Raw genomic sequence first — 72,089 nt, forward strand, 5'->3', positions numbered from 1 at the left:
TTAGGGTTTTTAGGGCCCTTTCTCATGAGATGGGACTGGACCGAGACTCTGCTCAAAGTCCTGGGAGTGCTGCCTGCGGAGTCTGTGTTTTAAGGCTGGATTAGCTTAGTTTGCAGTTTATGATATGTACCAATAAGCAATTTAGTTATGGTTAAGCACTAATTCAGAGCTGAGTAAACTTTGTTCAAATATGATACGTGTTCAGTCGTGTACTTAAAAGTCAGCTAAGTTACAGAAATACTGATCTATAGGAAGGGAGTATCAAAATGTTTCTGAGGGCAATTTCTCTGTACTTTTCCAGTTTTCTGTGACATAACATTTCCTCAGACCAGCAGAAAGGAGAACATAACAAATGAGGTAAGCCTGTGAAATGTTGAGGCTGGCTCTAACTTCTTCCTGTTTCATTTATCTCTTCATGACTGCCTGGTCCCCATACAGGAGAAAGAGGGGTCGAGAACTTGGACTATCTTATTCTTGGGTTTAACACTGATTCCTTCTTTCTTCCAAAACATGAGAGAACCAATGACTACCTTGGCCTCAAAAAGCCCTCTGTAATCTTTCAAGCCACCAGAAAGAGTTAACTTCAGCCCAACAATCTGGATGACTTTCTGGTTCTTCATTCAAGGAGAAATACTGTGTTTTTTTTTTTTTTTTTTCTTTCTCTCTCTTTTAAATTTAATTGCAGCCAAGGTCAAGAAGTCATCTGGGATTCCCAGCTGCATTATACTTTCTTCATTTTGTGGGTCCAAGTTAGGCAATGAATGTGACTTCAATTTGCGTGTGTGGTGCAAATGGATTCTTGTCTGACTTCGTCACACTTTCATCAGACATGAACAAGGCCTCGGCGTCTTCTGACCTGTTGCATTCTTGATTACCTTTCCTTTGATGCTTGCCGCTGTGTTAGCCAGCCAAGAGCTCCCCTTCCCGGGAACCTCAGCACTGGGAGCCTTGTGCCAAAATCACAAGGTGCTCCTTCCGTCACACAAGGCTTTTGTTTCGACATTTCTTGAGCGAACCCGCCCATCAAGTCTGATTCTGTGGGAGAACATATTTGTAAGACAAAGCAATGCTGCGGCCTACCAGGAGGCCTGTGACTCGCACAGTGAATTATTCACTCTGGGCCTTGCAGGACACGCCAGGTCACCCATGTTTCACAGCGGGAGCAAGGCATTATTCATTACCAGGCTTAGGTTTGCTGTCTTCAGAGATTCCCCCTCCCTCCCTTCATTGCCCCTTCAGGTTTTAACAAGACATCACATTCTTTTAAACTTCCCCTGGGCAGCAGAGGTCTCCCCCAACCCCCCCCTTCCTTTTTCCACACGCAGAAGGTACAATAATAGACAGAAAGCTGGAGCAGTTGTAAATTGCAGCAGTTAATGTCAAATTGATGGAACAGTGATCAAATGAAGTTCATAACCAACCACACAATGCAACCTGAGGGTGGAATGCTGTTTCAAACATTTCTAATGACAGGGTTATAAAATCATAAAAATGGAGACCTTTTTTCCCCCTCCGGCAATAAAAAGAATTATGTGGGTGATGAAAACTGTTAATGAGGATGAGACTGGACACTGGTTTTGGAGAGAGCTCTCATGATTTGGGACGGCTATGCCACAGTCAGAACTTCAGCACTGGGACATCCTCCAAGTCTCTCTGCTTCTCCAACTCTCTACTTCCGGGTCCTCTAACCTTGACTGTAGGGATGACAGGGAAAGTTTGCTTGTCTACCAAAGCGAGGGTGGAGATCGCTGAGCTGTCTGCTTCGGTCCAGCAGACCGCGTGGTCCATTCACAAAGCAGAATGAGGGGCAGTGTCGCACAATTAACAGCGAAACATTTAAAAACTTACTGCACTAGACGCGACGCAGCTGACTTCCAGCTGTCTATTCAGCTGCAGACAGCAGAAGGAAAAGTGATTAGACGCAGGGAAACATTACAGTAAAAAGAGCCAGAGAATAATATTTAACACGTCCCATTGTTACTTTCACACAGAAGGGAAGAACAGAGCCATTCACGTTTAGCTCAGTATATTTCTCCCCTCCAATGGATGTAAATGGTATCAGTGTCCCAGAGAATAACCTTTTCAGAAAGATTTGGTTGCAGGGAAAGGAAGAAATTGCAACGTGGTGGCAAGAGAAATGGAATGAAGGGCAGAGGCCACTTAAATAACAATTAGGGTCTCCTGCTGCTGCTGGAGGAGTCTCTTTCTACAGGGCTGACACGGGATGCACATGCTGCTGGTCGTGTGTGTCATTAGCATTTCAGGCACAAGAGTGAACCGACAACTTGTTTTCAAGTAGGTCCACTCCTGTCGTTAGTGGTGTTTCTTACAACTGCTGAAACTGAGGTTTGTGAAATAGCCATTTCAATTAGGACTGGAAATATCCAAGGAAGGTACTGAACCCATAAGATATGAAAATTCACATAAACCTGTAGAGATAACAGGTTTATCTTTGTATGAAAAGTCTACAAAACACTCCAATGAGTGACTTAGGTTTATAGGACTTGTCTACAGAGCACAGAAAATCCATGCAACTGGATAATTCTGACAAACAGCTTTGGTTTGCCCTTAACCACCTTCACAATTGAGGGCCTAGTTGAGCCATTTTTGATGGAACATGGGGTGGCTCCCTTTGATTGTGTGGACCCGGGCATGTAATGTGTTCTATTTCAATTCCTGTAATTGAAAGGCATATGTGTCGGCTAAATATTACAAAGCAGGATGTGGCTCCTGGAGGGTGCACTAATTGACCTGCTAAGAACCAGCATCAACACGCTCTCCAGTTGTGGTCTGGAGGCTGAATTAAAATAAATACGCACTCTCGTGTCCTATTTAGACTTGTGTGATTAAAAAAACTCATATACAAAGCTGATGAGACCCGCGTTAGTTGCAAGTTAATGCTTGCTGGCTTCTTGCAGTCAACTCACCGGCACCACTCAGTAAACAAGAATTCAAGCACAGTGGGTGCTCTACCTCTGCTGCCAGAAAGGGAGGCATTGAGAGAGGCTCAGCCGCAGGGCTGTGGCAGGAGTGCCAGTCTTGGGGCCAGACACTTGGCTTGGTTCCATTCTCCTCTTCCTTCAACCCCTGGTCGCTTATGGAGGTCACACCAGAGTTTTCTCAGACATCAAATGGGGGAGACAATGTGGACCTCATAGACAGTTGTGAGGTCCTCACCATCAAGTCACTGGCACTGAGAAGATTGATGTTTGCCAGCCATCTACTGAACAGATCATGGCGGGGATTGGTGTTGGGCAAGGACAGGGGGAGAATACAACCAAGGACATCCCTCCCCCTTGGGATGCTGTCTAGTTCCAAATAACAGGTCTTCGGGCAACAGGAAAGCAGTTGTATCTGACTCAAGGGCTGCTGGGCCCTTTGGAAACAGAATATCTTTAATGAGGTTTTTAATGACAGTTCCCTTCCAATTTAGGGGAAGTCTGCATTGAGAGAAATTTGATGCCTCAGGCCTTGGGAAGCAGAATTAGCATATATCTTTTAATCTTAAGGAAAATAAGTAGTTTTAGTTTATAACCTCCTGGTGTATCTTGTCTAGGGTTGCTGATGCACTCTGTTTAGGTAATCACATGAAATGGGGAAATCAAATCAGTTCTGGCTGATTCAAAATGTCCTGGCTGAGAAGCAGAGGAGATGTCAGTAGAGATTTCGGGCTCATGGAAAAGCGCTTAGGTGGGGCTTCATCTGTTTCCTTCATTCTAAGCAGAGAGGTCCTTTGTGGGTCATAAGACAAGAAGCAAGAGGTTTAGAGAGCCCCTCAAGAACGAGGGGGCCAAAAACTGGATACGAAGAGCAAAACACTTCAACAAGCTCAGCCTGAGGAGCGAAGGTTAAATGACCCCAGGGATGAACCAGCCAGTTCTGAAGCAACTTCCTTGGTTTGGAGCCAGAGGGCCAGATGCCCAGTGCCTGTGAACACACAGGATTTAAGGCAGACTGCTGCCCTTGAGAACCTTCTGTGCTTTTTAGCTCAGTATTGGAGGAGTTTTATTTCATAAATCGTGTATTTTGAGAGGCAAACCTGTGACCTGCTGGATCCTGGACATAGAACCCATGCTATGGAAAAACGGACTTGACCCAGTAATAAAATGCTTTGAGATTAGTCCCATCAAAAAGATAAAAATCTGAAATTGTAAGCATTGTAAGGGTTTTAATTTTATTTAATCATAGACACGTTTCCTGTTATAACTTTTTAAAGATGTTCTACATTTGAAAAGAATTAGGACAATCCTGTATCTTTGATCAACTCAACATCTCTTTAGGGGAAAAGATTTAACACTCTAGTTTTTAAACAGAAATATAAATATGCATCAGCTAACAGTATTCCAAATTAGGCAGCATAAACTTTATAATTTCATGACATCCAAATGAATAGGAGGCCTGTTTTATGCTTAGAAGTGATTGTCTTTGAACTAAACACACTTGAGCGAGGGATTTTTGTGTGTCATTATTTTTGACACAACTTGTCATTAGTTTTAACTTTGACCGGGTTGTAATGAAAAATTTGGTTGTGCAAGTTTACCCATTGTTTATCTACACTCAGACTTAATTATTGCTTCCCAGGTCAATCATCACCATTTTAAGTGGAAAGAAATGGCCTTAACCCATGGGATGATTCCCACAGAGTTTATTATATGTAGTTAGACCATGAGGTCAGATGCATAGAAAGAGTGGGCAGAATACTCTGGGAGTAGGGATGGGGGTGGACATGATGCAGCTACTTGGGGAGAAGGTGGAAGGAAGTACAAGACTCTCTCACAGAAATCCTTCAGGGAGATATATAGGGGCAGATCCGTGGTCATCCTACAGAGTCTCAGAAAAAGTCTTTTCTCCATGTCTCCATTGTAAGGAATTTTGAAATTTCTGCTGTTCAAAAATTCCTTACAGTGGGAGGCACTATTGACATTATGGGAAGGTATTTTTTGTTGTGTGGACTTTCCTGGGTATAGCAAAATGTTTAATATCTCTGACTCTCTCCTTTCAGTTGCGCTGGCTACAACAATGTCTCCAAAATGTTCAAGAATTACTAAACATGGGGCGCCTGGGTGGCGCAGTCGGTTAAGCGTCCGACTTCAGCCAGGTCACGATCTCGCGGTCCGTGAGTTCGAGCCCCGCGTCAGGCTCTGGGCTGATGGCTCGGAGCCTGGAGCCTGTTTCTGATTCTGTGTCTCCCTCTCTCTCTGCCCCTCCCCCGTTCATGCTGTGTCTCTCTCTGTCCCAAAAATAAATAAACGTTGAAAAAAAAAATTAAAAAAAAAAAAAAAGAATTACTAAACATACTAACCAGGTTAGTAGAGAGCCTTGCATAACCCAGACAGAAAGTCCATAGAGATTTTCTCGGGGAAAGAGAAGAGAGGGAAACTTCAGAACATGTGGTAGATCATGTCAGGAGGAATGGGTACTAACAAGAGCACCAGCTGGGCACCTGGGTGTCTCAGTCAGTAGAGCGTCCAACTCTGAGTTTCGGCTCAGCTCATGATCTCACAGTTTGTGGGTTTGTGTCCTTTGTCCGGCTCCATGCTGACAGCATGAATGCCTGCTTGGGATTCTCTCTCTCCCTCTCTTTCTGCCCCTCCCCTGCGTGCGTGTGCTCTCTCTCTCTCAAAATACATAAATAAACTTAAAGAAAATGAAAATAAAAAGAGCACCAGCAACTAATTTTGCCTGCTAGAACATGTCCAAGTTGCCTCGCTAGGTAGGGAGGGGAGGAGAACATAACATTTACCAAGTTATGTGCCAGTATTTTGTAATAATTATTTAAATTAATTATCATTACTCTGTGAACGAGGTGTAATTATACAATTTTTGCATAAAGAACTTGAATCAGAAAGAGCTGATGGTGACAAAGCTGAGGTGGAAATCTCAGACCACTCAAACCCCATCTGTTTTTAAAGAGTTGGGACTCCCCTGCATTCCAAGTTCAGTGTTTTTCTTGTCATCCTGGCTGTCCAACATTGTGTGAGCAGACAAGAAAGGCAGTGGTTCTGTTACTGTAACTTGGACCAGGGACCTCTACCATGAATCTGGTAGAACATTGGCCACACAGGTATATTGCATACCTCTCTCTCCAATGCCAACCAGAGGTATATTTGCTTAGCGTTTGCAGTGACAATTATTGCATAGTTCCTGACAACATTAGGTTATACTCTATACCAAGGTGACCATAATTTCCTTCTCTGGGGCTAATGACACTGAACTCTCAAGTGATTGTTGATATTAATGATACTACTGATTGTCTGGAGCTTGTGTCTAGGGGAATGTGGCAGAGACTGGCTAGGTGTTTGCCAAACCTGTTTTCTTTTCCACCAGGACACACAGCTAGACAACATTTTCCTGCCTCCCTTGCAGTTAGGTGTGACCATAAACTGAACTTTGGCCAATGGAATGTGACTAGAAGCATTTGTATTACTTCTAGGCCTGACCCATAAAATCTTCCCTTGGGATCCTCTACTCTCCTTTTTCTCTGTCTTCTGGTTGGATGCTGGTATTAAGATGACCTTGAAAACCATGTGTTGAACACAGTAGATCCTTCATCACCCTGGGTCCCTGTGAAGTAAACTCCCTTTTATAGCCTCTTCCACTATTGACTGGATTTTATACATTGGGTTAAGTCCATTAGTGTGTCTTCTCTGGCTTGTCCTGGTTGGCAAGAGCTGATGCTAAGTCTTAGGGAATTTTCTAAGCTAACTGACATCAAGTTGATAGCTTGAAGTTATTATAATTGGAGCTTTTACAATACAGAAATGGCAAGTGCTACAAACCAGGGCTCTTTTTAGACAGTCATTTTACTAGCACACCACTGGTTAAGCTGCTAAGCTTTATTTGTATATTTGTATTATCATAATATACATACTGCTCAAAGTGATGTTCTGCCTTAACAAAGCCTAAAAGATGTGAGACTGGCTTAGCAGTTGGATGGAAGTTGGCAAGAGTTGGACAGCAAGGAAATGGATATCAGAGACTGGAAAAGCAGTGACTCATCATGTGGTGGCAAAACATTTGGTAAAACCATTATCTGTGATAACCTGGAAAGCAGACCAAGTGCCCCAACACAGCTTTACCTCCTGGGGAATTGGCTGAAAAAAAAAACAAAAAAAAAAAAACAACAACAAATGGTAGATAGCGCCTACTGTTTATTACTGGCTGTGATTAAAAAGTATTAGAAAATAAGAGATGAACTCAGGATGTGTTTATAAATATAAATAAAAATTGAGTTGAAAAATATGGAGACTTGTAAAATTGGAAAAGTTTACCATTTTAGGACCCCAAATATAAGGAAATAAGACAGGAAAAGCTTTTGTATGCCAAAGGCTCTATTCAAAAGTGAATTTGGATTCAAGTTGGTGTATTTATTTAAGATCTTAAAATTTTTATTGTCACAAACATTTTTAAGTTGTGAAGTGTCTGAATGCAGAAGTTTCCTTTTGAATCAACTGGGAAGCAAAATTACCCATCTTGGCTAGCTCCCCCCAGAGCACTATTGGTCAAGTTACATTTGCTGCATAATAAACTACCCTGAAACCTAGTGGCTTGAAACAACAGTAGTCATTTATTCTGCTCATGAATCTGTTATTTGGGCAGAGCTGGTCTCTGCTCCATGCAGTGCCAGCGTGACTGAAGGCAGAAAGATCTGTTTCCAAGATGACTCACATGCCTGGCAAGTAGGCACGTGTTGGCTGGGAGCTTAGCTGGGACTTAGGGTGGGGGGCTTTGCTCTCCTACACATGCCCTTCCCCATGTGGTTTGGGCTTCCTCACAGAATGGTGTCTGTATTCTAAGAGCAAGTGTCAAAGAAGAGAGCCAGCTGGAGGTTATATTGCCTTTTATAAACTAACTTGGAAACACACAGCATTACTTCACCTGTGCTTTGTTCAAAGTAGTCACAAAAGCCTGCCGAGCTTCAAGGGGGGAGAACACAGATTTTACTTTTTGATAGAGGATGGCAAGGTTCTAGAAGAACATGTGGGGCAAGAAATATTGTTGTGGCTATTTGCTACACTTATTCTGCTGGGGAGTGAGAGAATTTCAGCCAAAGTCATTTAAGAACCCATCTTTATTACATGATCAAGACGAATCTGATATGTCATAGTGCTAAATTTCCTTCTAGTTTAAGACAGCCTAAAATTTATTATCCAGTAACAACCAGAACACAACCTATAGGAAAGGAAGTTCAGAAGGGGTGCTGAGTGATATTCAGAGAGGAAAAAAGGAGTTCCTTTTGGATACAACAGAGATGAGAATTCATGGGCATCCATTTACACACCAAACATTTGTCAAATATTGTCTTCTGTGTAAACACTGTTCACATCACTGAGAAGATAAAAATGAATGATTTATTTCTGCTTCTAAGGAGACTAAAGGCGGTGGATGAGGGTAAGATTGGAGGTGGATAAAAGGACATCTATATGTTTACAAGCTACTACTATAGACCCAATGGTAGAGATGGGAACAGTGCTTTTGAGAAGTACTGAGAATGACAGAATGTCTCATGCTACTTGGGAGAGTTGTGAAAGGTGGAGACATTTGCCCTGAATCTCCACTTATGAAAGATCAAGAGTCAAGTTCCTAGCAGAGGCAGAGCCACAGACTCAACCTTCCTGACTCAGACTCAGTGCCCTTTCTATGACACCACACAACTTTTTATGTGGAATTATGTTGTGGATTGAGTGTGCTGAGCATTCAGCAGTTAGAATTTCTTGTGCTGTTGTGTTCTTCTCTAAACCCCAAAGAGATGTGGGTCAAGGTCTTGATTAGAAATGTTAACAATGGGGGTGCCTGGGTGGCGCAGTCGGTTAAGCGTCCGACTTCAGCCAGGTCACGATCTCGCGGTCCGTGAGTTCGAGCCCCGTGTCGGGCTCTGGGCTGATGGCTCAGAGCCTGGAGCCTGTTTCCGATTCTGTGTCTCCCTCTCTCTCTGCCCCTCCCCCGTTCATGCTCTGTCTCTCTCTGTCCCAAAAATAAAATAAAAACGTTGAAAAAAAAATTAAAAAAAAAAGAAATGTTAACAATGGACAGGGAGAACATGAAAACAGACCATCCTCAGATGAAGCAGAAATCTCACTGGATTGTAGAGTTTCAGTGTCTAGCTGACTAAATTGACACAGAGAAGCCAACAAGATAACCATAGAGATTTGTTTCCATCTTTTTGCTCTCCTTTCCCTTAACAATATGCTGAGAGAAACGGTAATAGCCATCATAATGCTAATAGGTGGACAAGAAAAAGTAAAGGACATAGATGAGCTGCCAGTTCAGAAGTTAGGAATTACCTAAAACAATGACATGTATTTTTCATAACTTAAATATTAGTGATTGAAAACAATTGACCCTGAATATTTAACGCAGATTCCTGCCCCCCCCCCCACCCCGCCCACATCTCTTATAAGTTTTGTATATTTGGTCCAGGATCCTTAGTCTGACTAAGGTAGAGAGCAGTGGTTACTTAACTACACTTTGGCAAAAAACCTAGGGTATTTCTGCTTACCTTACAGATATTTAAAACCATTTTTAATTGGACACTTGGGTGGCTAGGTTGGTTGAGTGTCCGACTTCAGCTCAGGTCATGATCTTGTGGTTCGTGGGTTCCAGCCCCATGCTGGGCTCTGTGCTAACAGCCCACAGCCTAGAGCCTGTTTCAGATTCTGGGTTTTCCTCTCTCTGCCCCTCCCCCATGCATACTCTGTCTGTCTGTCTGTCTCTCAAATAAACATTAATAAACTTATTTTAATTTAAAAAGTGGCATGCTATTCATAAACTGAACTTAAGAGAAATAAAGTGAGTTCAAGGAAAAAAGAGAGATACCGCTAAATCCAAAATGGGCTTGGAAACACTGAAAACATTTGCAATCCTTGGCATAGGTATGGGTGGGAGATGAGAAGCATTTAAAAATTATGGACTCATTGTGACATTTCTTGCATCTGGAAACCTTACTTAGCTTAAACTTCGACTTTCCCAAGCATTGCCTTAAAGCAGTCTTCTGATGAACTGTGTTCTGATCTTACACCACCTCACCATTGTACTCAGAGCCAGTGGAACTTGTTCTCACTTGATGTGCCTTCCTAAGCCTGGGACAGCTCATGGAGATCAGAGCAGCAGCTCTCTCAATAATCTTTATGCTATAAATAATGTGACTTTGTAAAAAAAAAAAAAAGAAAAAAAAGGCAGTTGTTGGCTAAGTATGAAAAAATGCTAATTTTAACAGAAAACGCTATTTTCAAATACATTTCACAGTTTATACTGAGTGAGAAATGCTTAATTCTCACCATGTGAACTTCCAGATTGCTTATGTTGAGTGGTGCAGATGTAGCTGTCTTGAGAACCTTTGAAGCCAAAATTCAGCTTTTACCTCAAATGTCTTACTTTTATAATAATGGATATGAGAAGCAGTGATCTGCCTTACCATCATGAATACGTTTTCCATTTCTACTGAACCCATGTGTTGAATGGCATCGCATATATAACATCATGCCTGTTTGATTCTAAAAGTCTGCACCACAGTTTGTGCATAAAAAGGCTTAGGCGTATCTGGCAGCTATTAGCTCACAAGGGCTATTGGATTATGAGTCAGATGCAGAAAGTATTTAGTGGTCTAGTGGATTTGAATTCTATACTACGTATTATACAGATATGTTTGTGGTATTATAATATTCCACAAAATCCTGAAACACTCAATAGAGACATTAATTGATCGATTCAATGACTCCTTTTTGCTTTTAGGACAAAGTCTAAAGTTTTCACCACTGTAGTCTAGGCCCTGCACGGTCTTTCCAGACTCATCGCACCTCATTCTTCCCTGTCTGTGAAGCAACCATCCTGGACCTAACTCCTTGAATGTCACCTGTTCTGTCTTGCCCCAGGGTCTTTGCACTTGCTATTTCCTCTGCCTGGAGACTTCTCTCCTTCTTGGTCCCCTAGTTCACTATTATCCATCCTCTAGATTTCAGCTCAAATCCCACTTTTCCTGGGAAGCTGTCTCTTACACATGATTGCACACCCTATTCACACTGCATAACTTCCCTTCTTAGTGCTTACCACAGTGTATAATTATTCACTTACTTGTGGGATTATTTGATGGTGTCTGTCTCCATGAGACTCCATGGGGGGACTGCATGAGAATGGAGATAATATTTCTTTTTGCTTATCATTATATTCTCAGTGTCTAGGATCGTGCCTGGATTATGGAAAATGCTCCACAAATATTTGTTGAATAGAAATATTGCATAAAGCACTGAGCAGAGCATGTGATAGGCAGTAGGCTTTAAGTAAAGAGCCTTATCTTGTTTTTTTAAAACTCCAATAAGTCTAAAATTATTGTTCCTCTTAATATTTTTACTCTATACTTTATGATTACTTTGGCTTTATTCACTTCTAATGACTTCCTAGATGAACCTGGAAGGTCCCTTCCTCTGTGCTTCAATTTTCTCAAGAATACTTTGACAGCAGCAGCTTCATTAATCAGTCCTCAGAAGCATGAGTACCGACTTGATGGTGAGGCAGGAATATATTTTGGAAGAAATAATTCTTGTACTGAGTAAATCAATGGACATTCGTATTGGGCCCTTGACTCTTCCTTCTATGCTGTGTTTGTAAAGGGGTCCCCATCTTCTATTTATTCTAGTTTCAATGTCTTTGAGAGTGAGGGGATAGGGCAGTAATGTCTGTTTTATTTTCTCTATGCTGGGCCATTTTAAATGTCATATTTTGTTTTTATTACTCACACTAACCATTTGAGATAGATATTTTGATCCCCATTTAATAGACAAGGAAATCAAGGTCTGGAGAGGTTAAGAAATTTGCTGGAGGTGTGTAACCTAGATAGTAAATGAGCAGGGGAGGGGCAGAGACAGAGAGGGAGACACAGAATCCAAATCAGGCTCCAGGCTCTGAGCTGTCAGCACAGAGCTCAATGTGGGGCTCAAACTCATGGACCATGAGATCATGACCCGAGTTGAGCCAAAGTCGGATGCCCAACTGACTGAGCCACCCAGTGACCCCAAGATAGCTGGTATTTTTAATTTTTTTTTTAATTTCAGAGAAACAGAGCACAAGGTGGGGGAGAGGGGCAGAGGGAGAGAGAGACAGAGACAGAGACAGAGACAGAGAGAGAGAGAGAGAGAGAGAGATTGAGAGAGAATCCTAAGCAGGCTCCATGCTCAGTGTGGAACTGAAGAGGGCTAGATCTCACTATCCTGGGATAATGACATAAGCCAAAAAATCAATAATCAGACAGTCAACTTGACTGAGCCACCCAAATGCCCAGATAACTGGTATTTTTACAAAGTGGGACCGGCAGGGCCAAGAGCTCAATGATAAGAGGAGCAAGCACTTCCTAGTCTTACCTCTACCAGTAAAACCAAGGAACTGAACTAAAAGATCCTGGGATTTCTTTTTTCTTTTTAAGTTTTATTTTAATTCCAGTTAGTTAACACACAGTGTTATATTAGTTTCAAGTGTATAATATAGTAATTCAGGGGCGCCTGGGTGACTCAGTGATTAAGCGTCCGATTCTTGATTTTGGCTCAGGTCATGATCTCATGGTTGTGAAATCAAGCCCCATGTTGGGCTCCATGCTGAGCATAGAGTCTGCTTGGGATTCTCTCTCCCCCTCTTTCTCTGCCTCTTCCCCTGCTTGCATGCACACACTCTCTTTCAAAATAAATAAACATTAAAAAAATATAGTAATTCAACATCCACACATCATACATCACCCTGTGCTCTCATGAAAAATGCACTCCTTAATCCTCATCACCTATTTAACCCATCCCCCCACCTGCCTCCCCTCTGGTAACCATCAGTTTGTTCTCCATAGTTAAGAGTCTGTTTCTTGCTTTTTGTCTATTTGTTTCCCTTCGCTTGTTTTGTTTCTTAAATTCCACACGAGTGAGATGGTGTGGTCTTTGTCTTTCTCTGACTGATTTATTTCTCTTAGCATTATACTCTCTGGCTCCATCCATGTTACAAATGGCAAGATTTTATTCTTTTTTATGACTGAATAATATTCCATTATATTATACACATCTTCTTTATCCATTCATCAATTAATAGGCACTTGGACTGTTTCCGTATCTTGGCTATTGCAAATAGTGTTGCGACAAACACAGGGGTGCACGTATCTGTCTGAATTAGCGTTCTTGTATTCTTTGGGTAAATACCTAGTACCGCAACTACTACATTATAAGGTAGTTTTATTTTTAACTTTTTGAGGAACCTCCATACTGTTTTCCAGAGTGGCTGCACCAACTTGCATTCCCAATAGTGCATGAAGGTTCCCTTTCTCCACATTTTCACCAACACCTGTTGTTTCCTGTGTTCTTGGTTTTAGCCATTCTGACAGGTGTGAAGTGATACTGTAGTTTTGATTTGTATTTCCCTGATGATAAGTGATGATGAGCATCTTTTCATGTGTCTGTTGCCCATATGGATGTCTTCTTTGGAGAAATGTCTTCTGTGCATTTTTTAATTGGATTATTTGTTCTTTTGGGTGTCGAGTTGTACCAGTTCTTGATATATTTTGGACACTAGCCGTTTATCAGATATGTAATTTCCAAGTATCTTCTCTCATTCCGTAGGCAGCCTTTTCATTCTGTTGATTGTTTCCTTCATTCTGCAGAAGCTTTTTATTTTGGTATAGTCCCAACAGTGAAATCTAACATCCATGAGTTGGTACATTTTAAGATATGTTTTCTGATCATGTGTGAGAACATGAGTTTGAATTTCCTCTCTAACACATCCAAGCTTTAGGAACTTCCTTAGCTATAAAATAGGGATAGAAATACCTGTTTTACCAACCTTCCAAAGTTAGTCTGTGGATCAACCAAAATAATGCAGCCTGTATATCACTCTATGAATGAAAGACACTTTTCCTACATTTATGTCCAATTTAATCCTGATCCATCTGAAGGCAGAAGTTTCAGGTCATGGGCACTAGGCTATGCCTTTCACAAGGTGGTGAAAGTGGAATAATTTAACACATTGTTCTTTGGGGAAATGTTTCAGAATTTTCATGGTGGACAGCTGGTGTCATTCAGGGAACTAAGTATAGAGAATTGTCATCACCTACAAATATAATCAAGGGACCTTTAATGTTGGAAGTTGTGTAACAGTTTTCATCTGGATGTTTTTCCCAGCACAGATTTTTAAATGAATGAAGTTTAAAATGAAGGCTTATTAAAATATTTTATTCATATATATAGAAAATATCTCTTCAAAGCCCTTACCCCAGAAAAATGACTGGGCAAGGAAGATTATTTGAGTGGATGATGGATCGGGAGCCTTGACATTGACACCTGCCTGCTGGCTGTGGTTCTCCCAGAAAAGAGAAGGTTGGCATAAATACTATCCAAGCTCTTTGGGAAACCCATCTTTTCTGTTTAAAGTCTTTATTTGGTATCACAGATTCTCTTGCCTATCTCTGTCTTCAGCTTTCACCAGTTTATAAGCACAATTGCGACTGTATCAATGAAGCATTAATCTCAAATCCTACCAGCTTTGAAACTACACCAGTTCACAAAGACAGTCCAGTCTTTTCCTGGAGGCCCTCTCTCTAAATAGTCCCACTATGCCCAGAAATCAATCCTTAGCACCCAAACTACGGGAATGGGGCAGAAACCCAGAGTTGCCCCTCAAGACCCACCTCCACAACTTCTGCACTTATGTTGCTGGCACAGTAAGGGCACCATTGGTGAACACAGAACAGGATGGGTAAGGTGGGCTCCTGCCTCTGGAAGTGCTCCAGCACTGGACCATCCCTGAGTCAGAGTTCAGTAATGCTGTGGGCAAGTGATAACACACACTAAGAGATGTACGTAGAGTGGAGCTAAATTAAGTCCTACTGGGAACTGTGGAAGGCTACATGGAAGAATTGGGATTTAAATTAAATTTGGAAGGATAGACAGGATTTTGATGGTCAAAAATAAAAATAAAATGCATTTAGGGTAACGAAACATCTTGGAAAAGGGGGAAAAGGGGCACCTGGGTGCCTCAGTCTGACTTTGGCTCAGGTCATGTTCTCAGAATTCCAGCCCCATGTCGGGCTCTGTGCTGACAGCTTGGAGCCTGGAGCCTGTTTCAGATTCTGCGTCTCCCTCTCTCTCTCTCTGCCCCTCCCCCACTTGCATCTCTCTCTCTCTCTCTCTTTCTCTCTCTCTCTCTCAAAAATAAAATAAAAAAAAATTTTAAAAAGGGGGGGCAAAAATAGGGAAATAAAGAAAATGTGAGGCAACAGAGGTAGACCAAACTGGTTGAAAGACAAGATGTTTAAAAAAGCAGAATCAGATCTATAAATACAGGATTGATGGTTGCTAGAGGGGAGGGGAATGGGGATGTGCAAAGTGGATGAAGGAGAGTGGGAGATACAGGCTTCCAGTTATGGAATAATAAGTCACAGAGATAAAAGGTACAGCATAGTGTTTATGGTCAATGGTATTGTAATAGCATTGTATGGTTACAGATGGTAGCTGTACTTGTGGTGAGCACAGCACAAGGTACAGAGAAGTTGAATCACTTTGTTGTGCACCTGAAACTAATGTAACATTGGGTATGTCAACTATATCTATATGTATGTATATGTGTATATATATGTGTATGCATGTGTGTGTGTGTGTGTGTGTATAAGATATTTGGGGGTTTGTAGCACTGATGAAATAGCAAAGGCTGTCAACTGTGAAGTGATGGAGGTGACAGAGAGACCTGAGAGCCAAACAAGAATTTGGGCTTCATTTTATCCACCTGCTTTGCCATGGACAGCATTTGAGCAGGGGAGTGATGGCACAAGATCACTCTGGCTGGTTAATGGACAGGGAGAAGATTCTAAAGCAGTGCTCTCCTACAGAAAGCTAATGTGAACTACAAAGGGGAGCCACATGTAAATTAAATTTCCTTGTAGCCATATGTATTAGTTTTCAATTGTTACTGTAACAAATTACCATAAACTTTGTGGCCTAAAGCAACACACATTTATTCTCCCACAGGTCTGGAAGCCACAAGTCTAACATCATGGTATTAGCTGGTCTGTTTTCCTTTTGGAGTCTTCCCGTAAGAATCTGTTTCCTTGACAACACTGGCTTTTAGAGACAGCCTACATTCTTTGGTCCAGGGCCCCTGCCTCCTTCCTCCCAGCTAGTAGCATAACATCGTCTGCAGTCAAATCTCCCCGTCTCCCTCTTATAGGGCCCCTATTGATTACACTGGGCTTATATGGATAATCTTCCTATCTCAGGATCCTTAACTTAGTCACATTTCCAAAGTTCCTTTTGCCCTGTAAGATCACGTACTCACAGGTTCCGAAGATTCAGATGTTGACACCTTGGGATGCCATTATTCAGCCACATTAAAAAGGCATATGATGAAACATGGAATAATTCAATATTTTCACATAATCCATAAAAAGATTATAATTTCAATATGTGATCTCTATGCAAATTATTAATGAGATATCTTCTATTCTTTTTTTTTTTTTTTTTTTTTTTTTTTCCCAACGGAAGCTTCAAATGGAGCATGCCTTTATACTTAGGGCATGTCTCATTTCAGATCAGGCACACTTCAGGTACTCCTTAGCTACATGTGGCTCATGGCTACAGTATTAGGCAGTGCAATCCAGAGCCAGGGTAATTTGCTAGAAGCTCATTAAAGAAATCTAGGAGGGCTATAAAAATGAAGAGAAGGAAGCAAAAGTGACAAACCTTGAAACCAGCATCAGGTAAATGTTGGGATGTGATAGGAATAGTAGAGAGAACTGGGTGACTGACACAATGGCTATTAGTTATGATCACTGACATGAGCATTTTCCTTATTTTATTTTTATTTTTTTTGTGTGTGTGTGAGGGAAGCATATGTGAGTCCTGTTTTGGACAAATGAATGAACTGTTCATTAGGAAGATAGGAATGTGGGTTTGGAAGTAAGGAGGGGGGTCAGGATGGAGGCTTAGATTTAGGATTGCTTATGAGAGATGGTTGGATTCATGATGGTGGCTCAGGACAGAGCCTTGGATAGTCCATGTTCAGAAGGCAGGTGGAGGCAGGAAAGACTGGGGGGGGGGCAATGGGGAAAGCAAGACCAGAGAAAAGAGAAATAGTAGCAGCAGGTGGGAACACGGCAGTATTTCTGAGGTAATCATGAATAATCTCCTCGTGGGTTTGGAGTCCATCATTCCACATCTGAGGTAATTACTCAGCCTCCTACACAGAGCTGCTTTTTAGTTGTTAGTGGGAGTGGGAGTGGGCAGATGTTTATTTACAAAACTGTTTATCTTTAAAGAATAACATTATGGCTGAATCTTCCAAGTAAGTTTGGCATTTGGCAATTACGTGGCTAATTTGATGAGTATGGCTAGCAGATGGGGCTGGTTCAGGCTCCTTTCTTCCCAATTCCAAAGGAATTTCTCTGTATGGTGATGAAATTAACAGAATTATTGGTAGATCTTCCTTCAGTGTGGCCAAATTTTTAATGATCTATCACTTTACAATTCTCTGGGACAAATGATCCCATTTCCTTCCTAGATCCTTGCTTCTAAATCTCCCAAAGAATTGTGTGCATAGTAGAGTGAGTTTGGGAGTCAAACTGCCAGGGTTCAAATTCCACCTCTGCCTCCTACTATTTGGCTTTGAGCTAGTTACTTTTTTGTGCCTCCATTTCTTACCAGAAAAATGAGATAATCACAATCTCCCTCTTGGGGTTGTTGTGAGGGTTAAATCATTATGTATGTTCATATTTTTATCCACATACTCTGTTTTCCTCTGAATCCGCTTCAAGAGTTTAGAACATTCTATCTCTATTTAACAACATGGAATGACTTCTCTGGTGATTAGATATTTCATGTGTCCTATTACTTCAAATCGTTCCCTCTCCAGCCCCTTCCAATCCAACCCTCCCATTGCTGGCTCTGTATTACAACACTTGGAGAGATTTGCTTGTATTTCACATATAATACAGTGTTTATTCACAGACAAATCTAAGAGCCAAACAAGGACTTCAGTGAACAATTCCTGGTAAAACTGACTTAAGCCAGATTACAAAAAATTTAAAATAGAAAAAGGCAGAAAGAAGATCAAACAGAGCTAAATCAATATTTATATTGCTAAATTGTGCCACTTTCCCCTCATAAGTTTATTAAGGGCGAGGAATAAAGACAAAAACTTTGCAGAATTTTTCAAGACTCAAACAACATATTGACCATAGACATTTTTTCCTTAGTTTTTTTTTTTTTTTTTTAGAAAATTTGTCCTTACTCATTGGTACTAAGTGTAATTGAGAAGGGTGGCCATCTGAATATCTTTTTTTTTTTAATGTTTATTTATTTTTGAGACAGAGAGAGATAGAGCATGAATGGGGGAGGGGCAGAGAGAGAGGGAGACACAGAATCGGAAGCAGGCTCCAGGCTCTGAGCCATCAGCCCAGAGCCTGACGCGGGGCTCGAACTCACGGACCGTGAGATCGTGACCTGAGCTGAAGTCGGACGCTCAACCGACTGAGCCACCCAGGCGCCCCGTGAATATCTTTAAGTCTGGGTTTCTGACTTATTTGCACTAAAGAAAAAGTAAATAACATTGTGGGCAGAAGTGGAGAATTGTGTTTTTCTCATTGCCATAACTTATTCTAGTTTAAGAAGATTCAATTGAAAAGGTACATGCACAAGCACACATTTTTTGTTTTATTTTTATGTTTTTAAAAGTTTATTTATTTTGAGAGAGAGTGTGCACATGTGAGTGGGGGAGGGGCAGAGAGGGGGAGAAAGAGAATCCTAAGCAGTCTCGCCCTATCAGTGAGGAGCCTGACACAGGGCTCAAACCCACAAACTGTGAGATCATGACCTGAGCCGAAACCAAGAGTTGGATCCTTCACCGAATGAGCCACCCAGGTGCCCCTTGTTTGGTTTCGTTTTGTTTTTAAAGTTTACTTACTTATTTTGAGAGACAGGGAGAGAGCGAGAACAGGGAGTGAGAAAGAGAGAGAATCCCAAGCAAGCTCTGCCCTGTCAGTGCTGAGACTGATGCTTGGCTTAATCCCACAAGCCTTGAGATCATAACCGGGGCTGAAATCCAGAGCCACACGCTCAACCAACTGAACCACCCAGGTGCCTCCACAAGCACATATTTTGAAGACTGATTCTTCATACTAGAGTTAAAACATTTTTTTTTTTTTTTTGGTTCACTCACTACCTAGGAAGTGGATGATAGCTTCCTGAAAAATTCTCCAAGATTGGAACTTCTTTATTCTCCTTCACTGCAGATAACACCTGGAGAATGACATCTACTTTTCTTTTGAGTCTAGAATATCAGCCTTTTACAATGACCAAGCATTGCTGTGTCCTGAAAATGATCTCAGGGCTGTACAATAACATTCTATTTAGAGCTTCCTAGAGTTTTTTGGTAACTAAGTCCATAATTGAGACCAGTGATTCTTAATCAGGGGTAATTTTGTCCTCTAGGGGACATTCAGCAACATCTGGAGACATTTTTGATTTTCATGATTGGGGAGGGTGTTGCTACTGGCATCTAAATGAGTAGAGGCCAGAGATGCTGTTAAATATTTCACAATGGACAGGGCAGTCCCCATTCACTGTGCCAAAATATTATCCAGCCCCAAATGTCAACAATGCTGAAGTTGAGAAGCTCTGCTCTAGACAGTCTAGGTTCTAGAGAAGAGGCAGGTCCTAAATCAGGGTTAGAGGGAAACAAGCAACAAGAGAAGGGTGTGACAGAGGTCATGTTTATTTTAAAGGTTACCTTTTATGCTTTTGTTATGTTTCTAGCAAGTATAACATTGAATAGTACTATCCTAGGGGGCAATGGAGTCTATGGCCATTTCAGGCAGCCATGTAACCTAGCATTTTCCCTTTATGGAAGCTTATAGTTTGGGTTACAGGGATTCTGTGATTAACCAGGTATTGTGGTCAATATCTATGTACAGTCTTTTCTTGGCACACATAGGAGGTGGCAAACTGATTCCTGAGGCTGAACTCATTTTACTTCAAAGAAATCAATCCCAGCTAAAAACACTTGTCAAAAGTTGTTGGTGGGTGGTCCACAGAGAGAGGAATGGTCTGATCTGGCCTTCACCTTACAGAGAGTTTCTTTGTTTAAAAAAATTTTTTTTAAACATTTATTTATTTTTGAGAGACAGAGAGAGATAGAGCACAAGCAGGGAGAGCAGAGAGAGAGAGGGAGACACAGAATCCAAAGCAGGCTCCAGGCTCCAAGCTGCCAGCACAGAGCCCGACACAGGGCTCCAGCTCATGGACCGCGAGATTATGACCTGAGCAAAAGTAGGCCACTCAACCAACTGAGCCACCCAGGCGACCCACAGAGAGTTTCTCTGTAAGAAAATGGAAACATAGCAGAAAGATCATAGACTTTGGAGTCTACTAAACCTTGCCTGAATAGAGTCTAAGCTCTGTTGGTTCAGTTGGATAAATTACTTGGTCTTCTGGAGCCTTGGTATTCTCAGTGGTAAAAAAGGAGCATAATATATAACTTGTAGGGTTCTTGTAAAGATTAAGTAAGAAAATATGGGCATCTGGGCAGCTCAGTTGGTTAAGCGTCTGACTCTTGATTTTGGCTCAGGTCATGATCTCATGGTCATGAGCTTCACGTTGGGCTCCACACTGGGTGTAGAGCCTGCTTAAGATTCTATCTCTGCCTTTCCCTCTGCCTCCCACCCACCCTTGAGCGCTCTCTCTCTCTCAAAAGAAAGAAAGAAAGAAAGAAAGAAAGAAAGAAAGAAAGAAAGAAAGAAAGAAAAGAAAAGAAAATGTATATAAAACATCTAAAATAGTGTAGAGCATGCAATAGAATCTCAATAAATTTGTTATTTTAACTTTTTGAACTTCGTAAACTTAGGATCTAAGCTGCAAACTAGATAATAATAAGGAATTTTGTGCTTATGTCCTAAGTAGAGAGCATGAAAAAGGTCAGCTGCAAGAACCCCGTTTTGTCTCTGAACTGGCTGGTGCTGCTCTGTCCCAGATTGGTTGACCACATTAAATACATTCGCTCATCTGGTCTAGATTTTTCTCTATAAAGCCCTAGCTGTGTAAGCTGTGTCCCTGATAGGCAGGCCATAAATAACCATGATGAAGCAGGCTGAGAGCCTCTCTTTCTGTCCCTGGTTACCAGATCATTTTTTCCATCCCTTCTGAGCTTTCCTCATGACCTGTGAACATCAGAAAAGTCTCTGTAGGCATCAGAAGAGACACACCAGTCTGGACGACAGTGAGGTAATTAGCCAGAGAACCAAGATTCTAATCATGGTTTTTGCCTCTGAAGTTATATGACCCTAGAGTCTGTGATACTTAACCTTTTGTTTACCTCTGACCTCAGCTTGACCATAATGGTTATTAGGAAATTCACCACCATCCAAAAGGAATGTTTGGAAGGTTAATGACATAATTGTGCCTAATCCTGGTGATGAGGAGAGAGTAAATGTCCACCTTTTGGAAATGCATAATAAATCTTCCAGGTAAATTACTTTTCCTTTATTGAACTAAATATAACCTAAAGGGAAACCATATGAGGAGCTTTCAGTTTTAAACATTTTGTTCTTTAGTGGTCGGAGAGAGTTCCAGAACTTCTAAAGTAGGGCATATATATTCTCAGCACAAGTGGAACTTTTGATATTAAAGGGCTCTGAGTTCCCTGAATGGAAGGGACTCTATACAATTACCCAGTTAAGTTAACACGCAGCATTTTCCTTGCAGTCTCCACTGAACTAGTTACCAGCCTGTCTCCAGGACAGGGAAACTCAGATTTTTTTCGGAATTTTATTTTTATTTTATTTTATTTTATTTTATTTTATTTTATTTTATTTTATTTTATTATTCTATTCTATTCTATTCTATTCTATTCTATTCTATTCTATTCTATTCTATTTTATTTTAGATGAAAGACCTCACAGACTACTTTCTCTATCTGATGCTGCTTTAGGATACCAAGGTGAATCAAAAATCTAGACCACTGCCCAAAACCTCCCCTGTCTATAGGAAGGTATCCTGATTTAGCTCACTGGAATTTCAGTTATTTGAGACCAAAGATTTCATTTTACCTGAAGAATAAGGGGAGAATGGAGGTAGAAATGTGATGGGACCTGGCTACCTCACAGAATGTGGGGAAAATGCAGGGGGAGGGGAGGCAAAGCTATTCATACTCCCCAGTGTCAGCTGTGAATTTTAAGCAAAGAATTCACTCTATGTTACATAAAAAAGAAAACTAAATATTTATGAACATGTACTATCTTCCAAGAGTGACGCAAGGTACTTTCACATACATTACTATGGCTTAATCTTTGCATCGGTTTTCTGAAGGTTTTTTTTTTTTTTAATCATCATTCTTGCTGATTAGGAAAGAGTAGTTAAATCACATGCCCAAGGTCACATGGCTTGTACATAAGAGCCAGAATTCAAATCCAGATTAGTCTGACTGCTAAATTCATGCTCTTTTTCATAAAGCAAGATCCTTTTGCAAACAGCAAACCTCCTTCACCTTTTTCTTTCTCAGTTATCTTATGTCTTTGTGACTTTTGCAAGGATTTTGGAAAATTCAGTTGTACTAGGGCACGGGAGCATGTGAAAATGGAGGCAACAAGCATTTTGCAAACTTGATGGTAACCATTACAGCAAATACCATTGTACTTATAGTTTGTAAAGTGCTTAGTATATGAATGCAACCCTATTATTACCTGGTAATTGTGTGTATTATTATAATAACATACAATTATTTAGCTTGGGTAAAATTAGAATGGTGTATATTTAAGATGTCATCCAGGTTCTATTTTTCTAGACCCTTTGAGAAATACTGTTTCACTTACTAAATTGCATCATAATCTGTATCACATAGGACGCTGATTTGGATTAAATTTTCACATTTACTTAGAATGTGCATTTTCTAAGTAATGTGTGTTTTCCAGTAATAGTCACCAATTTGAATTTATTAGCACTGAAAGTATATTCATCAAGCAATATGTAGACATCATACAATTCTTGATACGAGAAGTATCCATAGGAACCATTTGGTTCAACTAGCTAAATGCGTAGAGTGTCTGAGAGGAAAGTTGCCTTGGGATGTTGCCCCAGCTGCAAACTGCTGGGTAATAAGCCCAGAGACCTAGTGGTTGATACCCAGAGACTACCAACAGGATGGATACCTTTTCCATTACAGCGAGCTGATTAAGCAGACTTGCTAGCTTAGACCCTTTTTGGCAATAAGCCTTTTCGCTCCAGAACTAAGCCTCTGACATTTTGGGGGTGTTCCTCCTTTCTCCCTTGTGCTTATTAAAATATTGATGAGAAGAGGTGGTGAAAGCCAAGATATATCATTCTGCAACAATCTTCAACACAGTACATATCACTCTTAGTGATGGTGGCTAAAGGAATTTGGTGGTAGATATTTCAAAATAATAAGTCCAAAATTGTTTTTAAAAATTTCATAGTTCTGAGAAATTCATGATTTCTCCAACTTCATTTATTTGATGAACATGTATTCATTGGTCACCTATGATGCCTCTCATCCTCTACAAGCTTATAATATGGTATATAAGTAAATTCAACATAATATGTAAATATGTTTAACACAAGGAAGTATGTGATCTGTGATATGTACGGTATTACCAACAAGAATAATTCACTTCAGTAAAGTTTTGTTTCTTATACATTGTGTGCCAGACTCAATGCTAGATTCTGGGGATACCAGGATGAACCAAAAGTTGATTCTAAGCCCCCTAAGGTTATCAGGCAGCCGGACTTACAATAAAAATGTCTGGTATGGCTTATGGCTATAGATGAATATAGATTTAGTTAGGACAAGTTTAGTCTTTAATATGACATTTGAGGGAGATATGAAACTCTGAAATGTTGGTCATCAGTCTGGGAGTCAGCACATTCAGGAATGCGCAAGGGCTTCTGGCATCTCAGATATCCTAGCCTGGTGGTAATTCCAGCTCCCACGCATATTTGTTAAAGAATATCCCATCTAATTTCTGGCTCCCTCCAGTTTGGAAGTCTCCAGGGCCCAGCATGAAAACTGTTTGCTGGTGGAGGAGAAGGGGAAGGTACATAGTCTGAGCTTTGACTCTGTCGAGGTGCCAGAGCTGACCTGAGTTCCTGGGAACCATTCAGGGCATGGGGATTTACTAGGGCTTGGACCTCATCCACCATTGTAGCTAGGGGCCCAGAATCAAATTAGATAATGGAGACCGGATCCAGCTTGCCTGAGGGTTTGGCAAGAAGGCAAGTGTCTGTGTGCCTGATGGTGCATCGTGTTGGTTCCGTGCCTACTGCAGAGAAATGCCAAGATGGGTGTTGATTAACCTGCCCTCAATTGTTGGACCTCCATCCAAGTGACTTGGTTCCGTGCCTTGGATGGTGCAGGTAGGGCTGGAACCTACTCCACCCAGCCTTCCTCTTTTTAGGCTCCTTTGCTCTCAGTCACTTACCCTATGGGGCAGGGTGCAAACCCTGTTTGGTTGCTGGCTGCCCCAAGGGACAGGGTGAGTCTTGTTTAGCAAGGAAGAAGCCGGTGAATCTGGCTTTTGTTTTGCAATCCTTTGGGACAGGCTTACAAAAGAAGATTCACGATGAGTAAATTTTGGGCATTCTAAAAGAAAAATACATCCACTGATGTATTTGTCTCCTGGCTGTGGTTTCTGAAGTCATATTAAATTACATTAAGAGCCCTTCTCTCATTGCTACTGGTCTTTTACTATTCAGTAGACATTTAAAAAGATGCTATGTGGGTGAAAAATAAAAAGTTGAATGACGGTCACTGCCTTAGGGGAGATGTTCTCATAGGGAGGAAGTGCACCACTGGGCAGAGCAGGGAGGTCATTTATGGGCAGTGGGATGGTTACAATTCTCTCTTCTGCTGCCCTGCTGTCTCTCTCAAAGTGTAGCTTAGCTTTGCCAGACTAGTTATTTTAAGCTCTTGCAAACAATTTCATAGCTTTATTTTTGCCCTTGGCTCCAGTAAATTGGGGCCCCCATGCAGTGCTCTCTTGGCATTAACATGGATCTGAGCTGCTTAAGGGCTGGGGATATGGAGGATTGGCACAGTGGGGAGGGCAGACAACAGGACAGGACGATTCAAGCCTAGACCATTAAGGATGCTTGTTTAGGAATCTAGAGGGCTGTAAGTATAGTACTATACAGTGTGCACACTCAAGCATTGGTTTGAAAGCCTTTCCAACCTCAAGAAAGGAAATCTTTTCAGGCTTCTCTGTATTTCATTTCCTTTTGTTCTCTTATTTGAAAATTCACATTTCACTGTTATGATAGGTATCTATCTATCTATCTATCTATCATCTATCGATCTATCTATCTATCCATCCATCTGTCCTATCAATTAGTTTTGGGGACAGATGTCAGTAGTGAGAGAAAAAAATATTGAGAAAGGTATTTGGAACATACTGCTTCTGAGTTTCAGTCAGCAGAAAAAGCAGCATACTGAAGGGGATAGTGCTGGCCTGTTAGCGGTTAGAACACCTAAACTGCTCACAAGAAACAAGCACAAAGGGTGAGCTGAGATTTCCTCTACATCTGGAGTCTGTGGGGAAACACTGGTGCTGAATAAAAACAGTCCTCATTCCTACCATCTGTGAGTCCACCGTGATAGGGCATAACACAGGCTCTAAACGAGTAGAGGGATTAATGTGAGGGAATCTGAAGGTTTATATCCTCCCTTATTGGCTCAAGATCCCCTCAAATCTCATTGCTCTGTTGTTTTTCCTTGGCTTATGACCTTGTGAATATCCCATAGCTGTCTTATCAGGGTTTTACACCTTAGTGTGATTAGTTTATTGGCTTCTTGCCTTAGATCCAGGGAGCATGCTGAGTAGACAGAGAGGGAGAGAGAGAGAGAGAGAAAAGGGAGAAAGGGTAAAGAAAGAGGATGTTTGCAGGTATTGTAGGTCAACTTCTGCTTGAAACCTTTGCCTAACAGTGTTTGTGCCTGTGGCCTCTGCCTCAGGGCCGGCCAGCTGCATGCATCTCCTGTCCCCTTCAGCAGTTCTCCAAGCAGAGCCTTCTTTCCATTATTGAGATGTGACATCTGTTTTAAATTACGTCAATTGTACCCAGATAGGCAAGTGATTGACACCTTCTTCAGAATATGTGTGAAAACTAGAGGAAAAGTGATGAGCCAGATGCTTCCAGAAGAGTAAATTATTACCTGCATGTAAGTTAGTCGTGGAGTTGGTGCATTTACTTTCTTAGTCCCTTAATAAATTACTTGGTGGAATAGTAAATGGCTCCTACGTGGCCTGAAGTTCTTGGACGTGTAAAGAATAGGTTCCCTTGTCTCTATGTATGATGTTTCCTCTAAATGATGAAAAATACTCAACACCTTGGATTTGTATATTGACCTACTAGCATCTTTTGATCAGGTTCTATAAAATGTCTGTAAGGTCCCCAGGCAGGTGAGTATATTGTTAATCACATTTTTCTAAAAAATAAGCCTCTGAAGGTAGGCTAAACTGTTTACCATGACAAACTGTAATACTTATTTTTGCCTTTTTGGTGATTCCTTTCACCTCTAGGATTATACAAATTCTACACACTACTCAGGTCTCATTTAAGCTCTCTCTCTCTCTATATATATATATTGAGATATATATATGTATATATATATATACACACACACATGTATATGTATACATATACATATATAATATCTATGTACCATATGTATATTTATTATGTACATACATATATATAAAATATACATATTTTAACAAACTCTAATGCCTTTGTACTGTGTCAACTTATTTACTCTGGAACCATGTTTCCCAGAGTTCTCTTCCCTATATGGTTTTTGGTTAGTATTTTTTATTTATTTATTTATTTTGAGAGAGTGTGTGCATGAGTGGGGGAGGGGAAGAGAGAGAGGGAGAGAGAGAATCCCAACCAGGCTCTGTGCTGTCAGCGCAGAGACCAACGTGAGGCTCTAACTCACGAACCATGAGATCACACCTGAGCTGAAGTCAAGAGTCAGACACTTAACCACTGAGCTACCCACTGAGCCACCCAGGCACCCTGATTTCTGGTTAGTGTTGGCCACAGGAGACATTCTGCCCGGGGTTTGGAAAGCTCAAGTGAAGTCACAGCCAACCTGAGTCCTGAAGGCTGGTGCTGGGCACCAGCCACTGTGGTGAGTGCCAGGCCCTCACCCACATGGCTGCAGGTCTGCTGGCTCGCCTAATTGGTGCAGGGTAGCTCCCAGTTCTGTAGCTCCTTCAACTCTCACCAGGTCCCCTTTGTCAGCTTTCCCAAGTGCTGAGCCAAGTGAATGTGCAGCTCCACAGGGAAGGGCACCAGCAGGTCATCTAGGGCACTAAAGCTGACATGTGAGGCAGACAGAGGTCCCAGTTCATCCTCATGGTTTCTGATGGTCTTTCTTCTCATCTACATTCAGCTTTCCCTCCCTAGTGCCAGTCTGGCTGACCTAGAGTGAATTAGCTCTAGTGGACCAACCCCAGTTACAGAGGAAACAACCTATATAGGCTCCTCCATCAGCCTGCAGAGACTATTCTCGCAGTTACACATGGTCTAGCCCCTATAATACATGTGTTTTCTACATTATTTGTAGTGACATAGTGATACAACCCTGACTGACACCTAAAAATTTGGATTTATTTAACAAGCATGTGGGATGTAAGAAACATGAGGGTAGGTAGCATTCTTCTCCTTCTTCTCCTACTTCTACTTCTCCTTCTTCCTCCCCTTCCTTTTCCTCCTCCTCCTTCTCCTTGTTCTCTCTTCCCCCTCCTCTGCTTTCTTCTTCTCCTCTCCTTCCCTCTCCCCTCCCCCTCCTTCTCCTCTTTCTCCATTGTTCTATCTCCTGTCCCTAGAGCGGTGCTTGATACATTATAACCCCTCACTAAATATTAATTGGGTGGGAGTCACAGTTTGGGTGCTTTATCTATAGAAAGATAAGGAATTCAGTTCCTTAACTTTTCCTTTTATCTTGCATTTCAGATGCCGGTGGTAATTCCAACCAGAGATTTGGCAACTGGTTGCACAGATCTGGAAATTGGTAGGAAAATCTGGATTGAAGCTACAGATTAGGGAGGGGATCATTAACATGAAATGAGTCGGGTAAGAACCCAAGAAGAGATGAGAAGGGAAAGGGAAAGAGGAAAGAACCCTGGAAAACAAAATTGAACGATTATTGTGAATTACTTACTTCCTGGTAATTGTACTACATATCCACATCCTTGCAGTAGCTTCATGGTGGATGAATGTTACACCCATACCCTGACATTGGGCAGAGCTCTATGATGTGCTTTGGCTAATGGAATGTTAGTGGGCATGATATGAACAGACATCCTCTCTTATGATCTTCTGTGAGTAAACATGCCCTCAGTTGCCACTGGCCCTTCAGACCGGGCCCAGAATGAAAACAGGCAGAATAGACCTGAGCCTGACTTGCAACCTGGAGTCAAGTCCAGCTGACACAGAGTCCCCCCTAGTTTGACTGAACTGCAGTTTGGCTGCAGACTTGAAAGTATGAAAATAAATGCTTGTTGCTGTAGGCACCTGAGTTTGGGGATGGTTTTTTGTTAGGCACCATTACTGTACCAGTTGCTAATAATATAAATAGCAATGCTAAATTGACAGAAGAAGAACCCATGAAAGGACTAGAGAAGGATGAGCCACACAGGTTAGAGAGCATTCAGGCAAGAGGAACTTCGCAGTTGCCAAGACGGGAGTGTTTCAATAAGAGAAAAGGTGTGGGCAAGGTCAGAGGCCTCAGAGAAGTCAAGCAAGTCAAGGACCAAAATGTATTCACTGGATTCAACAACAAAGAGATAGAGGAAATTTATCTGATCTCTACACATTTCTCTGGGAAATAAGAGATGCAGCCTTCTGAGAGTGAGAGACAAGAGGACTAGAGACCTGGAAGAAAGCTATAAAAGCTGCAGACTTTGCTGAGAGGAAGGGGAGAGAGACCATGTGATTTTCCCCAGCCGTGAGTGCAGCCTTAACAGAAAGAAGAAAAATCTGTGTATTCGATGTGGCGTTGGGAGTTTTTTGGAGCATGTGAGACTAAAAGACATAAAACATTTTTTTTCTGTCAATCCCACCAATTATCAACTCTCCTGAATTCTGGCAGCACTATAATCTGTATTACACATTTTTGTGTTTTTTTTTTTACATGTTGTCTTACAATCTTCACTGTATTATGTGCTAATAGTGTTTTATTTCTCTCACTGTATATCCATCCACTCATTTGCCCATCTGTCCAGCCATCCATCTGTGTGAGCAATCATCCATCATCCATCCATCCTCCACATTATTCCTTCGAGGTGATGAACTTGTGATGGAACCCCAAGCAATACTATGTTAAAATGTTAAATTAAAAATAAAAAATTCAGAATCAAGGAAAATATAGATAAGAACATGTTAGTCACATGGTAAGGACCCCAAACAATTTTTGATTGATAGATCAAGCAACAGCCTAGCAAAAAACGTTCTTACAGACCCCATTCTAGAGCTATAAATTTCCACTTTGGAAATCTACCAGTGTAATTAGGTTATATTTTAAGATTAAAAAAGGGAGTTTGAACAAGTCAACACAAGTTTATTTAATATTAAATAATATTTAAATAATTTAAAGTAATTAAAGTAATATTTAAATTATAAACTCTCAATGTGGAAAGCTTTTAGTTAAAACAAATTTTCCTTTGTATCTTAAATTACACAGAGATAGCGTTTTCATGTAATTTCCTCCCTTCGTACCAGACCATGTGATCAGTCTCTCTGGTCACACCTGTCCCTTAGGATGGATAAAACGAGTAGTGTTGTCCATTGTTAGGCCTTTGCATAGAGAATATATTACTTTTTATCTTCTTAGGAGAGAGGGAAAAGATTGGAAATTGCACACTGAATTCTAATTTTTTTGTGCACACAGAAAGTTATCTTCTGTCTCTTTTAAAAGAAAAGGGCTTTTTCATTTCACTTACTTTTATAATTCATACCTAGGAAAATATAAGATTATTTTTATGTTCAAGAAACTTTGGCCAAAAAAAAAGAAGTAAAAAGAAATAAAAGAAATTTGGCTATCCTGGTTAATTAATGCCTTTCCCAGCTTTTCTTCAAGTGGCAGGAAAATGAAATTAGTATTACGTGATCAATGTATTTCACAATTATGTTATCAATACTTAAAAGTTGGGTTTAAATGATTGGTTCCATCTCCCTTTTAATATTCACATAAGTTGAAAATTATTTAGCAAAGACACCTATTTATCTCCTTGGGTTCTGGAAAGAAGCTCTTTAAGAAAGTAAAATATGAACCAACCCACATCACCAGTAACCTCAGGCTTCAGGACCACAATTTCCTCCAGAGTTTTTGGCAACATGATTAACTCCAGTTATTTTCCAGACCTTCCTTCCATCCCAACAGCTGCTGTGATCACCCTCCCAGGAAGAGAGGAGTCTCTATTCATGATATCCAAAGTTTTATCATTGCACATCTTCCACTGACTTTTAGGGAAGTTTTTTCTTACTCTGTTGATCAGCACCTAGATTGAAACCTTTCTGTAGAATTCTAGGAAATTTATTCGTTCACTCAAAAAATATATTTCTAGGGCCTTCTATGTGCCAGACACTGCACTAGGACCTAGACATATACTAATGAACCAGACTATGCATTTCTTTTTGGAATACTCTCTTTACTGCTGGAGACAGGCACATAAACAGATAAACAATGCAGCATGCTAAGAACTCTCATCAAATTTATATCTTCTTATTCTTTCCACTAGATCAATGCATCTAAACTTGGCATGGCGGGGTGGTAGTCTATGGATGTACTCTTGAAGGCTGGGTATTTTCTATGATAATTAAAATATTTTTCATTCACTTTGATGATAATTAAAAAAATCTGAAGCATAGTCTTGGTCATCTGGATGACTAATTTGCAACTAACATTCTGCAATTTCTGTGCTCAAGTTTTTATTTACAGTTGCTTGAAAAAAATCAAATGTAAAAAAAAGTCTTATTCACACTGAAGATTTATTTTCTACACAATAGCATAGGTTATGTAAAATTAAAACTGTTAATTTCTTCGTTTTGCTTGTATCTAATAGGTAAATTTGCTTTGATTATGTAGTTGTATAAAAATATAAGCAGAAATAATAACAAGTTTTATACTATTATTATTTACATTTAGTAGCTTTCTGATAGAGGCCATTTTAGTCAAAATGGTTAGGTCTGCACTTAAAATTAGGGTAATTTCCCTTTGAAAGAGGTTCCTACATTACTTATGTTTGAAAAACATGGTTCTGGTTTCATGTCAGTGATCTTTCAGAGATGCTATTCCATAAAATCCCTTTTTCTATTCCTTTTGTGTGGGTGATAACTATCATCTGATAGTTTACAATCTTCCCTAATTCCACCCTCAGCTGGTGAAGCGAGGGGAGGCCCAGCTAACTGTGATGGCAGAATATAATCTAGCAATACCCAAGGGCTGAGCATTTTTTAACCCCATTAAAAATTATCTAAGTGGCATATGAAAACATTCAAGCAAGGTTAAGCACAATAACCCCCTGGGTTATCTGCAGGTCAGATTTTCAGTTTTTAAAATGAGCTATGTATACTCTCGGAATATTAGAAGTCATGGAGGGTATAATAAGAGGAAGAATATGGCAATCATGCTTTAATGTTAGTGAAAATTTTAAAATGAAAACAAAGACTATCTATTGGGTAGAATACAATTTACATGCATGTTCAAGGAAAAAGTTCAAAGAAATTCCAACACTGATGCTGCACACTGCTTTGGGATGTGCTAGAAAATCTTACAGGCTCTGGTAATCTCTCTTCTCAGTCTTAAAGGGCTACTTTGGTGGAAACCTTAGGAAAGCATTATACAAAGGAAATACTCCACAGAGCTAGAAACATGAAGCTGTCCTCTCTCTACCGGATTCTGAGCATTCGCCTGGGAGATTAAGACTTTCTTTTCTTAAATCTCCTTGTAAGTAGCTTTGTGGACACTTGAGTATATTCTGGCACATCCTACCACCTCATCATGATAGTGGTTGTACTTTGTTCATTCTACAGAAAAGTGCTTACTCCACGTAAGAAGCTGAAGACATCTGCAAAGGTTATTAGGCCCCCTCTGGGATCTTCTACTTACAGGCTGGAAACCACAGAGCTATTTGACATTCCTTTCATCTGACTATCTCACTCTCCTCATCTACTGGTCTGTGTCTACCACTGTACCATGTCCATTCACTCATTCAATGAGTTGTTGGGTCCCCGAAATGCAAGACACCATCTACATGTACTTGGAAGCTTTAAATATGCTTTCTCACAATCCTCTTCTCCATGAATATGACATCTTCTTGCATCTGGTTGAAATGCATTATCTACTTAATGTGTTTGATTAGCCTTAATGTCTCCGTTTTAGTCGATAAGCACTATAGTTAATTTGGATCAGATCTCCAATTTGGTGGCCAATAAATCAGCAGTCCAAATAACCAGATCTGGATCCAGAGACATGACTTCTTTCATCTTCTCAGCCTTCCCAAGCCTCTTGTGAAGCCATCTACCAACACTTTGTGTCTGTTCTTTGCTGGACATTGCCTTTGAATAGTGACTCTCAAAGCAGGTGGTGGTAGTGTGGCATGTGTGAATTCAGACTCTCCATTGGTGTGTGTGTTTGCATATTTTGAAAAGTATATTCTAAAATTACTATGATCTGAGTTACTTTGAATCTTAAAATCTAATTTAATTTTTTCAAATAACAATAAAGGAAGGCACATGACTTTTATGTCTTTAAAAGAAGGCATGGATTTTAAGAGACTGTAAAACATGGCCTTAGAATTTATGGAGAGGATGAGATCTTGCCTGCTTTCCAAATGTCACCCAGCGCTGGTACACAGTGATAACACTCTCCGTGTAATGCTCCATTTCTGACAATTCAGGATAATTGCTGCTTATCAGAAGGCAAGATTTCTAGCAATCTCTACATCTTGAGAACAGGGAGATAATAAAGCAAACAAACAGAAGCACTTAGAGTCTTCGAATATACACGTAAAATGCTGGTTTGGAGAATCGTGCTTCCCTTTTAGCTAGGTGTATTCTGTGTGGCTAAGTTTCGGCTCACAAAATGTCATAAAAATGTTGGTAGGACTTTCAGGACAGTTCTGTAAAAAGAGAAAGAGTTGTACCTTTTTGTTCTTCTTTCTTTCCTTCTTTCTGCTGCTTGGAAGGGGGCTGGAATGGTTAGAGCTCCAGAAGTTTTCCTAAATTATGACAAGTCACTTAGAGCAGAGCAAAGACAGAGGCCTCAGATGGCGTTGTGGAGTCCTCTTACCCCTCTCTACACCTCTTTACACAAGCAAACATGCCTTTTGCATTGAAGCTACTACAGTTTGGTTTCTGTTACTCACAGCTGAACCTAACTTTAACTGATACGCCTTGTTAATTCAATTTCTCAGTCGCTTAAAGGACCAAATGGGAAGCAGGAAGGGCTGCTTCTGTTAGCAAGTAAGGAAACAGAAAAATTATTACAGGCCAGGAAGTCAATTGATGGTGATATGGCTGACGTCAAGTAGGCAAGAAGGCAGGAAAAGGTGACTATTCCATAAGTTTTTGTTTGAAGATGGTTGACATCTGAAAAACTGACAAATCGGGGAAACTTCACTTACTTTACATGCGACACTTTAGACACTTTCCCTCATCACCTCTTTCATCAGCAATATTTCTGGAGCTCGTCATTACGTGAGTGAGGACAAAAACCCCCCACACAAAAGACCTTTGGTTTCAAGGTATTCACAGTAGACCCCAGGAAGGTGAGAAATTTGCCTGAGTGAGTACTGAGGGGCGTGTATGTACATTTGTTTTGTGTAAGTTGGTAGCTGGGACAGCTTATTAGTTCAGGGAATACTCCTGTGGTTAGTCAGAAGTGTTTAAATTGTCCTAGGTTAGGTAGACAGACAGTGGCTGAGGGTAAAACCCAATAATCCAAGCTGCTGGTCTAGTTCTTTCACAAATGACACTGCCTCGCTTGTCCTGAATTCTCTTTAAATAACTAAAATTTATTTCCCTCTTGACTACCTCCTCACAAAGGGGCTGCTGTTCTCTTCCATTCTGTCACTCCCAGAAATACCAACACAAGAAAGCTTCATCAGCAACTCGGGTCACAGTGTCAGACAAAGCTTATTGTCTGGGTTGGTGATTTTGTTCCAGGAAGAGAGTTCTTAAAATAATACCAAAAAACACCAAAATGCAGAGCTGGACTCACTCATTTCCAAACCTTTCACCATTCTATTTCATATACCCGTCTCACCGAATCACTCATTTTCAAAATCTCTGGGACACCTTAGTCACTACCCAGTTTTGTGGGTAGAGATAATGACTGGAACGGAACACGAGCAGAGAGTTGATTTTAAGTAAGGAAATGGGGTCAGTGAGAGGTTAAGTGGTTGGCCTGAGGTCAGATAGCAAGCTGGTGACTCAACTTTGCAGCTCCTGGATCTGAGGCCTGCAAAGAAAACCAGAGCCCATTTCCTCTCGATAAGTTAACTGCCCCATATCTGCGGTCTGTCGTAAGCTTTTAAGAGCCACATTCCTTTTGTGACTGCAGACCTGAGCTCCTATGACTTTCACCAGAGTCTGGAAAATACTTTCAAGGTCAGACTGTGGTATATAGAGGACAGATTAGCACTTTATTTGCCACTGAGAGTCTTTATGCATTTCAGAGGACTTGCCATCGTTTTGGTGTCTTATGATCTCCATCCAGGACACATTCGTAACAACCAGCCTATAGAACAGATGGCCCATGTCTCAGAAATGACCACGACACGTGTTTATGGAGTGCTTACTATGCGTCAGGCGCTCTGTGAAGTGTTTTACATGGATTATCTCATTTAATCCTGGTGAGGACCTTGTCGGGTAGGCTCATTTATAGCCCTTTTTACTGATGAGGACGTTGAGGCTTTTCAGGGGTTAAGTACCTAGCTCAAGTTGACCCTGGTAGAAAATGGCCACGTAAGGGTTATGAACCCAGTTTTGCAGGACTCCGAGGCCACTATGCAATACAAAATTCCTGTACTCCCATACTGACATTTTCCCTGTACTTCTATTATGTCAGTATTTTTATACATTAAAATTTTGTGTAGGTATAATTTTCATCCCAGCTTTAGGTAAGTGGTCTGACTAGAAACAAAAAGAAAAACAAACCAACAAAACACACAGATCTTAACAGTGAAGCTAATTGCCCTACCAAACAGGTCACGCATCTCTCCTTGTGCTGGTGCTTGGAGAACTTAGTTACACATACCTCAGAAAGTAACATTTTCCAAACTCAAAGGGGGAAAATAAAACTATTTGAAAGTAGAAGTCTATGTGAAAATTCATGACGTACAGCGGCCCTGCCCCAGTCTTTCTGGGCCTTCTTCCAATATTCTTTGTTTTCTGGAAAACACGACCCAGCAAACCAAAAAAAGATGATGGAATAGACGTGTACGAAAGTTTTGACTTGAAAAGTCTGAACCTAAAAGCGGAGTTACATGTGGGTTCACTGGACAAGCATCTATCTCTTTGGAATCAGATGAATCAGAAAGGTACAACTTACCACTTGTTGGCAGGAGAAGGGAGAGAACCGAGAGCTCAAGAAGCTGCCGCTGCGTTGCCAGCTTCGGGAGCGGGAGCCTCCGGTCATGTCCCTCCCCCACACCCCCCCCCCCCCACCGCGTCTCCTGCATGCCCCGCCCCCGCGGCTCCTGCCCCTCCCACTCCCCCACTCCCTCAGGGCTCCTCTAACATCCATCCCCATCCCCCCCCCCCCCCCGCCCCCGGCTCTGCACCCTCCCCCACGTGGCTGCTGCAAAGTCCACCCCTCTCCCCGCGACTCTTGCCCCCCCAACTCCTGCAGGCCCTCCCCCGACCCCGTGGCTCCTGCGCCCTTTCGGTTCTTCCTCAGTCCGAAGCCTGTTAGGCCTGGTGGATCGCTCTGAAGTTCTGGGCTGACAGAGTCATGCCTCGGTCGAGGATATTAAGGCATATAGGAAACTGGCACTGAAGTGGCGTCCTGATAAAATTTCCTGAGAATAAACAGGAAGTGGAGAGAAAACCGAAACAAGTAGCTGAGGCGTATGAGGTGTTATCAGATTCGGGACATCTAGGATAAATCCGGCAAAGAAGGATTAGGTGGAGGTGCAGGTCGTTTTGACAGTCCCTTTGAGTTTGGCTTCACCTATCACAACCCAGACCACGTCTTCAGGACATTTTTTGGCTTAAGGGACCCATTTTCATTTGGCCTCTTCAAAGACCCGTTTGGGGACTTTTTTGGTGGGGGGGGGATCAAAGGGGTCCTTGCAGAAGCAGGAGCTGAAGCAAAGGTTGTTTTCCTCTGCCTTTAGTGGATTTCCATCTTTTGGAGGAGGATATTCTTCATTGATACAGGATTTACTTGCTTCGGTTCATCAGGTCACCGGGTTGGGTTGGGGATCATTTCATTTTCTTCCATGGCCTTTGGTGGTAGTGGGATGGGTAACCTCAAATCTACATCACCTTGTACTAAAATTGTTAATGGCAGAAAAATCACTACAAACGGCATTGTCGAGAATGGTCAAGAAAGAGTACAAGTTGAAGATGGTCAGATTAAAGTCCTTAATGATAAATGGTAAGCAGCGGCTGCCACATTTAGATAACAAATGATTAAGTGCCTGCATGTAACAGAAAGTTGATTATACCCAGCACCATTTGAGGATTAACAGAACTCTTTTCTTTTTCTTTTCTTTCTTTTTTTTTTTTGAAGATTTCCGAGGAGCTCGGCTTTCAGTGTAACTGTACCTGTATTTATGCACAGCTCATCGAAGCCCTATTTATTACAGACTTGAGTTTGTTGTTGGAGCACCATAATAGGGCCTTTTTTTTTTTTTTGTCGTTAAAATTGTTGTGGGGTGCCTGGGTGGTTCAGTGGGTTAAAGCATCAGAGTCTTGATTTTGGCTCAGGTCGTGATTTCACAGTTCACGGTTTGGAGCCTGGAACTGGGCTCAGTGCTGACCGTGTGGAACCTGCTTGGGTTCCCTCCCTCTCTCCCTCTCTCTCTGCCCCTCCCCTGGTCTTGCTTGCTCTCTCTCAAAAATAAATAAACTTAAAAAAAGTAAAATTGTTGTCAATCTCTGTACGCACTTTGCTTGTTTATTGAACACAATCCAAAGTGACTGGCTCTTTCATACACTGACACCAGTGTGGAACTGCGTTTGCGTTGGTTTGAAACGAGCCAAGTAGAGTCAGCCTGCTGTGAAGTTAACGTTGCCAGAATGAATCTTCCTCAAAATAAATTTCAATTTTTTTTTTGTATTTAGTAGTGAGGGATATTAGTGCATTAATGGTAATATGTCTCTCATTTAATATGCATTGAGGATGTTTTTTAGTTGTGCACAAATACTGGCATCTTATTCAGTTTTGCCAATTGTTTCAAATATGTAATGTTAAGCGTGGGTTTAAAATGTTAAGCTGGTAAACTGTGTCTTTATCAGTTGATTAAAAAAAAAAGAAAAAGAAAAGAAACGCAAAAGTGTTTGGTGGATTCTTTCCTGAGCGGTAGAGCCTTAAAAAAAAAAAAAAAAAAAAAAAAAAGAAAAGAAAAAAAAAGAAAGGTACAACTTAGATTTTCTTTTGTTTTAGGTGGCAAAATGTCACCTTGAAAACTGATAGTTAGATATTTTATTTTACTTTTTTATCTTGCGAGGGGAGGGGCAGAGAGAGAGGGAGAGAGAGAGAATCCCAAGCAGATTTCACGAGCCGTGACATCATGACCTGAGCCGAACAAAATCGAGTCAGATGCTTAGCTGACTGAGCCACCAAGGTGTCCCTGAGAGTTAGAGATTTTAAATTGAGTTAAAATTTTGGTTAGAAATGGTTTTATTAAATAATGTATAGGAAAAATCACATATATATGTGTGTGTATGGACATGTATGTGAAGCTTTGGAGCATTGGTAGATTTTAGAGTCCATTTAACCCAGTCTCATCAAGTCAACTACAAATGCAAGAGGGAGGGACCAAGAAAAAAATGCAAAGAATACACGGGGGTAGGTTGTCATTTTTCAAGATAGGACTATTTTGGACTTTTAAAATAGCTCACCCTATGAATTTGCTGGGATATAAAATGTGGAAGGGATAACCCCAGGGCATCTTTCTTAAGACAAGATGGCTAAAGCAAAAATGAGAAGTGCAGGTAAGTGAAAAGGAGGAAATAGGAGTCCTTGACAGTCCTACCACCCAGAATAGCCACTTTAACAGCTTGGAGTATGTCCTTGCAGGACCCCCCCATCCATGTGTACACACACAAGCATGCACACATTTGGACCATCTTACGTGGAATTTTATAACATACTTTTCCCACTTAATTGTAAACCATGTCTATGATATTTAACGTCCATAAGTCTTTTTTACATGCTGTGGTTGGACACTTAGAATTGTTTTCGATATTCTGCTACTACAGAAACTCTGGAAGAACTTTTCCTTTTAGAAAAAATTTGAACTTACCCCTAATTATTTTCTTGGGTTAAGTTCCTATTTTTATAACTTCTGGCTCAAAGCGAATGCAGGTTTGGAGACTTTTGAAACAGCCTGTAGTGTTCTCCAGTTTATGTCCAATTTACACTGTGACTATTGGTATATATGGGCCATGGTTAGTTTGGAAGGTCTGAAGAAGTATTTTTAGTGCCAACTGTGACTGTGTTGCAAATCATAAATATTAGAACTAATGTTTGTTGTGTGGTTAGCTTAGAATAAAATATCATAGAGGTCAATACATGGCATATATTATTATGACTATAATTATTATCATTGAAATCCAGGACTTTTTAGAGGTCTAATTGAATGTCATGCAAATTATTTGACTGCTGGCCTTTCTAAGTGCTGAACATGTGGCAAACTTAGATATCATTAAAATATGATATTTGAAGAACTTCTGAAAAAATTGACATATATGCAAAGCAGATGCTTTATAATGATAAGTTTTGCACTTGAAATGCTGGGCCACGAGGATAAGACTAATGTCTTTGAGAATATGTAGATGTTTTGAACAAAGAAGCATATATTTAAAGAAAAAAATTCCTCAGATGGTTTCAGTAGTTAATTTTTAGTGGGGAATTCTTTCCTAATGGTGCTTGAATTATTTAACCCTCTTCGTTTATGGAATTATTATATGATATATTGAGTTGTATTTTAATTATAGAATTTGCATCTTTGCTCGTTTCTTTTAATGAAATCAGTAATTATTGGACAAGGGTCTACGTTATTAACGTTAAATTTTTTTGACCTTATTAACATATATCTTTGTTTAAAATAGTGTTTAAATTTTGTTGACTTTTTCCCAGTCATCTCAATGGACAAGAAAAATACATGTAGTGAGGTTAGCATTATGTAGAGTTTCTTCAATATATCTAACTTCTTCTTTTAATCAAGTCTATTTTTATTTTGAGAGAGGGGGGAGGGGCAGAGATAGAGGAGAGGGAGAGAATCCCAAGCAGGCTCCATGCTGTCAGTGCAGAGCCCGATGTGGGGCTCTATCCCATGAACCATGAGATCATGACCTGAGCTGAAATGAAGAATTGGACGCTCAACTGACTGAGCCACCCAAGAGCCCCATTATATCTATCTTCTTGTAAGTGAATGACTCCCTAAGTCCTTCATTTATCCATCCATTCATTTATGCATCCATTTACCCATCCATTTATTAATCCACCCACCTAACCATTCATCTAACACATTTTTATTGAGTACACTTTGTATCAAGTCCTGTGCTAGAACCCATTGGTAGCAATGAAGTTTAGCAAATTACCGGGGTAAATGTGTGTGGGTAAATAGAAAATTAAAGAACTTGGGATGAAAAAGTCACTTTTAATCTGTATTTCTGAAAGTTTTCAATAGGCTACCTTCTTGCAATATCCCAGCAGGCTATCCCTATTTATTCTTATGATTTGAGATTAGGTGGAACCTCATACTCATTTCATATTCAATCAAAATATTTACCATATATCTACTCTGAACCAGACCCTTTCCTATCAGTAGAAATAGAGGGTGAACAAACACACCAGCTCTTCTCTCATGGGGCATAATATCTGGACCATACCTCTCCTGCCCCACTAACCTCCTTACGTGTTAGCACTCTGTATTTCCACCTCCACACTGTATTGCAATTACCTGTTTATCAGTCAGCCAATCTCCTTAAGGGTAGAGCCTCTTCCATGCTTCCTGCTCTATTTCTAGCCCTAGGCACAGTTGCAGCTAAAATTGCCCTCTGTATACTTATCAGATGTTCATTTAGCATCCCTTCAGCTTACTTCACAGTTCTATTTACCTTATCTGAACAAAATAATGTATATAACTCATGGCCATAAGAAACTTCTGTTTGACTTCAATTTAACTTTTCCAGGTTAAAGTCATATTATATCCTTCCACATGCCCTATGCAAACCACTCACAGTTCTCCAAATGGGCCCTGTTCCTTTACTCATATTTTCCCTTTCCCTAGAATAATTTCATCTCTCTTTGCTTCTCTTCTTTGAGGCCTACCTCAAATAAACTTGATCTGCAAAGCCTTCCCTGGGTGCCCTGATCAGAAACTATCACTCCTTCCCTCGTGCTGCCATAATGCATGGATTTTTAGAGTGCTTTTCTCTTTCTTTCTTCTCCCAACATCAAATAACAGTTCATTTAGTCTGTGTCTTCTCTGTTTGGGTGTAAGCTCCTCCAAGGAGGGAGTAGGTCTCATTCATTTTGGTCATCCTCACAATATCCAGAGCAGTGCTTTGTTCATAGCAGGAGGCCAGTAAATATTTAGCTTTTGGAATGAATGAAGGAATATATGAATATACTCCTCTGCAATGAATGGGCTTCATGTGTGACTTAGTGGAAGAAGCTTATCGCAAAGGAATATGTTTATTGGGGATTAATGATATTGATAAAGGTGAAGGGAAGGGCAGTTCATGTGGATGGACACAAGAACAATAACCATGGGCCAGGGAAGTCAAGGAGTTTATGTGGAGAAAAATAATGGGATGAGGCTGGCTAACAGACAGGTTTAGAATCCAGAAGGCTTTCAGTGTACGGCCAAGGTGTAACATGGCCTTGGGCCCAGTGGAGGTAAGACACATTCTTGATTCCTGAATTGGATTTCAGATATCCAGATATTTGTGCACCAACTCATGCCCTCTTCTATCTGTTCCTATGTCCTTGACCAATACATTCAGTAGTAGGATGAAGTAGCTACAAGAGTTTGGAGAGAACGTTTATCCAACCAGGGCAGGTGTTATATTCAACTGGTGGGTATGGGAGAATAAGACTTCTAATAGTACTTTACATTTGATGACACTTTACAAGCTGTTTTCTAGTGTGTTATATTTTTATCTTCACAACAGATCTGAAAGATGCTGAAGGGAGACTGAATCCAAGGCAGCACAGATAGTATAATAACAGACTTAGGACTTCTGAGGCTCCTGAAGCCAAATATAGTGTTTTTTTCTCTCTACAACTCTCTTATCTTTGCAATCATGGAAGTAGTTGAGAAAGACAAGGAATAGATGATGAGAGAACAGGGGAAGAAAATGGGGAGGTAGAATTGTGAGTTATTCATTGACTCAGCAAGTGTACATCCAGTGCTCCTCCTCTGCTCTCCCCTCTCCATACTGGTCCATGTCTCAGTCCTCAGGGATGTTCCAGGCAGGCAGCTGTAAAACAGCGGGAGGAGGGCCTTGAAAGCATTGCATGTGCTACCTAGTCTAGCTTTGGAAACTCGGCAGGGCTTTTTAGAGAAAGTGACATCAAGATTGAGAGGGAAAAAGCAAAGGTGAAATGGGGTTGGGTGTTGGGGTGTGGGGAGAGTTTCATGCCAAGTCACGAAACTGGGCAACTGATGTAGCACAAAAAGCACATCCTAGTGTGGAAAGATGCTCTTAGACCCTCTTTAGCAGGAAGGGCAAGAAGGGCAAAGTGAGCTTTGCATCTCTCTCTGCTTGAGTTGTTGTTCATTTTTCCCTCTCTTCCCCAAAGAGGAGGGGGGATAAACATCACCTCTGGCCTCTATGGCCCAAGGGCTATGGTGATTTTAGATTGAAATGTCCATGGGAGGATGGTTAATTGTGCACCTGCCATTCTTCCATCACTGAATTTTCTGTGCCAGCCCCAGTGATGCCAATAGTGATCTAACTTGAGCCACTGTGGCTCACAGTCCGTGAATTCTCTTCCAAGCTTGGAGGCAAGATTCTATTAATACTCAGTCAGGTTGAAGATATAGTTGTCTCTGTTGGAGAAGATTGGCATCCATAACCCAGAGAACAGATAGAAACTATGCCCTGAGAGGAAAGGAGTAGATGTGATGCTGGGCTACAGAGGGAAGGAAAATAAAAACTCAATAGTTTTGAAGAATTTGCATGAATACCTTTCCTTCTTATTTTTTTTTTAAAGTTTTTAGTTATTTATTTTGAGAGAGAAAGAGAGCACAAGTGAGGAAGGGTCAGAGAGAGAGGAGAGAGACAATCTCAAGCAGGCTCTATGCTGTCAGCACAGAGTCCAACATGGGGATCCATCTCACGAACTGTGAGATTGTGACCTGAGCCGAAATCAAGAGTTGCATGCATAACTGACTGAGCCACCCAGGCGCCCCTGAATACCTTTTCTTTACTGATGGAAAGAGTACTTGGTTTTATGTTATTCGCAACTATGGATATTTACAGAATCTGTGTATGTCCTCAGATTACTGCACTCTTTTCTTCCTGTTTAAAAATTAACTCTCTGATTCAGTGAGGCTCTTCAACTTTTTCTCATTAAAGCAGTGTAGCTGAAAGCTAAAGTTGCATAGCTGAAATTAATGCTTGAACTGTATTTTTAAAAATTTTCTTAGAATGCAAAACAAAATTACACTCTTTTTGAATTAAAACATTAGTGTATGTTCCACTGAGGCTCTGAAAATCGCAATCTCAGTATATCAATTGAACATTGACTTTTAAAAAATGGATGAGTGAATTTAACCTATTTACAGACTGCCAGAAGGCAAGAAAAGAAGGTTTCTTCTGGCGTTGAGCTTAGAGAGCCACTTGGCCAGAGCTAAACATATTATCCAGTGACTCTTCAAAGTCCAGGCAGCACAATGAATGCATTCGGAGGAGAAGAATTCATTGGTTTAGTTAGTCAGGCAGGTAGAAACGAGAAAGTCGGTGACCTCTTGACAAATCCTTTTTTACATACCCCCAATAACTGACACTAGCAGGTTTGCAGGGCCTCTATTCCTCCTTCTTCAGGGGAGGTGGAGAAATGGAAGTCAGTGGTGTAGCAAATACATAGTCTTTTTTGTGAAGAAATGTAAATATCTTCCCTATGTTTACGCATTGGAACAAACGTACTCCTGGCAGAATTGCAAGGGCTGTGTTACAGGCACAAGAGTGAAAAATTCTACTGAATCGCTTACATAACATCTACATGTAATAGCTGCCTAAGTTACGAGGTTCATTTTCTTGCCTGGTTTATTTAAATTGAGCTTATTACATTGTTATCACAACCCAGAGAAATGAAGATTTTGTTTAACTGAATTCCACTCTGTAAGTGTACTTTAAAGCTAGGTTGTGTATGTGGACAAAAACACAAAAATGGTGGAGTTTTGACTGTTCAACTCCAAGAATAATACAGCTAGTTTCTTACATTTTATATTGTTGAATCAGAGCAGCTTAAATCTCCGATCTGGCCTGAGAGAATCATATTTCATATACACAGAGGGAAAAATAGACTTGTAGACTCCCACAACCTATATTTTTTCCTTACAGAACAAAAGTTTTGCATCTTCTTCTCCAAAATGTGAAGATTCAGAGGCAACTGCTCCGCAGTTGGGAAATTTGTCCTGTAGCAATTTCTCCTGAGCAGCACTGGGAAATCATGGAAGTGGAAAGGAACTTGCTTCATCACCTACTGAAACAAGACAACTTTCTGACAACTTAGACAATGATCTTCATCTTCCTTCCTCCTTCCCTCCTTCCTTTCTTCTCCCTCCCTCTGGTCCTTCCTTCCTTCCTTCCTTCCTTCCTTCCTTCCTTCCTTCCTTCCTTCCCTCCTTCCTTCCTTCCATCCCCCTTCCCTCCTTCCTTCCTTGCTCCCATCCCTCATTCCCCCTTCCTTCCTTCCTCCCATCCCTCATTCCCCCTTCCTTCTTTTCTTCCATCCCCGTACCCTCCCTTCCTCCTTCCTCCCTTCCTCCTTCCTCTCTTCCTCCTTCCTCCCTTCCTCCTTCCTCCCTTCCTCCTTCCTGCCCTCCTCCCATCCCTCATTCCCCCTTCCTTCCTTTTTTCCAACCCCCCTACCCTCCCTTCCTCCTTCCTCCCTTCCCTCCTTCCTTTCTTTCCTCCTTCTTTCCTTCTAATTTCCCCTATACATTTCTCTACATACTACTGTTAGAGATAAGATAAATGGTCAGACAAAACGGGGTCTATATGTTATAACAGTTTTCCAATGCATTCTCCTTTTGAGATTTGTAACTAAAATTCAAAGTAGATTCTTTAAAGTTAAATCTTGGTTCTTTCAAGGTATCGGTTTCACAGCTTAGTGATAATTTGTGTTAAAACCTTATATAATATTAAAACAGAACTGGGTCATTTTAGATTGACAGAGAAAGTGTATATATGATTTGTAATCTTATCACTTCAAAGGAGATTTGTGTTGGAAAATAGAAAATGTATGGGGTATTGACCATTTAGGTGAATTGGGGCTTTGAGGTTTTGGAGAAAGAAAAGAAGTTTTTATAAGAATTGGAAACAAAGATACTGGGTATTATCCAAGAAGATTTCATAATGAAAGTATGTTCCTCAAATGGTTATCTTGGTGTGCTTTAATTTATGGTCTCTAATGGGTAGGAAATCTCTAAGTAAGAACAAAGAGTTATGAACCCAGTAAGAAGGTTGTAAATGGGTCTTGACAAGGTGGCTTAAAAGGAGACATTATGGCATCCAGGGGACAAAAATTTATATCTTATTCTTAGAATGTGTAATTTGCCTCAAAACCATCAAAGTTATCCTCAGATAATATTTCTTGGGCTTTTTTAAGAACCTGGTATCTTAAGATCTATACAAAATCAAACATGTAATCACACATAATTAATGTAAGTCACTTTACTTTTTTATGTCGTTAGCAATCTTTTCCCAAAATGTCTTAATTCTAAATATCAAGCTTACAAGAAAGAATTTTGCAAATACCATTATCCACACTGTAGAAATGGAAATTTTATATATCTACACATAGATATATAAAGATGTATATCTATATTTATGAAGATATATACATATAAATATATATAAAGTATATATATATATATATAGAGAGAGAGAGAGAGAGAGACAGAGAGAGAGAGATAAAAATAAAGATCTATATATATAAAGATATACCATACTCTGAAGAGAAAATATTTGCAAAGAACTTCATAAAGGTAAATAGCACTTGAGAGAGAACAATTATGATCATGAAGTGGTTATTCCAGTGATCCAAGGGTAACTGACTTGGTTACTGTGGGCTTACAAGAGAGTGATTTTCAGGGTAGTGTCTGGAGGGAAGATAATGGGGCTGTGTTCCTAATCCCCCCAACTGAGTTCTTAAAGAACCCCACAAAACCTTGAGGAATGAGCATTGATAGATGAAACTAGAGTATGTAAAGCAGGGGAAAACCTTGTCAGGAATATGGATATCCTCTTCATTAAGACTTCATAGAGACGTTGCCTGGCTCCGGGCAACACCTAATATTTATAATTGCACTCAAGTGTCTCAGAAACAGTGGGTACAGCAAACCAGCCAGGGGTGTATTATTTTCCTTGTTTTATAGTTGAAGAAACTGGGAGAATTAGACCTACTTTTTGACCCCTTCTCCAGCTGAAAGCTGGTTGGAGGACAGAGCTTCAGGGCAACAACTACAGGGCCACACAAAATGATGGCTGCGGGAGCACCCTGACTTCGAGCCCTGACTTCCAGAGCAGTATGAATTTTCATGTCAGCAGTTTGGTGTGTTCTCTCCCAATCTCTGTTGGGGGCTGGGGGGAAGGGCAGGAAAGAATCATAACTCCATTTTTTCAGCTAGGGAAGTGGTCACGGGGAGGTTATGGATTTATATATGGCCGATGGCAGAGCTGTGGTGTGAAGGGGATTGTGCTAGCCCAGGTGTCCCTCCCTCACCCCAAACAGACATCCTCCAAAGAATGCAAGTAGAGGGTCAGGCTTAGGGAGGCCTACTGACCAGGTCCCCAGACACCACTCAGAAGCATTTCTGTTCATTTTGATCCTTTACACACACACACACACACAGACCACAAACCTACAAATTACCACATAGTAATATATTATTATTATTATTATCATCAAAGGACTATAGGTAACCCCCCCGCCCAAACTGAAGACAAACATTGCCTCATGTTAATGTAGTCAGGTGTGGAAAACTGAGAATTTTGAAGGATACATCTCAAAGATTTTAGTCTTGCTCAAACATGATTATACACATAATAGAAACCATAGCTCTCCAGCTTCTTTCCAAGCTCTTTCTCTCAGAGGACGTATTACTTGGCGTCTATATTTGGGTCTGTCCAACCTGCATCTTTTTGGCTCCAGGTCCCTTTGAAAGCTTTGAAAGTACCAAGAAGGAATAAGTGTTGAGATATCTCCATGATGTCATTAATAAGTCAACACTGACCTCAGAGCTTCATTCATCTTGGATAGCATACATATTGAGCAGCTTCTTGCTGAGGAGAGAGCATGTCATTTTCTGCCGGTAAGGAGATAATCGGGTGGTGGCAGGGAGAGAGAGGGTCAGTGTCTGGCATCCTGACAGCTGGATCACTGGGAGAAGTGTCGGATGACTCTCGCCCCTGCCAAAAAGGCTTTTCCCAATTGTTTCAGAATCTGCAAAATGCTAATAAAAATACTTTTACATTTTAATTTGTATTGCCTGGGCTTGTGTTAGTTAAAGTACTGCCAGCTGTTAGAAGAGATAAATTGGAAATCTCCACGGCTTAACACAATAGCAGTTTCTCATAAAGTCCAAGAGGTGGTGGAGGGAAAGGTCATGGGGAGGGAGGAGGAGGTGGTCCTCTGCTTTACACGGTTATTCAGTGACCAAGCTGACGGAGGATGTACCACATTTTCCGTGTGTGACATCTAAGGTTTCCCTGGCCGTCAACATTTATGTTACCCACACAGGAAGAAGGAGAGGGTGGAGGACGCACTCCTACTTCTTAACCACTGGTGTATGGAGATGACACAAGTCATTGCCATTCATACTCTGTAAGTGAGAACTAGTCACGTGAACAGACAAGGGTAGCAGGGCCCTTGGAAATGGGAGTCCTGACAGGGTCTCCCAGAAACAAGTTTTGGAAGGGTAGCAAAGACACTTGGTGGGGAATTGTCCTGTTCTACTACAACATTCTTTAAAAAAAATTTTTTTTTAATGTTTATTTATTTTTGAGAGAGAGAGTGAGTGAGCAGGGGAGGCGCAGAGAGAGAAGGGGACACAGAATCCGAAGCTGTCAGCACGGAGCCGGATGCGGGGCTTGAACTCACGAGCCGTGAGATCATGACCTGAGCCGAAGTCAGGCGCTTAACACACTGAGTCACCTGGGTGCCCCACAACACTCTTTATAAAGCAAGAAATGGAAACTGAGTGCCCTCAACCTTAGTGATAAAATGCTGCATGTGCACCCCGGTGGTGAGAAAGTGGGAGTCATGTGATTGACAGGCCCCCACATAGGAGTAGCACCATTCCCAAATAAAAAAAAACACCGAGGTGACAAAAAGTGTCCATTCCACATCATCTTAGTGAAACAAACAAACAGACAATAAAACCAAAAAAATAAACAAACAAACAAAAAAACACCCCCAAGACAAAACAAAGCAAAACAAAACAAAACAAAACAAAAACCCCCCTCCAAACCAAATGGCTTAACACAACCAAACCTGATTATTTCTCCTGATTTTGTAGGTCCTCTGGGAGGTTCTCTGGGTTTGGATTGGCTCTGCTGGTATCTGTAGACAGCTGGTGGCTTCGCTGGGCTGGATGGCCTGAGATGGTGCCATTCACATACCTGGGAGCTGGCAGTCTAATGTATTGGGGGACGGGGAACCTTCAGCTGGGCACTGCATCTCTGCTCTCCAGGGTCACTCATCCTCTAGTAGGCTAGCCTGGGCCTCTTCTTATTTTTTTTAATGTTTATTTTATTTTTGAGAGAGAGAGAGAGAAACAGAGTACAAGTGGGGGAGGGGCAGAGAGAGAGGGAGACACAGAATTTGAAGCAGGCTCCAGCCTCTGAGCTGTCAGCACAGAATCTGACGCGGGGCTCGAACCGAAAGACTGTGAGATCATGACCTGAGCTGAGCCACCCAGGCACCCCTGAGCACTTTTTAAAGCTCCTGTTTGTGCCACATGGCTAAAGCAAGCCATGTGAGCAAGTCTAGGTTTAAAGTATGGAGAAGTAAACTTCACCTTGATGTGAGTAGCTGCAAAGTCATATTGTAAACGTGCCTGCCTATGGGGATAAGAAAAATCTTGCCATTTTCCCAGCCTACCACAATGCTCATTCTCTCATTCACCCCTGAGCTGAGCCACCCAGGCACCTGACTGAGCCACCCAGGCACCCCTGGAAGCACTTTTTAAAGCTCCTGTTTGTGCCACATGGCTAAAGCAAGCCATGTGAGCAAGTCTAGGTTTAAAGTATGGAGAAGTAAACTTCACCTTGATGTGAGTAGCTGCAAAGTCATATTGTAAACGTGCCTGCCTATGGGGATAAGAAAAATCTTGCCATTTTCCCAGCCTACCACAATGCTCATTCTCTCTTTACCTGCTCCTTACATCTGGCTTTGCTTTGTTTATAAGTGACTTGCCAGTCCAGTGCCCACTCTAAGTTTTTGACTGTAGTCTCTTTATCTCTAATTTAAAAAATGAGTGAGAGAAAGAGAGAGCAAGACAGAAAGAGAGAAAGCACAGATAGGACTGAACTGAGCATACATAGGACTGAATCTCATATTTCTTAAACCCTAGTATTCTGTTGTGTACTATTATATAAGTGTTCATATAACGTGAACATGCCTTAGCATAGTATTTTGCACATGGTGGGAGCTAAATAAATTCCAATCAGACTATCTTCTGCTATGGTTAGGAATTATGTTTTATTTTTCTTTTATGTAGGTGGAGGTACAGAGTAGATGCTCAACAAATTCTTGCTGAATGCCATTGAGTGGTGAAAAGGTAAACGGAAATCATAAAGCAAGCATAAATGAAGTTTAGTAAATTCTAACCAACCAGTTGTGTTTGTTGGAGAGGGCCAAATTCAATATAAATTTTAAAACCCCATTGATCCAGAGGATATCTTGTATTTAACTGCCATTCAGAATATTGCTTTCCTTAGATTATTGGGTGAATAAAAAGAGTAAGAAGAGATAAAGTAGGACAATCCAGGAAATTATGTAAGGACCACACAAGTCTTAGAGATGAGGACGAATGATGAAAATTGGAATTCAACTGGACTTAATTGTCAAGATAGAAAATTTTCATTTTTTTTTTAGGTTAAAGTTCTGTTCTTTATTTGGCATCAGAAAAAGTTAGTCCTACTATTTTTTTTTTTAGTGTTTATTTAATTTTGAGAGATAGAGAGACAGAGCATGAACAGGAGAGGGGCAGAGAGATTGGAAGACACAGAATCCGAAACAGGCTCCAGGCTCTGAGCTGTCAGCACAGAGCCCAATGCGGCTTGAACCCACAAACTGTGAGATCATGACCTGGGCTGAACTTGGGCACTTAACCGACAGAGCCACCCAGGCGCCCCAAGTTAGTCCTACTATTAAAATTAGGCATAAACTAGACCTTAAGTAAATGTCCTTAAGTGGCACATATATTGATACAGAAGTCAGACACAAAGAAAACTGTCTTTTCTCCTTTTTAAAGAATTTTTAAATTTTTAAAAGGTTTTTTTGAGAGGAAGAGAGAGCAGGGAAGAGGGGAAGAGGGAGAGAGAATCCCATGCAGGCTCCACACTCAGTGTAGAGTCTGACACAGGGCTCGATCCCATGACCCTGGGATCATGACCTAAGCTGAAATCAAGTTGGACACTCAACCAACTGAGCCACCCAGGTGCCCTAAAACTGTCTTTCTTGACACACTTTCTGGATAAGAAATGATGACATTCTAGAATGAGAAAATAATGCCTTCACTACATTTTCCCTCTTTATCACAATATAACTCCTTAGTACAACTCTTTTCCTTTCCAAATTAGATAACACTGAATTTGCATATTTCATTTCTCAATTGCCCATGGTAATGGGAGAAGGAAAATGAGTGGGGAGGAAAGCATGAAAGGATGTAGATAATTGGTAGCAACAGATACTTTCTAAGCCTCAGTACTTCATTTCATCCATTAATTTTAATCTCCTCCCACATCCCATCTGATCTTTTACCAGAATTGCAACAAACAGCTCATGAACACTGTTTTGATTTTTAGTTCTTTTTTTTTCCCCAAAGCAATGTGGTTTTTAGAAGGTACAAAGAGACCCAAAAGCAGCTTGCCAGAAAGAGGGACACATAAAAACATGAAAATTTTACATTAGCTGAGAGTCGCCACTGCTAGGTGTGAACCAGCTTAACGGGGGAGAGTCAGTCATGGTAATTGCATTATCACCACCTTAGTCTTGGACAACAGGTAGGATGGATGCCACATCACCTAGAGAGGGATTTGTAGGGGGTGAGGAATGGAAGGACAAGAAAATTTCCTCAATAAAGAATGATGAGAACAAATAGAACAAACTGGATTCCATCAAGCTGAAGTTGGAGAGGGACAATTAAATCAAGAATTTAACAACAACAGTAACACTGTCCCCATTTATTAGTGCCTACCTAATGGTATTAGGGGCCCATCTAGGGGCCCATCACTGCCCATGAACATGGCTAAGCAGTCCTATGGGATGGACATTATTATCCACATTGTGCATTAAATCCTGAGGAGGATTTGCCTCCTCCCCGTTGAAGAGATAAACCTTAGCCCTAATATTTGGATTCCAAGAGCCCTAAGCCCTAAGTCTTATTTACATCCATAAATAACAGCAGGGGATATTCAGGCCCGAAGCGTTTCATAAGGAAAGCCATCATCAGGCCAAGAGTGTCAGTGACACCAGCAGTAGCAAGAGGAAAAGGAAGAGCCTATAATCAAAGCCTTCGATGTCATTTGGAAAGTGTGAGCCTAACTTCAAAGTGAGACTACTTTGCTTTATCCTTACTTTGCCAAATCAACCTCTTTGAGAAGAGAAGCCATGTTTTTCTTTTTATTGCAACTTGTCTATAGGTTGCTCTATGAATGACCGTATTAAGACAGATGATCTTGATAGTTCTGAGAGCAGCTTGCCAACAGCTTGGCATTCACGACCTTTCTATTAATACAAGATCAAGCATTTACAAAGCACATATTGTGTCACTAACAGAGCATTAGACCCTGTGATATATAATGAAAGAAATACAAGCCCTTGTAGTTTTATTGAAGTTAGGCTTTTGCTAGAAAATATTACAATACATAATAGGTTAACTTATGTCACATGAACTGTATATTTAATAAAGGTTCTGAGGAGAGAATAATGTGTGGGGGCTGGAATTGTGGGGGAAGCTTTAGAGGAAGTTGGGGTCTGGATTGGGCCTTACAATATAAACAGGGAATATATAGGCATAGAATACACCTATAAAAGGGAGAGAAAGGAAGACCAAGAAGTGAAACTGTGGTGTCTAAAAAGTTCCTCCTGCTTGGTGGGTCCAAGGTGCCACCTTGGATTCTGGGTTCAAGGATTATGTGGGTTGAGGAGATGCCTATGTCCAGTTGTGCTGCGGCAAATATATGGCACACTTGTTTCTCAGCGCATGGTTTCGAGTAGCCACTATCAACATCTTCACGTCAGAGTTGACTTCTTTTTTTTTTTTTTAATTTTTTTTTCAACGTTTATTTATTTTTGGGACAGAGAGAGACAGAGCATGAACGGGGGAGGGGCAGAGAGAGGGAGACACAGAATCGGAAACAGGCTCCAGGCTCTGAGCCATCAGCCCAGAGCCCGACGCGGGGCTCGAACTCACGGACCGCGAGATCGTGACCTGGCTGAAGTCGGACGCTTAACCGACTGCGCCACCCAGGCGCCCCAGAGTTGACTTCTTTAGACCTATTTGACATTCTCATTGCTGACTTTCTAGGACACATCCCCCAAGATCACAGCTGTGGAGTCTTATATGTGGACAACAGAGAAATAAAAGAAGAAAACCCTTCTCTCTTTGAAAAAGATCTGTCCCCTTGCTCCTTAGTTTCTTTTATCTCTCTGCTCCCATTAAGGAAAAGTAATGAGAAATATATCTAAGCTTTAAGTTAACACCTATGTTGCACTGAGTAACACATACACATACCCCCTTACTTGAATTCTTTAAAGCATCTTAGAATTAAAATCTGCATTTTTGGTGGGTCAGGGGTTCCCAATATTGTCTCTACTTTGCATAAGCAGAACTTTGTGTTCAACACAAATTGGCTGTTCAACACAAACTATGTGTTCAACACAAACTGTGGACCAAAGCCTAGTCGATGTGTAGGATAAATCATTTCTGATACAACTATCTATCTAGCTTATAGACGATATTCTACCACAAAGTCAAGGTATTGGAATTTTCCTTGCTGAGGGCTCCTTGACCTAACTCTCTAAAAAACTCTTCTCTCTTCACACAGTACATCCAGATCATTTTAACAAATAGTTAAAAGAATATTTACAAATGCGTTTAGCTGCTAATGACACCAACTTGTCAACCACCATGGTCTTCTGGTCACTGGTTGCCAGAGGTAACTTGAATTATTGGACTCCTCGAACTCAGATTTGGACCAAATCTTATTGAATAAATTGATTTTACTTGGTATATTTATATTATCAACTCTGTTGGAGAATACAGGGCTGGAAAATACTTTAGAACAATTTATAAATAGTGCAGAACAATTTTCAAAGTCAGCCAGGGTCTACACCCAAGCCAAATATTATTCCCCTGAAGTTCTCTAAAAGAAAATATAAAAAGACAAGATAATTTCAGTTGGTAAATTATGGGTGTCAAGCTGCACTTAACCTTTGGCTGTAATAAGTTTCTGTCATCAGATACACAGCTTTTAAATCAAAGTGTTGGTGTTTTTAGTCAATCGGATAACCTTCACAAAATACTTTGTTCAGTGGTGTCCCTCACCTCTCCAACCAGTGTTCCTGAGAGCTGTGTGTTGGGAGCAGGTGTTGTACTTTACTCTCCCTTGAATCCCCTGCAGCATCTGGCACAGTGCCTGGCACCATGAAGTATTCATGGAGTTAAATGACTTTTAAATACTATTTCCTTGCCATGAGGTCTCCCTTACATTTAATCACATGTCACGAATTTTGATGGACTGTAATGGAATATGGTGGAATGGTAGGTTAAGTTTAACCAGTTCATAGTAAAATAAGGAATCTAGGCAGCTGAGAATATTGGTTCCAGGTAAACATTTGAGACCTAAGTGTTAAAGGACACTCATAGACATATTAGAAAACTTTAATTACTTCCTCTTATTGCAAATATGTCAATCATCATTAAGCTAAATCAGTATAATATACATGATTGAAGGTATGTGACATACATGGGTTTACTGATATCGATTAAGGTCTAGATTCAAATTCTTGATTAGGCCTTTGCCATATAATAATTATATATATTGGTGTGCCTGGGTGGCTCCATCCGTTAAGTGCCCGACTTTGGCTCGGGGCATGATCTACCGGTTCGTGAGTTCGAGCCTCAGGTCAGGGTCTTTGCTGACAGCAGAGCCTGGAGCCTGCTTCAGATTCTGTGTCTCTCTCTCTCTACCCCTCCCCCACCCTCTCTCTCAAAAATAAATAAACATGAACACTTTTTAAATAATTATACATATTATATAATAATTAGGTAATAATATTATATATAATACAATATATTAGATAATAATATTATAATATGATTATGATAATATTATATATTATATATATATTAGCTCTGAAAAATTTGTGACTGTTAAGAAGGCATAAATGGTTAGTGGTTCAGGCTGACCGTTTGCTTAAATCAAGTTCTATTAAGTTGCAAATGATTAAAAATTATCAGAGAAAGTCCATTTAAAAAAATTGGAAAGCCTGATATTACCATCATGTGATGTGAAATACTGAGCATTCCTCCTGTCTCTTTCTTCTTTGTGAAAATTAATTCCTCGTCATTAACTCAACACATGTTTATTGAGTACCTACTATGCACCTGGAGTTGTTTTAGACTCTTGCGATGAAATGGTAGAAAATGTTAAATTTTTAAGCAGTTTGATTTTAGAGGGATAGAAATAGACTTTAAAAAAAGGTAAACAAAGAAATAGATAGTTTCAGATAGTGCACTGAAAGCAATAAAACAGGATAATGTGGTAGAGTGAACTGGTTATGTAAGGGGCTCCTGTAGCTGGTGTGGTTAGGGTAGGTGTTTTCTCAGAGGAGATAACGTTTGAGATGAGTTATTATTGCCAATAGTCATGTAAATATTTTGGGAAGAGTATTCTGGGTAGAACAGCAGAGTAGAAAGACACAGAAATGAAGCACTTTCAATGAGTTCAAGGAATGAAAAGTTAGTATGGCTGGAGTGTAGTGAGTTGGGGGGATGGGGTAAGGAGGCTGGGGATTATGGGATAGAAGGATGAAATACTAATATCAGAGAGTGGGATATCACTAAGTGGATATAAAAGAATTGCAGATAGTGTTGAGTATTCATTTAAAATTTGGGGTCATGACTTTCCTCACTAAAGAGTTCTTGGAGCAGATGTGGAACAGAGAATTGAGTTTAACTAATTATGCTTTCTACAAAGATATGATGATGAAAATGAGGGCCGAGGTAGCTTAAAATGTTTGTTACGGGATGATTGTATTCATGAATCATGGAATCTAAGATGGGTAATGAGGACTGGTATTTTGACCGTCTCCTCTTTACCGCACTGGTGAGGGAAGGATTCCTGCCCTAGGGTTATGTGGATGGCTGAATATATAACCCTTAACACTAGACAGATGATATTTACAGGAGTTTATCAGTCACATGTACTTACAGCCAGGAGAGAGAGGAGGACACTGGATGCTATTCAGGGCCACAAAGGGGGTGAGCTTGGAAACACAATGAACAACAAGTGGTTGCTGGAAGCAGGTAGTAAAAAGAGAGTAAGTTGCTCCCTCTTCCCTGCTGGAGGATGTGATTAGCCTGTTTTAATCATTCAGCAGGCCTGTAGGGTACTAAAAGGTACAACTCAGGGACAGGCAGGAACTAACGTGCTTCTCTTGATCAGGAGGGTTCCTTGGCTAGGGGACCTTATCTGTGGCAGTAGAGTGGAGAGGAGAACTTTTGGTTAGGCCATTTGAGGCCCTCCTCATTGTCCCCAGATGTCAAAGCGACATAATATTGAACCTCAATTTTAGGTCTTATACCATAGCTGGGAAGATAGGAGAGGTGATCCACAGTAAGGAAGTAATAATAACGGATTGGAGATTTCCATATGTTTGAAAGATTTCTGGAAGAGGAATAATAATACAAGTGAGGTGGGAGGTTAGAGATGGTTGTCAGAGAGGAATGATTGAAATTGTGTTCTCATAGGGGTTTCAATTGTTTGAGATAAAAGGAAGGGCGTGGCCTTGGACATGGGTGGCCAAAGATGATGATGGGTCTTGATGGATGACCTGAGGGATATACAATTTTGGTGGTGACAGGGCTGTGAGAGACATGAAGGCGTTAGTTTTGAAATAATTTAGAGATAGGTAACCAATGAGGCTACTGTCCTAGCTATTCACTGAGGAAATGTGAAGCCACTGGGTGGCTCTTCTGGGGAGAAGTGATCTCAAGAGAGCACAAAGGACTGTGATGCCGTCTGTGGAGTGCAAGTGGAGGCCTGGTCAACCTAGCAGCCTGAAGGTTCCAGACCACTTCTGCTGAGCTCCGTTGCTTGCCACAGCCCCTGCCATGAGATAGAGGATGCTCCGCGAATGGAAGGTACTCACTGACTTGAATTGAATGTGTTAATTAAATAGAAAACTTCAAGTGATGATTTCTGGAACCTCAACTTTACATTTAGGGTTTCTGGATTGACCAAAGGATAGATTATTTCCTCTCAGCTCTATCACAGTATGGGGTTCTCTTGGACACCAGGCTCAAGTTAATTCAATTACTTAACATACATTTAATTTGTATCCACTAGATGCCCAGCACTGTACCTGGTGCTGAGGATGTAATAGAGGATAAGATGGAGATTCCTCTTCCCCCAGCCCTTACCCTTGGGGACTTTTCTGTATCCTATATATTTGGAATATTTAGAAAAATATATTTGAAAATAGGTAATTATGACAGTGTGATAGATGCTATGATAGGACAAGTATGGATACTTAGGAGGGAGATTTAACCTAGAATTAGGGTAAGGGAAGTCTTTGGGGTAGGGATTGTACCTAAGCTGGGATCTGAAAGATGAATAGAATTTGACTGGGGGTTGAGGATCAGGAAGTAGGGAGTAGGCAAGTGTGATCCAGCGTAAGGAAACAGAATATATCCCTATCCTCTTGCGTGCTTTCTTTGCCTCTCATCCTTTAGATGTTTTTGCCCTTGACTTTAATTCACATGATGATTTTACAATCTTATTCTGTTTATTTCATGTGTGACAATGCATTCATAAATTCTTGGGATCTAGCTCACCTAGTTCTTCAGAGAAATGTGGAGTTGGGTGCTTACCAAATGATGAGGCAAAAAACCTCCTGTTCCAGCAGAAACTAGAATATGCACCTAACCAATAGTGTTAATAGGCAATAAAAATACCTTTATACATAACAAGTGGATGTTTAAGAAAGGAAACCAACTCAGGTGCACACACTCACATTTAAGTGCTCTGACTTAGAGTTTGTGTGAACTAGAATTCCTTGCGTTTCTAAAAAAATGAAAATAAAATTCAGACTCTCAAAAATTCCCCGTTTTTATGCAATGTGAAAATAGCTAGCAAGAAAACAAGGACCTTAATGACACAAGCTTGGAAGCAGATCTTTTCCTGGGTTTCGTAGTCAAGTCTCTGGATGAGGATATAGCCAGCTGACCCTTTGATATCAACTTTGTGAAATCTTGGAGCAGAGAATCCAGTGAAAATGTGCCTGACCCACAGAAGTGTGAGACAATAAATTTGTGTTATTTTAAACCACTAAGTCTGTGGTGATTTGTTATGTGGCAATAGAAAATGAATACCAAATACCCACTTGTCCCTAGGGTTGTTTTGAGGGACACATGAGCTAATCCACCTGAAGCGTTTAGTACAGCACCAGGCACATAGTAAAGTATTAGTTACTTAACAGTATTAGTTTGAGTTTAGGCAAGTGGTTTAATCTAGGTAGACCTTGGTCTTTCTCATCCCTGATATGAGGGCATTAAAACTAGAGCTAAATTTTTATAGTCTCTGAAATTTGATTCAAAGTGTCTAGGGATTTCTAGAAACACCAAACCACTGCTAGGATCTAGTGTGAAGGAATTGTGTGGTGCTTTAAAAACCGGAACTGCTAATATCAGCATCCCTGGTTTCGTGGACCCTATAATATGCCTTATACCTGAGGACATTTGGGGCTTTGATCACTAAGATGTACCTTGCAGCCAATTTTACTTTATTCATTTATTTTTGTGATTCTTTAAAATTTTTAAAAAATGTTCTATATATTATTTTTGAGAGGAAGAGAGAGAGAGAGCGAGCAGGGGAGGGGCAGAGAGAGAGGGAGACACAACATCCGAAGCAGGCTCCAGGCTCTGAGCTCTCAGCATAGAGCCCAACACGGGGCTGGAGCTCACAAACCGTGAGATCATGACCTGAGCAGAAGTCAGAGGCTTAACCGACTGAGCCATCCAGGCTTCCCTATTTTTGTGATTCTTTATGGAGAGAACAGAAGTGAGAATACCTCATGTCTATGGGACACTATGCTATAAGCATTTAATAGTGGCTCATCATGTTTTTTTTGTTTTTGTTTTTTTTTCCTTTGGGCCATTTTTATTTTTTTTAATTTTTTTTTTTTTTTGAATGTTTATTTATTTTTGGGACAGAGAGAGACAGAGCATGAACGGGGGAGGGGCAGAGAGAGAGGGAGACACAGAATCGGAAACAGGCTCCAGGCTCTGAGCCATCAGCCCAGAGCCCGACGCGGGGCTCAAACTCACGGACCGCGAGATCGTGACCTGGCTGAAGTCGGACGCTTAACCGACTGCGCCACCCAGGCGCCCCCCTTTGGGCCATTTTTAAAAGGTGAGTTCAAAAGACTGAGTTTTATTAGCCAACTAATGCTGAACAAAGAGCATCCTAAATAAAACAGAAAAGGTCATAGTATGTTTTAAAACTCTTTGAAAACACCAGTTTCTGAAAATAAGCCCCTGATCCTAGGCTGAAAGTAGGATTCACAATCCCAACTGTGAAAGTAAAATTTAGACCTTGTATCGACTAGGTGCTAATATAACTTTATTAGGGCCTATACTGTCATGATTAGGTTTTCAGAAAGTGGTCAGATTGGGTCTCATTCGCCATTTACCTCTTTTAGGGTGAGACATTAGATATCCGTGAATTCTTATACTGGTTAAAAGCAGGGTTCCTGGATTTCACAGTATTTGTTAACAATGTGCAAAGATCAACTATAAAGCCCAACGAATTTGGTCAAGTTAGTATGACATCCCCGCCACAATGAAACATTTTTTTGCCGTATGCTCATTTCAGAGCCCACATGCAGCATGCATAAAGAAGCAGTGATAAATATACCTTCCAGCAACCTGTACTGGAAAGTTCTGCTCCTCTTCTCCTGGCTGCCTGGCACAAATGGCTTCCTTAATTCCTTTGGTGGAGACTTTATGTAAGCTTTGAAAACTGAAGAAAGAAACTAGGAAAAGAAGGCTTATTAAGGACATAGTGAGACTCTTTTTTTAGTGGGTATGCACGTTCCAAATTCGAGAGGACCACTGGCAGTCACCTCCTCCCTGTTTTCCTGTTATTAATTTAACTTTACTTATAAAGGCTATGGTTGCATGTATGTATCTGTAGTCATATTTATCTTGGTCTTTAAGGGTGACAGGCTGTTAAGCATTTATCTGTGCCTTTCTGTGGCATTCCATTGGCTGCTAAAGACTGAAAGAAAATTGGCAGAAGTGCTACTGGACAGAGAGCCTACTCGTGTGGAGTTGGGCCCTTGAGCACGGAAGGCCTGCTGAATTTATTGGTCTAGCACTTGTACCTTTTTTTTTGTTTTTTGTTTTTTTTCCCCCTAGTTCAGCTCTTCTATGGCAACTTTGATTTCTTCTTTTTTCCTCAAGTGTGGAGGCGAGTTGTGTAGGGCAGGTAATAGCAGCATCAGAGGGGTCATTTGGTGGCACGTCCCAGGGCTGCTGACTCCAGCTTAAAGGAAAACCTCAGATCAGAGGCTTTTGAGACTATAGCAGCTCTGATTTCTGATGGTGGGCAGGCTTATTTGCTGCCTTCTTTTGCTGCTGTACATTGCTTGAAGTCTCTTAAGTTATTAGGTGAGAGGGGCGCCTGGGTGGCGCAGTCGGTTAAGCGTCCGACTTCAGCCAGGTCACGATCTCGCGGTCCGTGAGTTCGAGCCCCGCGTCGGGCTCTGGGCTGATGGCTCAGAGCCTGGAGCCTGTTTCCGATTCTGTGTCTCCCTCTCTCTCTGCCCCTCCCCCGTTCATGCTCTGTCTCTCTCTGTCCCAAAAATAAATAAACGTTGAAAAAAAAAAAAAAAGGTAATTAGGTGAGAGGTGGTCATTTTTTTCTGACTTTTGTAAAACAAATTATTTATTTTTGAGAGAGAGAGAGAGACAGAGCACAAGTGGGGGATGGGCAGAGAGAGAAGGAGACACAGAATCCAAAGCAGGCTCCAGCCTCCAACCTGTCAGCACAGAGCCTGACACGGGGCTCGAACTCACCAACTGTTGAGATCATGACCTGAGCCAAAGTTGGACACTTAACCCACTCAGCCACCCAGGCGTCCCATTCTGATATTACTTTCACTCAACATGCTTACTCTTCACTTACCACCCGGCACATGTATTTAACCTTTTGTTGCTCATAATATAAAACTATGAAATCTGCATATGGAGACCACCCTGGGTTCTAAAGTGGTCTTTCTGGCTGGTGGTCTTCAGTTTAACAATGCTTTCTATAGTTTATGCTTCATACACACGTTGGATGATTCTTCAGGGCTCCATAACCTGTAATTACACTAACATCAGTGCAGATGGGCCTAAACATCCTTCAAATTATCCCCCAAATTTTCTGGGTGATCCTCATAATTTGACCCCAGGCAGCCTGCAGCAAGATTGGCCATAGCCTCTCCACCAACTACTAACCATTCAGTAGGGTCATGGCTGAGCCCCAGTTTAGTTTGTGGAACAGCTGGCAGTCTGTTGTTTCAGTTCTCAGCAGTCTGAGAACACAGCAGGGAAGCTTGAAACCTCATGTGAGATGGTTTTAAGGAAAGTATTGCTTATGGAGACAGGCGGATGTGAAGCTGGAGCTGGCTAGGCAATGCATTTTGTTTAATTCCTTCTGTCAGAAGTTTTATTTTTTATTTATTTTTTACAGCCTAATGCACTGAGTAAAGGGCTTGCATTCATGTTAAGCAGGTGGTCTCTTAAGGCAAGTTCAAAACACATTACTCTGATGGGAAATAAACTACATGCTTAGAGCCTTTAGCTATTTTGGAAGGTGGTCTTTGGATATAGGTGGTCTCCAGCAATTTTTATTATATACACTTAAAGTATGTATTTGGTTAGTGCTCCTTCATTTGTCTGTGTGTGCTGTATTCATCTACAAACTTCTAATGGGACAGTATCAGAATTAGCTTGCTTTTTTATAGACTGAGCACAACTATCTTTCATTATGGCTATTTAATATATGTTTTTAACAATAAAATGTGCTGATTGTTTTGAGCTTGTGGGTGGTGTTGGAGGAAGGTGGATAGATTTACTGGGTACATTTACTGGGTAGATGGCTGGTTTAGGAAAGTCAAGTTGCCTAACTAGAGCAGGGGTAGGAAACTCAGATGGTTTATTCAGAGGGTTAGAGACCATCCCATATGAGAAGTCAGGTACGAGACCTAAAATACAAGTAGATGAAAAAAAGTAAGTCAAGTCTCCATTGATCAGAGTATCATAGTACAGACCAAATACTGAAGCAACACCTGACTTTACCAGGGTCAGGGGTATGGTCTAATCCTATGGTATAAGATTACCTTGGTCTTCAAGTAACCTAAATAAGTGGTTATATCAGGCAGAGAAGAATATGGGAGTGTAGGTATGTTCTTAGGATGTTTCTGCCACATTTTCCATTCTGCTTCATCTGTGCTTAAGCAAAACCACCTTATTCTTTAACTTCAGGAGTAAACTTAGCTACCCATCTTTTTTAAGTATTAACATAGAAGAAGCTTGGTGTTCATAGAGGTGGACTGACCACCTGTGGCCTGACATCTTAATTGTGAATGATTGTGGCTGACATTCGATGTAGAGTGAGGCCTAGAGGTGCTGATGCCTGGTCTCAGCTTCCTAAAATGATTTTCCCTTCTACCTCCACCCCCAACACATTCACCTGGATGCTTCACAGTTTCCTCAAACTCAGAATGGCCAAACCCAAACCCATTGTATTTTACTCCAAAGCTTGTAGATGAATTCACCAGTTTAGGAAACAGAACCACCATCCTCCCAGGAATTCAGGAGTCATCTACGACCTCTGCCTTTCCTTGTTTTTCATTCCTTCAGCCAATCAAGTACTACAGCTGATGGCTTCTGCCTTCTTCCAGTTCCCCGTTCTCAAGCTACTGCCTTGGTTTGGGTCTTGTTATCTCCAACCTGTTCCAGTATTGTCCTATGGTCTCCCTGCCTCTAGCTTGGAACCTGTAATTCTGGAGAATACTCTTGCTTACCTGGGAAGACTTACACATCTTTCCTTGCTTAGCTCGATGGTCACCTTCTTGTGGAGCCAAAAATTCCTAAAATATTTCCTCACTTTCCTCAACCATTAACTGGGAGAACTAACTATTCCGTTCTTCATATTTCACTGCACCAGCTTCTATCACAGCAGTTATAAAACTTCATTTCTTCTTTGTATACGTCACTCTATCTCTTTACTAGACTAAATTTCTTAAGGGCAAGGATTGTGTCTTATTCATCTTGTACAGTGCCTGGCACCTAGTAGTGATCACACATATTTGTTAAAAAAAAAAAAAAAGGAATAGATCTGTGGCATATCTAGTCTATAACACTGAGGTAATGACAATTCTCTGGGTCAATAGGCTTCTTGCATTTTGATAGCACTTTCTTATCAATCAATATCTTTTTATAAGAATGATAAAAATAGATCCCTTTCCCCCAAAAGGTGAAGTGATTTGGATTTGCCTTTACAAAATTAATGGGATCAGAATTATTATTTTATTTTCTTTTAGAATTTTTTTAATTTTTAATTTTATTGATTTAGAAAGAGAGAGAGAGAGAGAGAGAGAGAGAGAGAGAGAGAGCAAGCATGGGGGGAGGTGCAGAGAGAGGGGAAAGAGAGAATCCCAAGCAGGCTCTGCTCTGTCAACACACAAACTGATGTGGGGCTGGAACTCAGGAACCTGTGAGCTCATGACCTTGAGGCAAAATCAAGAGTCTGATGCTTAACCGACTGAGCCACCCAGGCACTCCCAGATTTTTTTTTTTTTAAGTTTAAATTTAGACTCTGTGTTGAAGTCATCAAGAGGAGGTGACCTCAGGTTGACACGTGAGCTGCATCTGGGCAATTAGAGGCTCCTCACCCCTTCCCCTGTCCTTGGAATGTAACTTCTGCCCACCTTTCCTACAGTGGGAGTCATTTCAAGGAGTAGCCTTGAGAGAGTAAGGTGCTGTTCAGACCATCTGGGTGGTAAATGTGACTGAACCCAGTTAAGGCCTCTACATAAACTTTTAAGCTTCTGAGAGGTGGGGGTGGAGATCTGCCCATCTTGCAGCTGCTGGAGGAAGCCTTGTAAGTAGCCTCTCCCCTGCTTTTTCATCCCAACACCATCTAATTTGGAGTGGCCTGCCTCCTTCTTCATCTCTCCTTACCCTCCCTATACAAGACCTGTTTTGGATTTCACCTGTAGGACTCCTGCGGATGGTTGTGAGCCAACAACTGGTGGCCCCCAGAAGACTGATGAAATGGGCCTGGAGAATGAGCATGCACAGGGGGAAATGTGTGCACAGGGGGCCTGGAGAATGAGCGTGCACAGGGGGGAATCCCTAGTTGGTTGTTGGCCTCTGTGTGGAGAAGAGCACTCTGTATGTTGGGTGCTTGAGGACCAATGGGTGGGTCCAGGGCGTCCAGAAAACATTGGCTGGGTTAATGCATTTGTTGGAGAAAACACACAGCATGATGAGGGGAGGAAGGGAAACATATGGCTGCCAGGGTGGGCTGGCCTCTGCTGTGGGCAGCTGGGCTGGCCACTAAGACCCAGTTAGAGGCTGAAACTCAAGTTAGAAAGCTGGAAGAAGAGCTGAGGTTAGGGAATCATGTGTAGGGATCTACTAGCTTTCAGGTTAGCAGACAAGGTGGAAAACAGGGTAAATTGGGAATCTTTACAAAGCTGGAGGGGGTGGTGCAGCAAACTGCAGAGGATTAAGGTCCTAGTGCTTGTGACCAAGCCTAATTAGAACACTAAGCTCTGAGTGTGGAGAACAAAGGGGAAGATGTTGAGGTGAGTGACGGTGAAACGGATGAAGTGCCCCAGACCGTCTGATTCTTAATACAAAGCTATAGAAGTCATGAGAGACAGCCATTGCCTGACCCTAATGGTGGACTAATGGGCTATGCTGCTAAGAATAGCAGGCCCTTCACACCTGAGAAAGGTGTCATCTACTGGCATTTGTGATGGGATGTCCCACCTGGATGGGCTAGTTATTTTGAACCCGTAGATGAGGGGGAGCTACTCAGTCTCCATTGGGATCCTGTTACCCTGCTACAAACTGGACCTATTGAAATGCACTGTACCTGGAATGAAACCTGCACCATGGAAAGGGGAGGGTTCTGGTCTGGTATATCCTGCCTCCAGTTCATCTCCTCATGCCTGCTAGTGCTGCTTTCAACATGTATGGTAGGTATAACTTGGTCAAGTTCCTAAAACTGCCACCTCCCCCTCCTCAAAGCCAGGCAGGAGCATTATTTTCCACCTGTTTGATCATTTGGCCACCATCTTTGTTACTTCCTAGAGCCCGGAGGACATTATAGCACATATAGAAGCCCTTTCCAAATTCACCTAAGAAGCCTTAAATGATAGTCAATAAAGTCTATCTTTACTGAACACTGAGAATGTCTCAATGAGAAAAGTCGTCCTCCAAAATAGCATGGCTTTGGCTGTTATTACAGCCTCACAAAAAGGCACTTGTGCTATTATCCAAACAGAATGCTGTGTGTTTATACCTGATGAGTCTGCTAATGTGTCATTTTTATTAAATCATATGAGGACACAAGTGAACACCCTGAGTGATCTAACATGATCCCCCCCCTTCACCCCTGGCCCCCGCAGCCTAGGACACTTAATAAATCAATGGTTCATATGATGTGGCTCTTGGTAAGGCAAATTGTTACTTATATTGAGAATCATTATCTTAAGTTTGTGTTTTCTCTTGTATCTGCTTATACTGTTGCTATGGCATCTGCCTCCAATGCAGCAAAACAGCCACCAAATGAGCCACCTCCATGCTAATAAAACCCCTTCCTGACCACTCAGGACGCATTCCAGAGGAGAGGCCGTGTTAGATTGTAAAAGCCAGTCACCAGGGGCAGAGTGTTGGAATAGGTCATTGAAAGGACGTGACCACCAGTTGACCCATGAGCTGGACCCAGGCAATTGGGGGGCTCCTTACCTCCTCCCCTGTCCTTGGAATGTACGTTCTGCCTACTGTTTCCATGCTAGCAGCCATTGCAAGGATGCAGCCTTGAGAGAGTAAGATGTTGTTGTACTGGATACATGACTTAACTTAGGTAAGGCCTCCATATAAACATTTAAGGTTCGGGCAAGCAGGGGTGGAAATCTACTTGTCTTGTGGTAGCCCAAGATAAACCTCCTAGGTAAGTCCCTTTGCTTATTAAACCTGTCACCTACCAATCTGGAGTGGCCTGCTTCTTTCTTTGGTCTCTCCCTGACCTTTGTGTATGGGGGCTAGTTTCAGATTTCACTTGGGAAGCACCAGTGGTTTTGGGCCAACACTGTAGCCAAATGCTAAGTGTCTTATCAAATCTGTTTTGAGTTCTTATTTGAACCTTGAAAGTGTTGGTGCTAGATTGTGCTGCCTTTCTGGATGCTGTTCTGATTTTCTAGGAAGCAAATACTATTATATACTGAAAAAGAAGGTTGTGATAAATTTAATTTTATTTTTTCCAAAGACATATTAATTCCATTTTCTCTTAGTATGTATTTTTTATGGTATTAAGGTATGCAATGAGAAGATGAAGTTTGAGGTATATGCTAATTCTTTTTAAAAAATTAATATAGAAAGAAATAAAAAATGTTGGATTATATAGGCTTGTTGAATGAAATGCCTTAAAGCTTTCTTTCTTCAGATAGCTTACTTTGTACATCATGATTTTGCTTTGGTCCTTAGAACATTATTTAAACAATGCTCCTGCCCCTGCCCCCACCATTTTCAATGAAGCCTTGGAATAATATCATAAAATGAAAGTTCCCAAGTTACTTGGGAAATGTGGACTGATTTTGTTACAAATACCAAGAATTATCAGCAGAGACCCCATCTGTACATTTTAGGCAAAGAAAAGAGTATTGCAAATTTAGAACTCATTTCATCTCTCTGAGTATAAAGCAATCAGTCATTTTGGACTTTAGGATTTGTTCATGAAGCTATTATTTCAATTGAAATGAAGTTGAACAAAAATAATAGCCCATCATTACAATTACATCAATTGTAGTCATTATAGTAAACAGTTTTCATACATTTAATTTGTTTGCATCCCAGAAATTAAATCTTTTGATTCTAAATTCATAGCAAGTTAATTTTCATTCAAAATGGGTTTTGAAAAGATTTCCCACCAGACATTCTTTTTCCTGACTTAGGAGTTATTTCTTCTGTTTTGCTCCATTCTCCCTCTCCTGTAACCAACACTTTAAAAAGTAAAGACCATTATCCTTTGTCCTTTGTCTAGGGCTTGAGAAGGCTCACTACACGGCTGTCTAATGAGGAAATTGCCACAGGGATGTTAGTGGTAGTCACACCCATTTGCCACCACAGGCTTATTCTACTCACTGGCCAAGAATTTGGGCTCTGTCTGTAGCACATATGTTCTTCTGATGGTTTCATTTGGGATAACATTTAAGAAAAGCTTGCTATAGCACTACCCAATTGCATGACCCATAATTAGTCTGAATAATATTTTCCATTTTAAACCCTGATTTTACAGGGTTTACTACTTGGCCTATAAAATCTTGTTCCAAGCTTAGACTTGGCGTAGTTTTTAGCATAAGCAGATTTACCATAGCAGTAAATCATGTGCTCAATTCTTGAACCTGTGGGATGAAGAGCAAACCCATGTTAACTGACAGGGAAAAGCTCCTGCAAGTTTGTAAGAGGGTGACAGCATCTTTGTTGTTACTAGTTTTGTGCTCAATCTGCACGTCGGTGACCCTAGACTAGGGAGGTCCAAAGGTGAGATTCAGAAAATGGACACATAGGTGACGCTCTTGTCCTCAGGGGAATAAGGAGGGGGCTAAAAGCTTCTTAGAGAAAGAGTAAGAATGACACGAATTTGGGGGAGTATCTCCCCTATAGATTTGATCAATGAAGACAGGAAACTCTCAGAAAAAAAAAAAAGATTTTAAACAGGACTTGTATTTTTGTGATAAAACATGCCTACATGAGTACCAGCACCTGTTTTTTTCCTGCTGGAAGAACACTGGCCAACATCCACTAAAATAAATAAACGTTTCTATTTCAAATTATGTATTTGACAGGGCCATCAATGGGGGGAAGCATCAATATTTTAGCATCAATTATTGTACTGCTCTGGTTCTCAAAGCATGGTCCCTGAGCTTCATGAGTGATACTTGGGAACACATTAGACATGCAAATTCTTGGGACCCTTCCAGACCTACTAAATCAGGAACTGTGGGGTGAGGCCCAGGAATCTATATTTTTATCATTGATTCTGATGCCTGCCAAAGTTTGAGAACCACTGGTGTACTGCTTCGTATAATGGGCTTAATGGTCAGGTAGATCTGGCTTTCTCTCCTTTGCTCTGTCTCATCTTTTGCAAATTATTCAACCTCTCTGAGCCCCAATTTCTTATCTGTCTGTCTGTCTTATCTGTCTTATCTATCTATCTAGATTGATGATATCATAATAATAATAAAGGTAATGATAATATCTACCTCATAGAGCTTTTATAATTACTAAATTAGTTAATGTACATAGAGCCCTTAGCATATTGCCTGATAGACAATAAGTGCTCAATAAATTATTATTATATTCATATAAATAGAGAATAAGGGGAGAAGTGACTGAGGCATTTTGAACTTATTAAAATCTGATACAAGAACCCCTTATTCCTTTCAACCCACAAGACACATTTTGTGAGGATATGGGTTTGGGAGTAGTTGGACTAGTAGCTTATGTCCCATGTAGCGAAGGCAATCCAGCTCTCACTTTCGTTGTCAGAGGTGAATGACTCTCTCCTTATGTAACATAAACCCAGACAATGAGGAGAATAAAGGATGGGTCTGGAGAGTATACTCTCCAAATAATAAAGGCAATTTAAGCAGAGAATAATAAGCGATGAAGCTGTCTTCCTAAAGCCAGGAAAAATTGTCTTCAGAGTTCATTTTCATGTGAGATGAGCTCTCAGTTGTTTTTCAAGTTATTTAAATAAAAGTTCAATCAGTTAATGGAAGATATATAAAATGTCAACAGGGCATGAGGAATTTATGTGTTCAAATGGTTTGTGAGAATTTTTTAAAGCATTAATTAGCGAATGTTTTGAAGGTGAATGTTACTATAGAAGTTACAAAAATTATTATTATGTCAAAGATTACGAATCTGTCATTACCCATAACAATCACAATCTGCAATTCTGCTATTGCCTGTAATTGCACATATTTATTTCATAATCTAGCACCAAAGGAAACTTAGAACACATTTTAAAGGTTTAAGTATAACTTCAATTAAGAAAAATTATTCTAAATAAATATGCACTGTAATGGTACCATTTTTTTGTATTTGGGGTGTCAAAGTTTTGTCATTACCATTCTGATTAAGCACAAGTGATTTTTCACTTTGAACTTTGGAATTTATATTTGTATTCTGAAGTCTTTTTATACTGTGAAATTTGTGGATTGCCCCTCTCTTTGTACACACACACACACACACACACACACACACATGCATACACACACATACACACATGCATGTGCATGTGAACATACATTTCTTGCAAATGTGAATTCTTTAATATATACAATAATGGTAAAGAGTTAGTTTTCAGAATAAGATACAGCTGACCATTGAACAACACAGGTCCCCTTACGTGTGGATTTTTTGATACAGAATAGTAATTAAATGTATTTTCTCTTCCCTATGATTTCTTAAGAATACTTTCTTTTCTGTAATTTATTTTGTAGGAATATGATACATGATACATGTAACATATAAAATATGTATTAACTGACTGTTTATGTTATCAGTAAGCCTCTGGTCAACAGTGGGTTATTAGTAGTTAAGTTTTGGGCTAGTCAAAAGTTATATGTGGATTTTCAACTGCACTTCACTACTAACCCCCATACTGTTCAGGGTCAACTGTAATTACATGGACACAATTGAAAATTTTCCTTCCTCAGTTTGATCTGAGTGTGGAGATGAAGACTACTACTAATAAGAGGACCTAAGCCATTTAGTTTTGGGGTACAACATTATAAACTAGATATGACATAGTGATAATTTCACAGATAACCCTCCAAAAGCAGCATTGCCTGTGTGAATGAGAGTGGGGAGAATATTCAAGAAGGAGATGGCTGGATTACATCTTAAAATCCTTCCATGTTGATGGCTGAAATGTGCGAAGCTGGAAAATTCCTTCTTCCTGATGGTACAATAGAAAGGGTGGGGGGAAGTCTCTCAACTGAGACAGACCTCTTTTTCCTCTTCTTAATTTCTTGACTGGAGTGGAAGATGATGAGAAGTAGCATGATGTATGGAATCACAAGAATGGGACGTGAAGTCAGTTGGATGAAAGTGTGGGTCTCTGTAACGTTTTACCTGTGTGACCTTGGGTGAGTCACTTAACTTCTCTGAGGGTTAGTTTTCTGAAAGTTGTAAAATGGGCACATGGAGCTCAAATGAGACATGTATGAAAACAGGTGGCAAAACTACATATGTTAGCTGTTATTATCAAAGATGTCATCCAGCATTATGCTCATTTCCTCTTCCTGGAAACAATTAGTAGGCCAAGAAGCTTGTTGCCTTTGTCTTCCCTTTAACACTCCAAGGAAGGCAGACTGGGCACATGAGCCAGTTGAGCTCATAAGGGACCATGACGCAGGGATTATGGCCCTGGTTGCCCTGGATCTTAAATCATCATATTTAAGGATACATATATATGCTAGTAGGGTGAATTCATGAATTTCCAAATGTCTACATCTACTCAAATATATGAAGACTTCTATCTTTGGTGATTGGCAATCTTCATTTTCTCTAGCTTAGGAGATACTACTTAGATACCCTCTAAATGCTATCTTTGGAGTCCAAGCTGAAAGGGAGGCAAACCATTTTGTAGAAAGGGCCTTTTGGAATTTTGCTCAGTCTCCATCCTTAGATGGGATCCAAAGTGCCAGAACTTGATGTGACTATTTCCTGATTGGAATATTTTTTTTTTTAAATGGAAGTATACTTGACATTCTACTGGCATCTTTATGAAGATGAGTTTTCAGCACATGTTGATGTTTTCCTTTGATCTGTCTGGGGATTTAGCAGGGTTGGAAACCTTAGCCAAGCTACTTTTGGGAACAAATGTACAAAATGATGACGTTCCACTTCCTCTCATTTTTTTTGGTCTCGTTATGTAAATTTGAGTTAATTATTCCTGCATTAGAATAGGACAAGCAGGGCCTTTTTGATCAGAATCCTTAATTCATCTGTGTTAGATGCTGAAGCACAGAGTCCAGCATTGTATGTTAATGTCTTGAGAAGAAGGGGGATCGAACATATTCCAGAATATCTTTGATTTAGTAAGGGAAAAATATCAGGCCCAGAATGTTTCAGAATACAGGGCTGAGGGGGCACCTGGGTGGCTCAGTCGGTTAAGCGACCGACTTGAGCTCAGGTCATGATCTCACAGTTCGTGAGTTTGAGCCCCACATTGGGCTCTGTGCTGACAGCTCAGAGCCTGGAGCCTGCTTCGGATTCTGTGTCTCTCTCTCTCTCTGCCCCTCCCTGCTCATGCTCTCTCAGAAATAAATAAACGTTAAAAAAAAAAAAACTAAAAAAAAAGAAAAGAATTAAAAAAAAAAAGAATACAGGGCAGAGAAACAATAAAACAAAATAAAAAAAAAACAAAAAACAAAAAAAAAAAACCCCAAACAGGGGCACCTGGTTGAGCGTCCTACTTTTGATCTTGGCTCAGGTCATGATCTCATGGTTCCTGGGATCCAGCCCTGTGTTGGACTCTGCATTGACAGTGTGGAGCCTACTTGGGATTCTCTCCCTCTCTCTCTGCCCCTCCCCTGCTCACATGCACTTTCTCTTTCTCTCTTTCGAAATAAATAAATCAGGGCGCCTGGGTGGCTCAGTTGAGCATCTGACTTCCCCTCAGGTCATGATCTCACAGTTCGTGAGTTTGAGCCCCACATCAGGCTCTGTGTTGACAGCTTGAAGCGTGGAGCCTGCTTCAGATTCTGTGTCTCTTTCTGCCCCTCCCCTGCTGGCGCTCTCTCTCTCTCTCTCTTTCTTAAAAATAAATAAACATTAAAAAAAATAAAAAAAGAAGTTCTCACAGCATTTAAAGAAAAAAGATAGAGACACCTGAGTGTCTCAGTCAGTTGGGCAGCTGACTTCTGCTCAGGTCATGAACTCACGGTCTATGGATTCAGGCATTGCATTGGGCTCTATGCTGAAGGCTTGGAGCCTGGAGCCTGCTTTGGATTCTGTGTCTCCCTCTCTCTCTGCCCTTCCCCCATTCATGCTCTGTCTCTCAAAAATAAACATTATAAATAAATAAATAAATAAATAAATAAATAAAACTTAAAAAACCTCAACCAACCAATCAAACAACAAAACTCAGAATACAAGGCTGAGCACAGAATACTACAATTTGTCACTCTGGGAAAGAGGAGGTTAGCCTTCTCAAAGGAGGTTAAAGAGTGAAGCACTTTATTTTTTTAATTTTTAATTTTTGTTTAATGTTTATTTTTGAGAGAGAGAGAGAGAGAGAGAGACAGAGTCAGAGTACAAGCAGAGGAAGGGCAGAAAGAGAAGGAGGCACAGAATCTGAAGCAGGCTCTAGACTCTGGGCTGTCATCACAGAGCCTGACGGGGGCTCAAACTCACACACCATGCGATCATGACCTGAGCTAAAGTCAGATGCTTAACCAACTGAGCCACCCAGGTGCCCCAACACTGAAACACTTTAAGCAAGTACATTAGAGAATTTTCCTTCTGGTGTTCCTTTTTTTTTTTTTTTTTTTTTTTTTTTAGTTTTCACTAACCCATGATAAAACTCTGGTTTTATGTAAATCTAACTCCTCATTTAATTATTTTTCTGAAAACCTTCTGCCAAATAATTTTGGGATGAAATGGGCCAGTAATGCCCTGCTTCACTTTTCTCTCTTCTATTCAAAAACATTCCCCCCAAGCCCAGCTATTTGACCCTCATCTACAGCTATTAATTATCAACCATGTAATATGAGCTGGCCACAGTGTTAGAAGCACTTATCATGCATTATCCTATTTTAGTTTCATAGCAATTCTGAGTAATGCTGTTATTATCCTTATTTTATAGAAAAGGAAATTGAGGTGTAGAGATTAAATAAATTGCCCAGGGTCC

The 72,089-nt window shown here is 40.8% G+C and overlaps 1 pseudogene; it reads left to right on the forward strand.

Annotated features, from left to right (window-relative positions):
• The first annotated feature begins 14,610 nt into the window (after positions 1-14,610).
• On the forward strand, positions 14,611-36,656 carry LOC124501891 (dnaJ homolog subfamily B member 6-like; annotated as a pseudogene).
• The last annotated feature ends 35,433 nt before the right edge of the window (positions 36,657-72,089 follow it).

The sequence above is a fragment of the Lynx rufus genome, unplaced genomic scaffold (genome assembly GCF_022079265.1).
Source record: "Lynx rufus isolate CCGP_SWC_20201006 ecotype Redwood Valley unplaced genomic scaffold, mLynRuf1.p SCAF_7, whole genome shotgun sequence".
Lineage (NCBI taxonomy): Eukaryota > Metazoa > Chordata > Mammalia > Carnivora > Felidae > Lynx > Lynx rufus.